The 71,765-nt window shown below is 48.5% G+C and overlaps 1 protein-coding gene across 1 annotated transcript; it reads right to left on the bottom strand.

Moving 5' to 3' along the window:
- Positions 1-22,715: 22,715 nt before the first annotated feature.
- Positions 22,716-43,393, bottom strand: PRPS2 (phosphoribosyl pyrophosphate synthetase 2). Its single transcript, XM_037512713.2, has 7 exons — positions 43,215-43,393; positions 37,119-37,302; positions 33,377-33,475; positions 32,264-32,388; positions 28,002-28,175; positions 26,915-27,074; positions 22,716-24,877 (listed from the first exon to the last, which is right to left on the bottom strand). The coding sequence occupies exons 1-7, from the start codon at positions 43,334-43,336 to the stop codon at positions 24,785-24,787; spliced, it is 957 nt and encodes a 318-aa protein (XP_037368610.1). The 5' UTR covers positions 43,337-43,393; the 3' UTR covers positions 22,716-24,784.
- Between the last annotated feature and the right edge of the window lie 28,372 nt (positions 43,394-71,765).

Genomic DNA, 71,765 nt, shown 5'->3' on the forward strand with positions numbered 1-71,765 from the left:
TGCAGGGCGGGCACCGCGCACGGCGTCTCCCCAGCGGTGCGAGGGGTACGCTGGGCCACAGCCCGGGGGCTGCTGACAGGAAGCGGGGTTCAGGGACACTGCAAACCAGCACCTCCCATGCCACGCCGGGACTCACCCCAGGAGAAAACGTGCTGGGCACGACGTGCGTGTGTCCTCTGTGCAGCACCGACGCGTGTCACGCAGGAGAAAAATGTGAGGAAACAAGGTGGGGTGCGGATCAGGACATTTTCCCCTCAGAACACGGTAGCCAAAGGACGAGGAGGTGGAGATGCGCCTCCCCGGCGGCCTAGGCGTTCAAACGGCTGAGGGCGGATGGGGGGGGGAATCCAGATGGGGCGCAGCAGACGCCTGCTGTCTGTCTGCTGCTCCCCTCAGCCTGGATTCCAGGAGATCCTCCTGTGCTGCTCCCCGCTCTGCCTCCAGGAATGCCTCCCCCCCCACACCTCTGCCTACACCCCAGCTCTTCTACACACACATTTAAAAGGCAGGTATAGGGGGGCCTCCCTGGCCGCACAAGGGTTAACACGCAACCAACCTAGGACGCCATGTGAAGCCCCTGCAGCACGAGTTCCATCCCCCCGCCAGGGAGCCACCCACATGGCGCAGCAGGCCCTCCAGACGCGCCGCTGCTCCCCTCAGTGTCGTCCAGTCAGCCTGTCCTATTGAAACACAAAAGTACATGTCCATGACCAGAAGAGACGGGGGGCTTACACCATTGTGGCTTGGATACAATCCACTCACGCGACATGGCGCTCCACTGCAGTCGTTACCGTGAGAGAAGTTTGCTTCCGACGGTGCTGAACTCCTACAAGCCCGGAGCCCCGACTGTCTGGTGACATGGGATGCGTCCACGTGCAGCTACACGGGCGCCAAGTCGCCGCTCCGCAGAGGCCGCGCTGGGGACAGGCCTGCAGGGACCTGCGCAGGCGCGTCCCTCTCAAAGAGTCACGGGCTTCGCCGCGGGCAGGGGACGGGCGGGTCGACCCAGGAAAAGGCCACGGCCCGTCGCGCCTCCCGGGACAGCGCAGCTAGGTTCCGGCCCCGGAGGGCGCGCTCACGGATGTCCTTGCGGGGTTGGGAGAAGAAGCCTCGGAGGAGCCGCGCGGGGCCTTTGCAGCAGACAGACGCCAGAACCAGGAGAGTGACCCAAATCCTTAGTTGGAAAAAACAAAAAACATTCCTCCAAAGCAGCGCGCCAATCAGTCCTTTCCAATCACTGGATCCCTGAGCTTGTGGACCCCTGCCCGGGCGGGTTTGGAAGCGCAGCTACAGCCCAGGCCCAGAGGGGGGAACGCCGAAGGAACAGGGGGACACCCCTGACGGACAGCTAGCACGGCGCACGCGCCCATGGAACGATGCTGCACTCGCGGCAGCATGGACGCCCCCACCATGCGGCCCCCAAGCAGCTCTGCCCATGTAGGGGAAGCACTCGGCGGCCTCCTCACCCTCCTGCAGCTCACGCACATGACGCACCCGGGCACCGCTGACGCACGCTCTAGAGGGATCCATGCCGCCTGGCTGGGGATGAGCATGGGCTGGGAAACATCCACCTCGTCCATGAAAACCTCAGAATACATATTCTCAGGCCGAGGGAAGGGCTCTTCGAAATGATACACTACAAAGGGATCAGTTAAAACTGAGGTATTAACATAAGCGCGGTCTTTAAAATAGGAGTTAACATCTGCCAGCTGGCAGGGGGTGCTGTCAGTGCCCAGCTTCTAGAATGGAAATGCGCCCCCCAGAGGCATGACCGTGACCCGGGGTAGACAAGTCGCTTCAGGGGGTAGATACTACTCGACAGTCAGCATCATCACCCGAGCAATGCCAGCAGGATGGACAAGCACATCCACACACGTGCAATTCGTGACCGCAGACACAAGCCCCGGCCGAGCCCACCTGGGGAAGGGACACTCCCCGTCGGGCTCCTGGGCGTGGCATGGACTCCGCCATCTTGGAGGCCAGGCAACATGGTTACCTAGACGACATCGGAAGCCGCACATTAATGGCCATGCAACGGTTTCATGTTGCATGTTCTAGTGAGAAAAGCAAGGGGCGTGTCAAGCACGCGGCAGCCGCGCGGTGAAAGGCAAGTGCTCCCCGGCGCGTGCGCGCGGAGACTGGCCAACAATCTGGCCTCCAGGCCCTGTGTCAGGGCGGCGGCTCTTCAGGAACACAGCGGCAGGAGCACACGCGGCGCGCTGACAGGCACAGCGGGGAGGCGCTGGGGCGGGGGTGGGCAAGAGGTGGTGTCTGGCGGTCCAGGCACCCTCTCACGCCTGCGAGGATCAACAGCCCAGGAGGGACCACGGACGCCGGTCTCCAGGCGGGCTGGCCTTTGCCTTTTTCTTGCACTCCGGGAAATCAGGGATCTGCGCCCTAAGGAGACTCACGGGGCGGGGACGGGGGGGGGGGGGGCCAAGGACGTGAAGCACTCCGCAAGGTCACCACACAGGAAACACCCCACCCCCCAAACCTAGAACGTGAGGAGGCAACAGAGGGAACACAACGCCTCACGAAGAACTGCAGCCACCCCCCCCCCCCCCCCAATGTCTTGCTTCCCTGGGTTTTGACCAGAGGCAAGATAAAGGTGCTTGCTTGGCAACATGGGGGGGCGGAGAAAGGATCACATTTGCATTCCAATTTTTTCTTCCCATGTTCCAAGTCTTTTTATTTGGTTACTTGTGTTTTCTTTGGACCGAGAGGCCAGTCCCATCTACCTTAGGGGCCCGGCTCCAGGCCTCTGCTCCGGCAGCCAGCTCCGAAGGGCCTCAAGTGTATTTTGCAGACGTGGGCTCCTCACCCGCAACGTCCTTCCAAGACAGCTCCCGTCCACAGCAGTACAAGTGTGCCCAGGCCCTCGCTGACCCAGCTCATCCACCCGTCCTCACCCCACCGCCCCGCACAGCCTCCTCTCCACAGGTCTCAACGAGCGCCTCACGCTCTGCACCAGCTGACAGGGTGTGCACTTCATTAGCCAACACTCAAACGTCCTCATCAAGCTGACAGGCGACAGCCCTGACACCTCCTGCCATGACGCTGCCCACTGTGCCACCAAGACATCGCTGTGGACCACGTCCTCAAACACGAGCCCCAAGCCCAGCATCCGGAAGCGGACTCGACGTCCAGCCCAGAGACCATCGCACAGACATGCGGCCAGGGCTCCGAACGCAGACCCAGGCGGAGAGCGACCCAGCTCTGCACGCAGACGTGCTAAACCTGCCTCGGCCACAAAAGGATGACTCAGGCCCTTCTGACCCCTGACAAGAGCACCCAGAGCCCTGCTCCCGGGGACCATCATCCTCTCCTTCCTCTTCCATGCGCAGGGGGCCTTGGGCACAGACATTCTGACAGCCTGAGGAAATCTGCCCCAACGCCCAGCACTGACCCCCAGCTTCCCTCCCAACTCACCTCACCTGAGCCCAGCCCAGGCTGCCCTATGTCAGCAGGCTGCCCTATGTCAGGGGTGGGCTGCCCAACCGCCCACCCCTGAGGCCTGCTCTAGGATGGCCCCTCAGAAGTGTCCTCAAGAGATGAGACTAGGGATGGGGGAGCTCCGAGCTTAGAACAGCCCCCTCAGCCCATCCACCAGACAAGCTTGACCTGGCCAGTCAGAGGCCCCGCATCTGAGAGGAATCTGAGGGAGACTGTCCCACGTTCCACTCCACAAGGACCTTGTCTCTTCCTTTGAGGAGTGTGCCCCCCATCCCCCACCCACCATGGCAGGGAAGATCCAGTCTCCAGTCTTTGTCTCTGAGGTGACTGTTGGATGGAGGAGAAAGATGAGAGCAGCTGTATGATGACTCGGTGCCTCCAGCTGTGGTGTGTGTGAACATTTCAGAACAGCCAGTAATACTGGGCATTTCACAACCTAGTTCACTTATGTAAATTTAATGTTTTTAAATGGGACTTAACAATTTATAGAAAGTATTCAGTGAATTGTTATCTGCTAAAATTTACATGTATTAACTGTTACCAAGCATCTCACAACAGCAGTCATCACATTGTACAATTTCAACTCCGACGGAGCCGTCTGCGCACTGTGCTCAGTGAAATTCAAAGGGGAGTGAGCAAGCCCTGGCAGGAGCAGGAGCCAACGCTTTGGAACAGATTAAGCTGGAATGTCAGTACAGAGCGATCACCTTAGTCTGCAGCTAGTCTGCACATAACAGGGATTTTAGCCACTCCAGTGAAGGACTCCGCTGGGGGTGTGCCAAGGATCTGATTTTTAAACTGCGCTCTTTCCCGAAGTCCGAAAGTTCCCTCTGGCGGAAAGTTCCACTGAAAGCCATCACGAGGACGAGCACTGCCGTCTCGGTCTTGTATATTCTGGATGTTAACAGTCAGTGTAACCTGTTTGGGCGGCATCCTTTGAGGCGGATGGGATTCTCCCAAGGTGATCTTTTTGACAACTATTGTCACTTCTAATCACTTCAGTTGCATTTTAAAACATTTTTACTCATCACATTTCCTTTACTCAAGGGAGGGAGGCCCCCAGCAGTCACCGAGTGGGCCGGAAACCTGCATTGCATTCAGAAGGCACCCTAGGCACAGCTCGGGCCTCCTGGATCTGCACCTGTATTTTAACGGTATTTTGAGGTGATTTCTATGCAATTTTTTAACTGATAAGCACGATTCTCAATCTGACAGCAAATCTGAATAAACTGGTGGCCTTTAACAAACACCGAGATCCAGAGATGCTAATTTACTGGATCTGATAGAAGATTCGGGCTTGGGGATTATTAAATGTTTTCCAAGTTATAATTACATGCAGGCAAGTCTGAGACCCCCTGGAGGAAAGAAGGGAACAGTCCCGGCTTGTCTCCCCCTTTCCAGCATGGGGCGAAATAGGACCTGGATCAAGAATTTCTGTAGGTAGCAGTGCTTTCGGTCAGTCCGCCTGTTCTGCTCCCCACTCTGTCTCTGGGGAGTCCTCTCACCCCCCCACACCTCTGGCCTGCACCCCGGCTCATGTATGCATAAATACATAAATGTTAAAAAACATAAGAAAACCAAGGGGTTTTCCACTGCTCTTGGCAGTGATTCTTTCGGGGGCTATGCCCAACAAAAGCACACACAGAAAGCAAAAAGCAACGACATGAAACTTTAAAGCTTTTTACAGTAAAATAGTCAACAAAATGAAATGGCAACCCACAAAGTGACGCAGGTTTTTGCAAACTACGTATTAGTTAAGGGGTTAATATTAGAAATAAATAACAAACTCCTAAGGCAACAAAAACCCAGACAATCCAAATAAGAAATGTGTAGAGGACATCATGTATTTTTTTTTTTTTTGCCAAAAGGCATCCAAAGGGCCAGGGGTTACAGAAGATGTTCCTCACTAAGCATCGGGAAAATGCAACTCAAAACCAGAGAAAGGCAGCACCTCATGCCCGTTAGAACGGTTATCATCAGGGAGACGGGAAATAACTGTAGGGGGAGATGTGGAGAGAAGGGAATCCTGTGTACGATGGAGCTGTATTATCTATAGTCACTATGGAACATAAGGAGGTGCCTCAAAAAATTAAATATAGATCAAATGAACCAGCAATTTCACTTCCTGTATTTGTCACAAGAAAACAAAAACTCTCAAAAGATCTATGCAGCCTCGCGTTCACAGTAACCAAGGTATGAACTCAACCTATGTGTCCATCGGCGGATGAATGCATAAAAATGTGAGACATGTCGATACAGGTATTGCTATATAGTAGACAAAATGTTGTAAGTTGATATAGGGAGACAGATCCACACAACGGAATATTATTAAGCCGCGAGAAAGGAAATCCTGTTGTTATGACCACATGGATGAACCCGGAGGACATTATGCAAAGTGGGACGGGTCAGACAGATCAAGACAAATACCGGTATCAATTATCGAATCTAAAAGAAGAACTTGTAGAAACAAAGAGTTGCGTTTGTCAGGGGCTGGGCGGGGGCACAGGAGAACACTGTTTGCGGGTGCAAGCTCACAACTGGAAGTAAATAAGCCCGAGAGACCAGGTGCACAGCACCCTGGGTGTTGGCAACAGTGTCGTATTCTCGTCAAGCTTGCTAAGATACCAGATTTTAATTTTTCCAACTACAAAAAAAAAAAAAGGTGACACGATACAGGTGCCAACTATTGCTACAAAGGCGATTATATTACCATACATAAGCGGATCAAAATAACTTGCTGCGACAACACATTCTACAGAGAGCATCCCTATCGGGATGAATCAAGCAGAAGACAGACTGAGTTGGGAGACAGGAACTTGGAAATATCCAGGCAGAGGAACGAAGAAATGAAAATAAAAAACTGTGCTAGAGAGAAAAGAACCATTTTTTCTTCTTTTGCTGGCATGACTGGAATTTCAGAAGCAGGAGCGCGAGGGCGGTGGGGAGCTTACTGCAAGAAATGGTGGAATCAAGAGAGAGCTGATGAAGGCGGCCAGGAGCAACTTTTCAGCAAGAGGTGCTTCCTGTGCGCCTCCCCCTTAAAAGCAAGCACATTACTAACGACAGACCATGGGGGGGGTCCTTCTGACCACAGCACTGAGCCCCCAGAGTGCCCAGGCATGGGTGTGTCTGAGGCGGGTGAAGCGGGGCTCACGGCGATGCTGGACGAGGGGTAATGGACACTGCTGGACGTCAGTCCGATTTCAGGCTCTGGCAAGGGGTGGGCAGAGACAGCCGAGAGACCCTCACCCCAAGAGAACCCCAGAGCGGAGAAGAGGAGCAATATCTGGGCCAGGAGGCCAGAGGCGGCGACACAGAAGGCAAGGAACTGCAGCGCCCTCGCCCTCCTTCCATCCTGCAGCTGCACCCCATCTCAATGGGGTCCCCAAGGACAGGAGGAAGGAGGGGTGGTGGTGCAGGTGGTAGACCTCTCGCCCGAAAACAGCAGCAATAAGGGCCCCCAAATTCCCCCTGCCCTTGCCAACGCAACAGTGGAACTCCTCAAGGTGGCTCATGCATCGCCCCCAGGTTGCAAGGGGTGAAGGGAAACAAAGTAAGGAAAGCCTGGGCAGGCACGTGGGCACCAAAAACGAAGGCCACAGCGCCACCTCCTGGGAAACCCGGGCAACCATCGCAGGGCAGCACCCGGAGGGCAGCACCAGGAGGGCGGCATTGGCAAGTCAGGCCTGGCTGTCAGCGCTCAACTGAACGATGAAACCCGAAACCCGGCGGGCAGGGGCAGACCCGGGCAGGGCCTGCAGCCTCCCTGGGCACCCTCCGTGGCCAGCGCCGGTTTCTGGAAGTAGGACGCTCTCTGCGCTCCACCAGAGGGGAACGCGAGCCCCCGCCAGCACGGCTGCCCCTCGGGGGACGGAGCTCCTGCCACAAGGCAGCCCCGGGCTGGCCTGCTTGGCCCTGGAGGCGGGAAGCGCGGGGCACCCTAGGACCCCCTCAAAGCGTGGGCCCAGTCCCAGGAACTCCTCCGCCCACCATGGCCTCTGAGGAGCCGTTTGAGGCTGAAAGTGTTGAAAAAATGAAAGGAAAAGAAAAAGGAGGGGACACAGAATTGGGTCCAGTGGAAGGCGGGGGCACCGAGGAGCCGGGGCCACACACAAGGAACGTGTTCACGATGATAAGCTGGATCAACAGGAAGGCAGGAGGTGGGGCCTCCCTGGGGGCGCAAGGGGTTAAGCACCGCACCGTGAAGCCGTCCGCAGCCTCTGCAGCACGAGTTCCAGCCCTGGCCGGCCAGGGAGCTACCCACGTGGCGCGGCAGACCTCTCCTGGCTCGCCCCTGCTCCCCTCAGCAGTGGATTTCAGTAGATCCGCCTGTTCCGCTCCCCACTCTGTCTCTGGGGAATCCTCTCACCCCCTCCCCCACCTCTGGCCTGCACCCCAGTTCTGGTAGGCATAAATACATAAATCTTTAAAAAAAAGAGAGCACGAGAGCGAGGAGAGAAGCAGAAAGTGAGAGGGACCTGCTCTGGCCCCCTCGCCCTCGCCGGGAAGCGGAGCCGCAGAGCGCACTGGCAGCTCTTTCTCTGGGTTTCTCCTCCCACTGGCCAACACGCCTGAGAAAATGATGAGCCATGTTCGGTGCCGTTGTGCTAACTCCTCTCTCCAGTGACGGGAAACTGAGGACGGTGTCTTTGCAGTGTTCTGCTTTTTCCCACGGGCAGCTCGCCAGAGGCCTCGGCGGCCCGGAGCTGCCCGCAGGACAGGTGCCGCCACACGACCCGCCGCAGGGCACCCTCGGGCCCCTTCACCCTCTCCCTGACGCCCAGTGGGAACGGGTTCTTGGGACACCGGCCCGGCCCCGGCTGCGGCTCGCCTCTGCTTTCCTCCCTGCAGCTCTTCGAGCCCGCGGTGAGGGCTGGATGCGAGCAGGTGACAAAGGCGCAGGCACCGGCACAAACAGGGTCTCCAAAGGCCGCTAGGGGAGCCCCAGCTCCACCCGGAGCCGCCCTCCCCACCCGCTCCTCAATCGCCAGTGACGGGCAAACCCGGAGGCCCAAACCCCTCAGCTGCTCGCTGCCAGCGGAAGGTCAGGACAAACAAGCCTCTCGGGGCAAGCTGGAAGGGCACAGCGCGGGCAAAATCAGCCATGAAGATCCCGTGCCCAGAGCTGCGCTGAGAGCAGGGCGGCCGCCACCGGCCTAGAACCACAGCCTGAGGAGCCGGGCCCTGAGGAGCCAGGCCCTGAGGACGAGGCGGTGCCAGCGTGGCAGCCAGAGAGCTAGTCGGGCCCAGCTGCGGAGTGAGCTGGATCAGGGAGCAGGCCCCCAATACACCCACTCGTGCCTGAGGTGTCCGGCACCACGACAGCAGCCACGGCCACTCACGGAAAGGGCACCTCTACGGGCACCTCAGAGCCGACAGCATCCCCGCCATCCGGACATTGGTGGCACCAGGACAAGGAAATTCGCGGACAGCAGGAGAGACCCGCCTCTTGGCCAGTGGTCGCATCTCAGAGGAGACAGAGTGTGCGGACTGGTACAGAGACGCTTCATCAGGAAGCAGGGGCGGCTTCCCCCACGCCCTGCTCTCTCCCAGATCATCAGAGGAGAGCTCGCTGCCTTCAGAGGTGACGGGAGTCCAGAGCACCCTGAGACACCCGCGGCCAACGGCAGCAGGGAGGGCGGCCGAGCACGGCGGGCTGTGTCCTCTGCCACGGCCCACACCGCCTCTCTTTCATCCCGCGCCTCACAGACAGCAAGAAAGGGGCAGCACTAAGTCGGCAGAAGCGACCAGAAACTTCTGAGTGCTTAAATTCAGTTTAAGAAGCCCTTGAGTGTAGCCACCAAGAGCACAGCCATTGGGCTCCCACTGGGTCAAGGGTGTAGGCCAATCAGAGGAGGTGAGTTCTGAGGCTGGCGTGAGACCCAGGGGGACTGCCTGCCCATCCAGGCCCACAGCCTGAAACACCCCACGTCACTCATGCCTGGAAGCGGGACTGGAAACATCCAAGCGACCTACTAGCCAGGAGCTTTAAAGTACTGCAACTCTAAAATAAATGCAAATCTCCTTTGCCTGCACGTCATTATTTTATACCGAATTACCCACCCAGTATAACAGTGTCACGGAGAGCTCTAGACTGCTCTGAGAAGCTAGACATTTCATCCCTGGCTTGTACTGTATTAAAAAGTGTGTCTTTCTGGGGGTGACAGAAAAAGTCCGGAATAATATTTGTTGTCCTAATTTTTTCTTTCTGGAGCACAGACTGAGGCGGGATCAGCCAGCCTCACCTCCCCTACCCAGGTGAAGATAAAGATCTGAGCTGTGCCTCCGTCTCCTAGAAGGCACCCACACCTCAGAGCTGGAAAACTCTAGATCAAAAGACTTATCTTTTAGGATAAGTATTTCTGATGAAAAATCTGCCCCCGAAATAAATGTACACTTTGGATTCATACTGAGAAATCGATTGGTTCCTGCTCCTTTTCCATTTGTCATTATGTCTAGTGCTTATCCAGTTCACGCCAACAAACCAGCGCCTCCAGGAAAAGCTTGTTTCGCTGTGTTAATAACTCACCCAAGGCTTACGGACGAATACTAAGTTACAAGTTAATCTTAGGGAGGCTTCAATAGTTTTTCTGATCCTTTTGAAAAATAACTACGTAAGTGCCTCCTTACGCTGGGTGAGAAATACTACTTTATATATAACTTGGTTTTCTATTTGCAGATATATTCAATATATAACACCAAAGTATTTTTGTTTATAAAGTGTAATTTTTAGGTTCACTTAGAATATATTTTATTTAATAAGTTAATGTTCTTTTTTAAAGATTTATTTATGCCTAAAAGAACTGGGGTACAGGCCAGAGGTGGGGGGGGCAGTGAGAGGATTCCCCAGAGACAGAGTGGGGAACAGAACAGGCAGACTGACTGAAATACACTGCTGAGGGGAGCAGCAGGCAAGACAGGAGAGGTCTGCTGCACCATGTGGGTAGCTCCCTGCCTGGGGATCACACTTATGAGGCAATGGCTGGCAACAGTTTGATAGTGCTTTAACCCCTGTGCCACCAGGGAGGCCCTAAGTTAAACTTCTTCTAGCACACTGCTATGCGCTGAAACTCCTTTAATTAAAAAAAAGAACCTTCTATCTGATGTTCAATGTCCTTGGTCTCAGCTTTCATGTCTATGGGTGTGAGGTGCCATCCAAGAGCACCCCGGTAAAGAGACTTCACGCTCCTTTCAGGAGAGGCGCCTGATCCCTGATTACAGGTGCCTATTATTAGTTAGGCTTCTGAGCTTGAAATCATACTGAATATAAGAATGAAATCAAATCACAACTTATTTTCGCTCCCCGGCATGTGGAGAGCTATAAATCTTCCTGTACCTTGGATGGACTGGCGCACTGATTTTGCACCTGTGGGATCTACTTTTTCATACAGTAGTGTGAACTATATATAAAGTGTAGAATCTGTCAAGTTTTTGTAAAATATTCAGCTGTGAAAACTGGTTAAGTGAGGGCCTCCCTGCTGGCACAAGGGGTTAAGACGCAACCTATGAAGCTATCTGCAGCCACTGCAGCACGAGTTTGATCCAGGGCCAGCCAGGGAGCTACCCACATGGCGCAGCAGACCTCTCCTGACTTGCTCGCTGCTCCCCTCAGTAGTGTATTTCAGTAGATCTGCCTGTTCTGTTCCCCACTCTGTCTCTGGTGAATCCTCTCACCTCAGACACCTCTGGCCTATATCCCAACTCTTGTATGCACAAAATAAGTAAATCTAAAAAAAAAAGAAAATTGGTTAAGTGAAACTAATATTTCTACACACACACACACACACACACACACACAATCTAACCTTACAACTAAAGGAGGTAAAGGGAAAAAATGCGAAGCCAAAAAGCAGGAAGAAGGAAATATTAAAAACTCAAGTGGAAAATTAAATGGAGAACAAAAACACAATAACAAAGAGATGGTTCTTTGAACAAGTAAACAAAATTCACAAAATTTTAAGACTCTCCAAGAAAATATATAGGAAACAACTGACTGAAGTTGAAAATAAGAGGAATTACAACAAACAATACAGAAATACAAAGGATTGTAAGAGCTCAAAGACATCAAAAAAAGGAATTTCCCTGGGGAGGCACAGTTACTGATCTGTATGAGGGGCCACCCAGGGTAAGAGAAATGTTCTATCTTGATCTGGTTGGCTGCTGTATGGATGTTGCTAAAGCATCTATATACATGTGGAAATTCACTGAACTGTACACTTAGGATTACACAGCACTTTGCTAACTGAATACATTATCTCAATAAAAAGTTGTTTTTAAAAAAGTATTATGAACACCTATACACCAACAAATTGGACAACCTAGAAGAAGTAAATTCTTAGAATCATACAACCTCCCAATACTGAACCATGATGAACCACAAAATCTGTTCAGACTGATCATCAATAAGGATATTGAAGCAGTAAACAAAAGTCCCCTAAAAAATGAAAGTGCATCAGTGGATGGCTTCACTGGCGAACTCTACAAAATTTCAAAGATCTAGTTCCGATCCTTTACAAACGTTTCCCAAAAAAATGGAAGAGGCAGGAAAGATTCTTCATTCATTCAATGAAGCCAACCATATCCCGAGTCCAAAACCAGATAAGGACATTACAATAGGGGGGAAATATAGACTATTATGATGAACATCGATGCACCCACAAAATATTAGCAAAATAAATCCAACAATACATTAAAAGGATCATATGCCATGATCAAGTGGGATTTATTCTAGCAATGTAAAGGTAAAGATTGTTCAAAATATGCAAACTGATCAATGTGATACACCCCATCAACAAAATGAATAAAAAAAAGAACAGATTAAATTCTCTAGTCAAATGTCATGGATTGGCTGGATGGATAAAAACACCAGCCCTAATTATATGCTGTCTCCAAGTACAAGACCCAATTATACGTGTCTTCAGTGATAAAGACACACACAGATTCAAAGTGAAGCTTTGAAAAAAGGTATCTCATGCAAATGGAAACCAGACAAAAGCAGGAACACCTCAATCACACAAAGTAGACTTTAAACCAAAAACTGCAACAAGTTATGTCATTATATAATGTTGGGTGTGATAAAATTGTTAATTCATCAATAAGATGTAATAATCAAATAAATACACACCCAACATTGGAGCACCTAAAGATATTGGGCAAATATCAACGTATCCGAAGGGAGAGAAACACAACACAAAAGGAACTGGGGGCTTCAAAACTCAAATTGCAATAACAAATTATCCACACAGAAAATCAGCAAGGAAATGCTGCACTTGAACTATACCAAATTGAGCAAAGTGACTTTTTAAAGTAACATTAGTATAATATTAGTAGAATACAGAGTCTTCTCAAATGCACACTGCAGATTCTCCAGGAAAGATCATACGATGTGTCACAAGTGTTAGGAAATTTGAAAAGACTGACATCATACTAGGAATTTTTTCAACCACAATGATATGAACTCAGAACTTAACAGGAGGGAAATCTGAAAATTTTACAATTTTGTGAAAATTAAACAGTACTGAATAACCAATTGGCCATGAAGAAATTAAAAATAAAACAGATACAAATGGAAATGGAAACAAACAAAAACCTATAGGATTCAGTAAAAGCAATTCTAGGGCCTCCTTGGTGGTGCAAGGGGTTGAGCACCGCAGTATGAAGCAATCCTCAGCCTCTGCAGCACGAGTTCGAGCCCTAGCTGGCTAGGGAGCTACCCACATGGCGAGGCAGACCTCTCCTGACTCACCTGCTGCTCCCCTCAGCAGTGTACTTTGGTCAATCTGCCTGTTCTGTTCCCCACTCTGTCTCTGGTGAATCCTCTCACACACACACCCACACCTCTGGCCTGTACCCCAGCTCTTGTATGCATAAATAAATCTTTTAAAAAAACAAAAACAAACAAGAAAGCAATTCTAAGAGGGTAAAGTTAATAAATGGGGCTATCTAAATTAGAAACCTGCACGATGAAAGAAGTAATCAACACTTGTTAAATGGAAGAAAATATTTGCAAAACAGATCAGAAAATGTGGTAATATCCAGAATATATAAGGAATTCATACAACTCAAACAGCATAAAACCGAACAGTTTGGTAAAAGAAAAAGGGCACAGCAACTGGACAGCCTTTTTTCCATAGAAGACATATCACTTGCCAACAGGCACAAGAAAAGCTGTTCAACATCACTTATTACCAGCAATAATCAAATCAAAACTACAATGATCTCTCACTTCGCACGCATTAGAACAGCCACCTTCAACAGACAAGTGTCGGGGAAGCCAGGGAGAGGGGACCCTTGTGCAGTGGAGGGGGGTGTAAGTGGGTACAGCCGCTATGGAGAAGGACCTGAAGGTCTAGCCAAAGCTACAAAGCCAGAAATAGCATATGATCGAGCAAGTGGGTGAGTGTATGGAGGAGGGTGCTGAGTCAGTGTGTGTGTGTGTGTGTGTGTGTGTGTGTGTGTGTGTGTGTGACCTACTGTGTGAGCGTGCATGCATGTGAGTGGGATGTCAGTAAGGATGTCCACAATTAGGACTTGAATCCCCGAATTAGAATTACAAAATAATTTAGTAGTGAGCCAAATGTATCTAAAGGTACTCTGGAATTGTTAATTGGAAAAATCAAGGATTGTTTGATGCTCCCATTTCTTCACTTATTGCAAAATTAATGAGTGTCTGTTACATAAAATTGAATAAAACCACCAAGTACAGTGATTATTCATAGCTCTTCAACTGAGTAAAGACAACTGAATTCTGATTCTTTTTTAAAGTGCAGAAACAGGGGTCTCCCTGGTGGCGCAGGGGTTAAAGTGTCAGCGCTATCAAGTTATCACCAGCCACTGCAGCACGAGTTCGATTCCCGGCCAGGGATCTGACCCACATGGCACAGCAGACCTCTCCTGTCTCACCCGCTGCTCCCCTCAGCAGTGTATTTCAGTTAGTCTGCCTGTTCTGCTCCCCACTCTGTCTCTGGTGAATCCTCTCACCTCCCACACCTCTGGCCTGTACCCCAGCTCTTGTATGCATAAATAAATAAATCTTTAAAAAAAAAAAAAAGAATCAAGAGTGAGGACTCGAGCCTGGGAGCAGCCTGCAGAGCCCTCTGGGAAAGCGTCCTGAATTCTGAGTATCCCCATGAACACTACATCTGGTGCTCGCAGGGACCACTTCCAGGGTTTCTGCCAGAGACTCAGGTAGGGGCTGGTCAGCGTGCCTGTCTGGTGCCCTCTGGGAGTGATGGAACACGAGGACTGTTCCCTCTCCATTGAGAGGGACCCAGAGTGTTGGGGTCACTTATGTCAGAGCTGATGTTTCTTGCAGTTACCACCTGTCTGGAGGCAGCAGTTTCCAAAATGCTTTTTTCACAAAGAAAATATGCAGCCTTTTCCTTTCCTGCAGTTTCTTTATAGACAGCACCAGCTACCCCCTGCCTCTTGGCTGAACCCCTGCCTTGGGACCCGGGAGAGAGGGGCCCCGTTAATTGGCAGCTTTGGTTAACACAGCTTCACACTGAGCCCACAGTCCTGACTGGGGAGGAATGTGCAGGGAGGAGGCACAGAGGCAGCTGGGGAAGTGGTCCCTCGGGAAAGTGCTCCAGTCCCACAGATACAGGTATAGAGAAGGTCCCTGTGGCCTGAGCGGAGCTAGGGGAGAGAAGCAGATAGGGGAGAGAAGCGGGGCTTCTAGATCACCTAGCCTCCCCGGTAGCACTTCACGTCACTTCCTGGAGTCCTCCTGACAGTGGCTGCTGGTGTCTAGTCCAAGTACCGTGACATCTGATACTCAAGACACTTCATCATCATAGTCCCCACGGCAGTCTCCTCTTCAGTCCGCCTTACAAGAGTCAGAAGCTAATGGCAAGGATCACTGAGGGGTGCGCTGATACTGCCATGCTTGCATAAAGGGTGGGGGTGGAACTATAGCAAAGACAGCATGACTGAGTGACAGTTTCTAGAAATGTTTTTTCTCTAACCCTGAGATACGGCAGACATGAATTCTGTCACCACTGAGAGGTTCACCGATTATGAGAGCATTTTCCCTGGAGTCAGAAAAGAGCATTTAAAGAAAAGTAACTTTGTATTTGTCTGTTTTGGGCGGAGATTGTGGGGCTCAGTGAACCTTATAATTTTCCTGGTTTACAGTGATTTTAACGGGGGCTTTGGCTGTGGGGGGGTGACATGCTTCTGAGGAGGTGTGAACGTCTCCCCCTGTCAGACAGTACTGGAAACCAATGTTACCTCAAAAAAATTATATTATCAATCCCAAGCTCAACACATATTTCTCCACACCTTCCTTCTCACCACCGACAAGAGTTCACTGTGGGTCACTTGGCCCAGGTCCTCCACCTGCCTAGTCCCATGGTGCTTTCACCGCACCCCACGTGCCTGCCGCCAGCATCACCCCACCGTTTGCTGTGTCTCCAGTGTCAGTCCCTTTCTCCTCCTGAGCCCTCACCATGTGGGCTCTGGGTTTTTTCAACAGTAAATTCTTTACACGCTTCTTCCTCAGGGTCCTACGAACTCCTAACTAGTGACAACACATAGGGGTGCCAGCAGACGAGGCCCCGACCCACCGCGCGCCTCCGGGCGGCTGCCGCCACCCGCGCCAGGAAAACCCAGCCCGCCCGTTGCTCTCCGGCCGAGAACGCCAGAGGCCCAGACCCGCGCGAACCCCGCGGCCTCGGGCCCTCTCCAGAGCCCGCGCTGGGGACGCGCAGTCACCCCCGGGAGCATCACGGAGAGCCCGCCGGGCCGTCCCGAGGCGCCTAGCACAGCACTGCCCACGCAGCTGCCCTCCCCGGCGAGCCGGCCCCCACCCCTTGAGGCCCGCCCCCTCCCCCCGCCAGCCCTCCCCGCCTTGGCCACGGGGGCGCCTGTTCCCACAGGCCGGGCTCCAAAGAACTCTGAGGACTAGAACGTGCCTCCCTTGTGCTTTGACACCCCGCGGCGCCACTTTCGCCCCCAGACCGTCCTCCTCAGGCGCCAACGCCCGCCAGCGCCCCCACGCAGCCACCGTAGCCCGGCCCCGCCCCTGGCGTCCTCGCCCCAACCGGCCCGCGCATGCGCCAGAGCACCAGCGCAGCTGCGCACATTGGACAGCCCTTCCCCAGCAACAGCGCGCCACGGCACCTGCGCACCAGCTGCCTGGGCCTGCGCATGCGCAGTGCGCGATCCCACCCAATGCTATCCCCGTGCACACTGGGCCCCTCCCAGCGCCCAACGCCGTAGGCACAGGCGCCGGGCTCCCCAGCCCGCATCGGGAACCCCCAGCCTGAAGAGCACCTGAAGAGCGCCTCACCGAAACCCACAGGACTGAGTCCAGAGCTCAGGCGAGCTGCAACCAGAAGCTGAGGACCAGACATGTCCTGCGGGAACCTGAGTGTGAGCGGAGGCTTGTTCCGGACGCCTCCCCCTTTCAGCCTCTCCTGGGCGCAGACCCTGACACGCCTGCGCACAACGGAGCCTGCGGGACCGAACCCAGCAGTCCCGACAGTGCAGGGGGCCCGAGAGCACACTGGGAACAGGACACTGACCACAGGCTCTCTGTGCCCACGAATGCTTCCCGGACAGCAGTGCTGCCTCCAGAAGGCCCTTTGAGGCCCCAGGTCGTTCCACACTTGAGGCGAAGCACGCGGGCACAGAGCGCCTCTGTCCCGGCACTGGCATCCAGAAGCGCGCCCCTGCCTAAACGGGGCTTGCAGGGCCCAACAGTCTTCAACTCACTTTCTGGCTGAACGACTGCTCACGCCAGGACATTTCCCTGGCTCAGCTGCAGCCCCCACCCCACTCCCCCTCCCCCCAAAACCCAGCAGCTCAGCCCCTGTTGTCCAAGCTGGTGCTCACATTCCCTCATGAGCAGACTCACATAAAGGAGAGCAACGCACTTAAAGTTTGGGGAGTGCATTTCTGTCTTTCTGGGGTGGGGGGGGGAGAGTATTTCCAAAGGGATATGGACCACTACGTCTTCAATCTCCAGGGCCCACTGAGAGTCCATAGGTCAAAAATGAACAAAATGCATGAATATAAACGAACAACCCATCAAAATTCCCTCATAACCACTAATGCACCCTTCCTTTCCGGCGCCCACATGTCCACCTTTTTTTAATTTTTTTGAACCATCACACCCACATTATCTTGTGACCAGTGATAAAGAGTCAGAGTATTCTCTCACAAAGGCAAGGCCGGCATTTAAATCCCACCAGCAAAGATAACCCTAAACGTGCCCGTTCTGGGGGACCACAAGGATTAACTCACAAAATGTGAGATTCCCCAGCGGTGTCCGGGACACAGCACGTCCGCACGTGCCCGTGAGCATAGTAGGTGCTCAGGAAACGCGGCTTTTGGGAATGAAGCCATGTGGTTTCCCCAAAGCAGCCAGGCTCAGACCACAGTCTTCTGTGCACCCCCCTCCCAAGTCCGTGCTGAGGACCGAGTGCAGGTGCAGGCCGAGTGCCGCGATGGGAAAGAGTCAGTGTTTCTGCCGCTGCCAATGTTGTAGCAGAACCGGCAGGTGTCTCTGGGGGGCAGGGGTACCCAAAGATAGAGGGAAACTCACACGTTGGCCTTCATGTAGCAACCCCGAATGGGCACACTTTCCCCAGCCCCATCCAGGCAGAGGAAGCGCGGTGCGGTCATCCAGACCCTCCCCAGAGCAGGAGGCCTTTGGTCTCGCTGTGACGCCAGGGAAGACCCTGGAGCAAGAGGACGGTCCTTAGAGGACACAGGAGCTCCAGCGAGCGGGAAGAATGTCCGACTCATCACGGAGTGAGCAAGACAAGTAACCGATTCCCCCCCCAGTCACTTCCCTTCAAGCAGTTCCCCACGCCACATGCTCAGGCCTGGCTTCCGCCACCACCCTGGACCTCTGCCGTGTCACTCATGCCCCCCTACCTGGGTGGACGCGTCTCCTCCCCCGCACATCCAGGGCTCTGTCCGCTGCTCCGGGAAGGTGATCAGGGTCGGTTAGGAACAGCGAGACCTGTTTAGGATGGAGAAAGGAACGTGAGTCTTGCGGGGGCGTCTACCCCATCCAGGCCAGTACTGTGTCCACTGGAGAGCATTAGAGGAGGCCCCAGGAAATCGCTTCTCCGAACACTGTTTTCTGACAACTCCTTTAGAATCCGTAGGAAGGATTTTCCACTTGCTGATCCTTCAGTGACGTCCAGGTACTCCTGACGCGTGGGTAAGGGAAGGCTGTGTGGTTAAGAGCGGGCACCTCTAGGGGATGCCACGGGGCTCTAGAATTTCCACTGCTCTGCAGTCACGGAGCAGGTGGCCTCAAGAAACCGGGAGGGGAAGACGGCACATCAGGAAGATTTTCTCTGCACAAGCACCACCGTCTTTCCTTAAGTAATTTCTCTGGTGGTGCTGAGTTGGACGGTTTAGTCCTGAGTATCTATTAAGTCTGCATTCTCCCCATTCCTGAAAACACTAGAGCAACGAAGAGGAGACATCTGTGCTGCGGCTGCAACAAGAGGGAGCGGAGAGGACCGAGGGCCGCCAGGGTGGAGCGTTCCCCGCAAGGGCTGACATCCGCCCTGGACAGAGGCGCCAGCCCCCGTTTTCCGCAGAAACCAGCAGCGGGTTCCCAGAGTCAGCGAGGCTAACAGGGGTGGGGGAAACCGGCCCAGCTGCCCGCTGCTGGCGGCCCTCGCCATCTTGGCGGCGATGCTGCTCGGGGCAAGCACGGGCGACCACCTCGTCGGGAGCGGGCGCCGCTCTGGGCGCATCTCTATGGCAGCGCCCGGGTTCGCAGCCCAGCGTCGCTCGGCCAGGGCCTCGGCGCGCGGCCGCCGCGAGGCCTTCCGGGGGCCTGAGCTGTCCCGGGCCCGCCCGCCGGCTCCTCCGCGCGGCGCTGCACGGGTCCCCTCGGCGCGGCCCCCGCGGCGCCCGGAATCTCAGGGGTCCCTGCTGCCCGCCTTCCCGCCCCCGCCGCCCGCGCCCAGCGCACTCGGGCCGCAGCCCGCTCCGTGTCACCCGGCCCGAGCCGCGTCTTCGGCCGCTGCAGGCGGGCCCCTCGCCGCGCGCGTTTCCCCGCCAGACCCGGCCCGAGGCCAGGCGGGAACAGGGGACGCTCCGCGCCCCACGGGAAGGCGCGAGGAGCTCGCCTGGCGCCCGACGGCGGGCCGGGGGCAGCTGGACGCACATTGTTCGCAGCAGCCGCGCGGGAGAAGCCCTGCCTGCCAGCGCGGAACCGCGGCCTCGGGAAGAGGCCGGAGCCCAGGGCCCGGGGCGGACACTCACCTGAGGCTGCACGTCTCCCTCCTCGTCCTTCTCTGGCGCGCCTGAGCAGGGCCTCTAGCTCCACGGGCCGCACCTGCGCCTCCTCGGGGCCTGGGCGCCGCCCCTCCACCTGCTGCCCGCGTGAGCCCAGCGGCGAAGCACCTGGAGATGCGGCGGTGGAAAGGGCGGCCTGCTCTGACCTTCCTCTCAGGAGGCTCCCAGGGCCCCCTCGCTGGACACAAGCCAAACCGTGTTTTCGCTCTGGCCGACGTCAGGGCCCTCTCCCCCAGAGGCCACGGGTCCTGCTCCGGATGGGGAGGAGGCGGCCTGCCCGGGCCCCCAGCTGGCAGCTCGGGAGCAGCCCCTGTTCCCTGGCCTTGTCCGAAGGCCTTGCGGCCTCTCTCCTGACCTGCCCGCAGGCCTGGGGCTCCTCCCTGGCCTCACTGTGGAGTCCCTGGGGCGCTGATGACCACGTTTTGTGCCCCCACCCACAGCGGTCGAGGCCTCTGGAGGGCGGCCCAGGTGCGGCAAATTCTCGGGTCTGGGCCTGGCCACGGGAGCCTGCGGCTGCCTCCTCGGGTCTCAGCGCGCCCACCCCCTTTCGGGAGTGACGGCACAGAAGAGGCTGTGATTCTGTCCACTGGGGGGGGCCCCAGCAGGGGCACCTGGAACACGTCCCTGCGGTGCCCACGTTGCCCCGCCAGCCTCGTGTTCAGTGGCTCCCGCAGAGGAGAGGGCGCCGCACAGCCGGGGCCTACACCCTCCACCTCCTCGCGGCACGAACTTTTTTTTGGGCAGTTTTGTCAAGTTGTATGGTGTGCCCGTCATTCACATGCTACAGAGATAACTTTTGGAGGACAACTTCACCGCTCTATTTGTGCACAGGCTTCAGTCTCCACCGAAGGTGGAGGCCCATTCCCTCTCACCTCCCCTCCCGCCTCCACCCCTCCTCTCGTTACTCTGGCGACACTGTATTTTCTCAGCATCTAAGAATTATTGTGGGGCTTTTTTTTTGTCAGTTTGTTTTCTTTGGTTGTTTTATTCCACAGTTGATTGAAACCATTTGGTAAATATGCTGCATTTTCTGTCTTATTTCACTTGGCACAATCACCTCCAGTCCATGCACTTTCTCCCAACTAGCACTCTCTTACCCTTTTTAATAACTGAGTAGTATTCCACTGGGTATACACAACACAATTTCTGTATCCAGTCACCTGTCAGCAGGCATGTAAGTGGACCCATGACTTGGCTCTTGTCAGGAATCTTTTTGGGTTAGTCAAGGTAACTACTGGTATCTCCCCGGCAAGGTCAGCCCCTCTGTCCTGCAAAAAACAGAAAAAAAAAAAAAAAAGCGTTTTTGAACACCCTGTTGCCTGGCATTGTTCTGGACACCAAGGACACAGAAGATTAAGCCAGAGTCCTGACTCGGGCTGCTTGCCACCTGCTGCAGACTGTGCTGGACACAAGTGTGTTACCAGGATGGAAAACACCCACTTCTCCCTCGAGAGGCTGAGAATAGCAGTCATGAATAAAATGGCATGAAGTGACAAGCATAGCAATGTGCATCGCAACAGTTTACAACCTCAAAGGATAATTGAAAAAAAGTCCACATGTCCATCAACAGATGAAAGTGATAAAATTAGACAACAACAAATCACACAGCAGTAAACACAAAGGAGCCGCAGCTAAGTGTGCCAACACTGATAAACACAATGAGGCGGGGAACAGGTTCGAGAAGGATGTGTAGACGAGCGCCATGCACGTAGACAGAGTTAAGGCATGAAAACTAATTCATTTATAGTATTAAAACATGCATGGAATCGACATGGAAATCTAAATCCAGGCTATCGGTGACCTCTGAGCAGGGAGAGGGGAAACGGACAAGGTTGGCTATGTGAGGGACTTCAATTTCCTCAGTTTAATTTTTTTAAGGTGGTGACATAAATAGAGGTGCAATCTCCATTTTTTAAATAAATGAACTTATTTTTTTAAAAAGTTTATTTCATGCTTTGCTTTTCTTTCCTCTGTCTTCACGAAGGAAGTTGATCCTAGAGATTTCAGCCCATGCATTAAACAGGAAACAGCAGTAAATGTGCATGCCTTAGTTTTCTAAAGGGAACTTGACAACTGCCGCTGCACCTTCCGCACAACACTGGCTTACGCTACATGCACAAGAATCACACGTTCGCCTTGGTCTCTTTGGGCCCCATCCTCAGTTGTCTAGTGCTTCCAAATTTAAAACGAGAAGTTGTTCTCTATTAAATCATCTAAGCAGTCCACATTGTATTTTACAAGCAGCCAAACAAGAAATGAGTGTTCTTTAGATTGCTGGAAACTACTTGTGTTTTCTTGCAGCTACTCAACCTGGTCCACCAACCACAGTTCAGAGAACTTTCGCTGCAGGTCTGTAAAATATCAAGCTGAGAGTAAATATTTGGAAACCTTTAATCACCTGAATTGACAACACCCAGGCAGGGAGCAGTGGACGTGACCGATGACCTGCTAGATGAGACACTTCTGCAGAGGGCGACAGACTGTTTGGGTGGGTTGTGAAGCCAATGTGCCTCCCGTCCCCACCGCCTTCATTCTCTTCCTCCCAGCGAAGACACTCTACCGTGCTCTTAGGCTCGGACTCCTCAGATGGACCTGGTTTTAGTTCTTTGTGGTTCACTGGGTGTTTACCGGCTCAATGGAAGAGGACACTTCTTGACACTTCTAGAACCAAAGCCCATTGAAAACTTCTGTGCAGCCTGCAGTTGAGTGTGCTCCAACCTCTAGCTAGTTAATGAATTCCTATTCTGATGTGCAAACACACTGCGTTTAATTTGAGGGGAAACAGCTAGTTACCAACTTGGATGCTTCGTGGGGCATAGCTGTTCTGCTTTGGGACAATGAGATGTGGCTAATAAGTCTTTCAGAAAGAAAACACCTTGAAAATGAAGAAGATTTGACTTCTTTTAACTTCTGCCTTTTTGGTAATTTTATATGCCTGGCTATAATCATGAAGTAGGAAACATTTTCAGGTACCCCATGTAAACACATCACCCCATCAAAACATTACTCCACAGTGATGATACAAACCACGAGAAAAGAGATTTTTATTGAAATGTTTCAGTACAGCATTGGAGGATCTTAAAATTTTATCTTCTAAACCCACAAGCACTGCAAATGATTTGCTCCTGCATCTAGTTGACAGAGTTGTAGAAGTTGACTAACAACATTTAAGTTGGAAGTTTAACTTTGGTATGTTCATATCTTTATCTTTTATCTCCAAGATGATTATTTCAATACTAACTCTATACATCCCTAGACTTTCCATCTCTTGGATGAAATGATTACCTTTAAATCAACAGGTTTTAGTTATGTTAACTCATATGCCAGGCTGTCTACATATGCATGCTCCTAACTACATTTGCATTTCCCTAAGCATCAAAATTCCAAGAAATACAGATACCATATTTATCAAAAATAAGTCACAGAGCATCTAAATAGGCTCTTTATACATCTCAAGTCAACTCTTTCTAGATAGTCAGTTTGTGACTTTACCAAGTTACAGTAGGCATTTTTCTCAAGAGCCATTTAAAGGTACAGCAAAATGGTAGTTTCTGCAGCAACTAAAAATACTTTTTAACTTTAATTCAACCTCTGTTGCAGTGAACATGAAAGATTGCTATTCAAGTTTCTTGGTGACATAAATACATTTGTTTTTCACCTGTAAAAGAATTTAAGACTAAATTTAAAACTTAAGATTTAAGTTTTAAGATTCAGCAGAAGGGAGCGACTATTGTTTCTTATTCCCAGGCTTTATCTGTGTAGCCAAATTCTCACCTTTTGGGGCTGAAGAATTCTGTTGGTTATCGACCCACGTGCATAACATAAAATTCACAGAATCAGTGTGCCCTGTGCCAGAGGTGGGGACATCTCGCTTAGGAGGGTGCCGGAAAGGCTGTCTAGTATACACTGGGGAGACTATGTGAACATTAGTACGTGCAGCCGCTGACGTACTTCTTGCACACAGCTTTCATGTAACAGTTTTAGTTAAATTCATCAGTTGCTTAGATGACTTACTACTTCGGATCACAAAAGGCAAAAAAAAAAAGTGAAACCAAACAATGAAGCAATGTTTAAATACGCATTTGGTGGCACTCACAAAAATTCATCTTTTTACTTACGTTGAAAGCAAAATAACGATCAGACTACTAAATTTGAGAGGACTCAGGGGAGTCTTTATTTTGGTGGAAAGCCAAACATGAATTATTGGAAAAATGCAAAAAATGAGTGCTAAAAATACGTAAAAGAGGAAGGAGATAGGACATGAGATGGGGCTCAAAGAATTGTGCTCCTTAATTTCTTGAGACCACTTGTGTGACTGAGCTCAAAGACGCCATCTCAAAATGGTCGCTAAATCAGACCTATCGCTGAACATAATTTTGGAATCTGAAACCATGGCCTTTCAGGTTAAGTGATAGTTCTACCAGTGGAATTAAAAAATACTGAATCGTATTGCCCCCCCCCATCTGTCTAATGTTTACCAAAAAAATTAATGTGTCAGCGTCCATCTTAGGCTACATAAAATTTGGTCCAGATTAAGCATAATAACCAAAATGATTTACTTACAAAAATTCAGAATCTATGGTATTATAAATTTCCTAAGGTTCACTGAGAATTAAAGGGCTACTTTTCTATAGGGTTTTACCCAAATGTCCATAGGCATTATCATTACATATTTACACAGAAGGATTTCATCTGAAGTCACCTTTGGCAACCCCGCAATATATAAACTACAAACTTCCACACTGGAATTCCATACCCGAAAGCTGTGGCCTCAAAGTAGTGACGGAACAGAGGAAAAGGTGACCTATCAATGTAAGTCAAGGCGACGAAAACATTTCTCACTGAAGACAGTTCACTGACAGATTAAATAACCACCGCCCTTCCCTGCAAACTGGAACTAAATGGTCTTGCGCTTCAGAAAGGGGGGATGGATCCCCGAGTATACAAAGATCTGATACTTTTGCGTTATCTCCTAATTGCTGAGTCCTAAAGCTAAAAAAAATCAGACAAGCACATGTGTCAGAAGCCAGGGCAGGCTCACTCCATGTTGCACGTCCTGGACTTAGAGGGGGACGTGGCTGAACAGGTAGGACACCGATTCTCCGTTGTGAGTCCTGCGGATAGCCTCAGCCAAGATCATGGAAATGTCGATCACCTAAACACAAGGAGAAAACAAGAGGTAAGGAGAGGAACGTGGAAAATCTTGGTCATGTCTTTAATTAAAAACTTAAGTCACAGAGCTTAGAAACGATTTCTCCAGCACACAAGTCGAGCTCCTCCTCCCTCCTCACCCACCCACCATTTTGGAGGAGGCAGACAGCGGGGGTCCATCTTCAGATCACAATCTGGGGGCCCCAACCCGTGTGGAATCTTTGGATGCCAGATTTCAGTGCAAACTCAAAGACTCTTCAGAGCCACTTAACCAAAGGAGACATCCTTTCCTTGAGGCATTGTTTGTAACCAATTTCAACCATGATATGGAAAGATTTCCTCTCTCTTGGTTTCTGAAACCAGTGACTGCATTGTTTAAGAGCACAGCTGTGTAGGGGCCTCCCTGGTGGCGCAGGCGGTTGAGCGCAGCGCTGTGAAGCTGTCCGCAGCCTCTGCAGTGTGGGTTCGATCCTGGCTGGCTGGCGAGATTCCCACATGGTGCGGCAGACCTCTCCTGTCTCGCCTGCTGCTCCCCTCAGCAGTGTATTTCGTCAGTCTGCCTGTTCTGTTCCCCTCTCTGGTGAATCCTCTTACCCTCCTGCACATCTGGCCTGTACCCCAGTTCTTGTATAAATAAATAAATCTTTTAAAAAAAAAGCACAGCTGTGATTATTCTAACTCAGGAGTCAGCAAAATACTTTTTCCGTGAAGGGACTCAATATTTTCGGCTTCACAGACAAGACTCAATCCAGTCTTCACAGTGGTGAGACAACAGTCAATACATAAACGAATGGGCAAGGCTGTGTGCCACTAAAACTTTATTTACAAAACCAGATGGTGGGCTGGGCTTGACTGGTGGGGTATAGGTAGCTGACTCTTGACTACTGCTCATCAGACAGGAAAATATAAGGCACCACCATTTTCACCATTTTCAAATTTATCTCCTTGTGCCAAATGAATTTCTTTGCTCTCCGACAGATTGGAAATCACAAAGCAGACTGCTTTGCCTTACACCTTCATGCTCTAAGTAAGCATAGACACAAAGGCTTCTAGCAGGAAATGACTTGCTAAAGTTCACCAGGACATAGAGGCAAAATGGGGACTCAAATATTTTCAATTTATGTCAGGCCAGCTACTGTCAGTGGTTATCACCAATTCTGCCAAGCCAGGAGGAACAAAGCTCTGAAGACGCTTAGCGTAGCCTACTGCTGATGCACACTGATTTGTACCCCCTTGTTTTTGTTACGGTAAGAAAAAAAAAAAAAGCAGGTGTATGTACACATGGGAACATAAAATTGATCACTTATTTTAAAGCAGATAATTCAGCAGTATACATTCCCAACATTGTATATGCACCGCCAGTATCTATTTCCAAAGCCTCTTCATCATCCTGAGCACAAACTGTGTCCCCATTAAACACAAACTCCCCCTAAACCTCCCCCAGCCGCTGGCCCCCACCATTCTACCTTCTGTCTCTGGGAGTCTGACTATTCGGAGTCCCTCATGTAGTATTTGTCCTTCTGTGTCTGGCTTCTCTCACTTAGCTCACTCTTTCCAAGGCTCATCCCTGCTGCAGCCTACATGAGAACTGCCTTTCCCGTAAAGGCTGCATCATCCCATCGTATGATTAGACCACACTTTGCTCGACCATTCCTCTGCCAATGGACATTGGGCTGTTTCCATCTTCTGGCTACTGTGAGTAGGTGTGCTAGGAACATTCCTGTACAAGTTTTTGTTTGAACACCATTTTCAAATTTGGGGAGTATGTATCTAGAGGCGGACTTGACCACACACAAACAGCCTGTTTTGTACTGTTTTTTTCTATTGCGCTCTGATTCACCTACTATTTTTACCTTTGACCTCTGCTGGTCCAGGCCTTTCTCTGAGATCTAAAGTGAATTATACCCTCATGTTAGGAGAAGCTGCAGCCTCTGCTGGTATCTGCCTTAGCCAGCAGTCACACACAGAAGGCTCGATGCTGGCTTTTGGGACCAGAGGCCGGTGTCTCATGGTTTGGTTCTGCCTGCTGTGTGGCTAGTACCTGAATCTTGGAGCAGTGTCTCATTTTGTCCTCTTGTGGAATCGTGTTTGTGACAACCACAGCCTCAAAGGCCGCATTGTTTATTCTGGAAATAGCTGGCCCAGAGAAGATCCCATGGGTAAGGATGGCGTAAACTTTGGTGGCCCCAGCCGAGAGCAGCCTGTAAAATAGAAGATTTGAAAAATGAAGTGTACATGCATATTCCTGAAACATTCTTCCCCAGTGTGAATTTAAAGGCAAAAAGTGTGTTCCATAAAGGAAAACACGAAACCAATTTCACTTACATATACTGGCCTCACACAGGTCTTTCAAGGTATGTGCTGGCAAAATCCTTTGTATCCCATTAAGTCAGGACCATTGATTGGTGCCTGGGCCCGGATAATCCTTTGTTTGCAGCCTTCCTGGCCCTGACCCGCTAACAAAGCCCCCCCTCCTCTCAGCTGTGACAAGCAACAATCTCTTCAGACACTGTCCGATGTCCCCCTGGGAGAAAAACGGTCCCTGCAGTTTTGCCGAGAACCACTGGTGTAAAACCAACATAGCCAGAATATCACCATTTTGAGGTATAATCAATATCAAAATAGTAACGAGGTCTTTAATGTTCCTTGTTTCGCACTCAGTCTCTGAAACCTGGTGTGTTTTACACTCTCAGGGAATCTCGGGCCAGGCTGGCAACATCTCCAGCACCCACCGCCACACAGGCGGGGTCGTGGCTCCCACCCCAGACAGCCCAGCTCTAAAGGATCCAGAAGCTGCTGGCCGAGGAAGGCACAAATGAAGCTGAACAGAAGTAAGCAAGGGCCCCCTAGACCCCCAAGACTGATTCTTTCCTTCAGTTTCAGGAGAAGCACCTTATGATGCTTTAAAAAATGCACTGAAGCCAATCTTGGAATTAAAACCAGGCCACAAAGGACTGAGGTTTTCATGCCCAGGAGAAAAAAATACACAGGCCTAGAATCTTCTTTGGTCTGAAAGGCCACTACTAGTGCATCAGCAATCATTTGGAAAAACAGGTGCAATTTCTAAAAGCTAATGCCTTTCCCTTTCTGAGTCCTCCAGTGTCCGAAATGGCCCCCCATCTGTGTACTTGTCTGCAGCGTGGCAGATGGTGCCACAAGTGTCTGCCATGTCGTCCACGAGGATGGCTACACGGTCCTTCACGTCGCCAACCAGAACCATCCGGTCCACTTCGTTCGCCTTCTTCCTCTCCTTGTGAATCAGGGCGAATTCCACATTTAGCCTGTCGGCGATGGACGTGACCCTGAGCAAGGACATAGACGTGAACACGGTTAAGAGAAAAAACCTTGTCGAGTTGTATTTTAGGAATGGATCAACCAGCCACCCTGAAGATGACAAAAGCTGCAGGTCTCACCTGTCAAGCTATCCGTGGGCTGAAACATGGCCGAAGAACTAAGGTACTGACATTACTCTTCCCGCCTCCCAGACTCTGCACAAAAAGCAGCTGGGGCCCCAGGGCCTGTGGGGGAAACAGCTGAGCTCTGGGGCTGGGGGGCAGACAGGAGTGGGCCCGGGACAAGAGTGGGGAGATCTAGCCATTTCAAGTACTCAATGGCAATATCACAAACAAGCAGGAAATAAAGGAAAATATCCCTGCAAGCAGCCTTCTGGATTGCCAGAACATTCCTATGCCCTGAAAGTAACTTCTTTTCCACATATATAACTGAGACTTAATATACATTCCTAACAAATGATGCTGAGAAATTACTGGCAGAAAAAGGTGGAATAAAACACAGAGCTTGGTTTCCATCTTTCTGGAGACATGTTTGCCAGCGTGCATGCGTGTATACATGCGTGTGTTGTGTGTGTAGCCAGCCCTAGGAAAGGCAGATACATACCACCCTAAATTGTTCATAATGGTATCACTGATTATAGATACTTTAGAAAGTAGTTACTATTTTCTCCTTTATAACTTTCCAGATTTTCTATAGGGCATATCGTATGATTATATAATCAGGGGAAAAGAGAAAAACTGCAAATGCAATCTCAATGATTTCCTTCCACCACCTTCCACACCAGTTTTACGCTAACAGCGACTACCTCTACAGCGGCGGTGTGACTCCTAAGCTTCGTTTTGGTCTTAACTGTCCCGTCAAGTTTCAAAGTCTCCGAGAGAGACCTCTTGTGGAGACAGTGCTTTACCAGGACTGAATCAAGGTTCAGAAGCTTTTTCGAAGGCAACAAGCTCCAATTCGTCAGATATTTTCTTTGGTAAAATGGTACTTTTATTATCAAACCACAGATACTATCAATGCCATGAATCCCGTGTCACCTGCGAGGCTAGTCCGCCAGCGGAGAACAGCTTCCTCCAGAACATGAGGACAGTGACGACCTGTAGCAGACACTTTGGGGAAGGGAGAGGAGGTGGCCAAGAAATCCAAAAGGTGTGCCCCCAAATATCTTAACTTTCCTGGCGGAGGGGACAGGGAGGTTGAATGACCGCCCCAAAGGGGGTCTGAACAAGACGGTGTCTCAACGCGTGTATCTGGGCAGCAGCTTGGCATTTTTCTAAAGGAGGGTCAGCAACCTGATAGGGGACCTTAGTATATAATAAAAGATGGTGTCTCCAACCAGTAGGGGAAAGATGGATTGTTCCATAAATAGTTTTAGACCAATTACGCAGCGGGGGAGGCGGGGAGTTAGTTTCTTACTTCATGTTCCAAAGCAGTTTTCAGACAGGACAAAAGTGGAACGTGACAAATGAAAACTGCAGCCCTTAAAACACATGAACTCTCGAGGAGAGATTTTATGAGAACTGCGAACCCGCCCTAAGCCCGGAAACCGTCAGATGAAGAGAGAAACACGACTACCAAGTCCAGCAGAAAACAAACATACACAAAGGGACACAATGAAAAACCTGGGGAAATATTTGCAGAACACACACATAGGCACGCACACATACACGCAAAACCAAGGTGTGGCCTCTCGCCTGTGCAAGAGGAAGAGAGCTCCGGCAACGGGTCAATAGGCAAAAGGGAAGAACAGACAGACCCCCACAAAGACACACTGACCTTATCCACAGCAACGGGCGTGGACAGGAAGAGCCACCATCTATCACTCATCCGATTTGTCAAATAACTAAGTCTGCTGATGACCTGTGCCGGGGGCCTGTGCAGAAAGTCACCAGCAGCCACACTGCGGGAATGCCAACAGGCCTGTCCTCTTTGAAAGAGCAAACTTTGGCACTGCACATCAAAACCAAAATGGTTTGTGCCCTTACACTCAGCTCAAATTGGACTTCTAGAACATCTCTGCCTTGTACAACGACACCCACAATGACAGCAAGTGTAGTGCTGCAGGGCTGGGTAAGACAACAAGCAACAGTACCGGCGCGTGAGGACGGAGAGACCAGGTAAAGGAGGTCGTGAGGGAAGCGCACGGTGAGTGTGGCCCAGCCGCACGGTGTGAGGTGGACCTGCCTCCCGCTGTGCGATCAGGGCGAAGGTGGAGCAAGTTTCCTTTAAGGAGCACAATGAAGTGTGCACAGCATTGTCCTATCATTGTGTGAAATAAAAAGTCCTATGTTTGAAGAACATACATCTGACACTGGACATAACAGAGGACTCAAAAGAAGAAAATAGGGGACATGACCCTCTGGCACCGTTTGACCTTTTGCTCAGAGCATGTATAGTTTTAGACTATGCATAAAAATACAGTTGGGATTGGAAAAGAGGCCGCACGAGCTGGTGCAATCTATTCTTCTTTGGGCTTATTAGCTCCAGTCATCTTTTCTGGTTAAAACAGGAAATACACCAGATGCAGAGACCATGAAATGTAAGACTCTCCTGTCACAATGTCCACAGAGGCAACTCCACAGGGACAAAGTAGATTAGTGGTTGCCAGGGCCTGGGTGGGGGGGGGGGCGGCTGAATGGGGAGTGACTACCAGTGGGTACAGGTTTGCACTGGGGCGAATATACGAAATCGATCATTGAACTGGACACTTAAAATGGTGCATTGTAGCCATCTTATTAAACAACAAGCTGGACTTGACGCGCGTGTACCCCCAGCCTACCAGCTCACCTCTAACCTTCTATCAGGCCAGCGGGTTCACCATATTTGAAGGTAGTTTCCACTGCTAGACTTAAGTTTCCAAGTGCATTTCCTGCATGTTACCTGCTCACATAGCCCTAGTCTTCTGAAGTGCAGAACCCCACTGCGCTGCAGCCTGACAAACCTGGCAAATCTGCCTTTGTGGGGCATGGGGCTGCTTTATGCCGGGGGCTACCCTCCATCCTGTTGTGGCCTGGCTAGGGTCTCTGCAACTTAACCTTCCACCTTCTTTTACAGATTTTTTGTCTCCTTCCTGCCAACGGCCACTTCCTTCCGCATTCAGAGGCCTGGCTCCAGCTGTCCCCGGTTCTTCCTTCTCTTCTGTGCTGGGAACCTAAGCAGTCAGGGACAGCAGCTTAACCACAAGGAGATGGTCCAGGGATCGGGGCCTCTGCTCTCTGAGCTGCTGCTAAGTGTCTAAGTTTGAACTGAGGCCCTTAATTGGCCATGGGTGGGGAGCAAGCCGAACAGGGGCCGGCACTTGCATTTAAAGATGTCCTGAAGTCTGAGGGTTACTGGTCACCCCCACTGCACATCTGTGAGCAGCTTGAGTCACGTCCTCGCTGTTTCCCATAAACCCAGCTGCTCAGTAAGCACCCCACCTGTGGAATTCTCCCTCTTCTGTGACTTGGCAGCCTGGGACCAATGTGGAGCTGAATTTTCTCAGCACAGGGACCCCCACACTGCTCAAGAGCAGCGGTCATACATCAATGCACCCGGCACAGGCTCTCTGAGGTTGCACAGTGACTATTTTCTCCCCCATTCAAAAGGCCCTTCTTTCTGGAGGCCCCTGCATTGGCATGAACTGCCCCGAGCCACCAGTCTCTTCTGGCATCAGAGAGCAATCCCCCAGGCCTCCCGCGCCTGGCTCTGGCTGTTAGCTCCTTCTGGATGTCCCGGCGCCACAGATCCCTCCCTCTCCTGGTGTTCACACACAGATTCACTTTTTAAAGTTCTGCTCTGTTCCAGTTATTCCCAGGTGTTTGCAGTGGGAAGGACTTGGTCAAGTGCGTTACTAACAAGCTTTCCTTTCCAATCAGGCTCATTACTTTTTAAAATCAGAATTTAAAAAACTAAAATACACTCAAAGGAAAGATGCTCTCTGCTGAAACGTGTGTTTCTTTCATGAGTGGTGAGATGGTAACAAAGACCTGCAGGCTTCCTACCTGGCTCGTTGGTAAAATGAACTAAGGAACTGAAAACACGCCTCCTCCTCTAGCCCCTGAGGAGAGGAAAGGCCACCCAGAAACACAGTGTCCCGCTGCAGGCCCAGCCGTACCTTTTGGCGCCGCCGGCGTCGGGGGACACGATGATGCAGTTCCTCCACTCGCTGATGTTCTCCCGGATCCACTGCAGCACTGCAGGCTCCGCGTACAGGTTGTCCACAGGGATGTCAAAGAAGCCCTGTGGGGAGAGGGCCACGCTGCGGGCTTGGCTTCTTTTTAAAAATAAGCTTTCATTTAATAAATTTGGACTTTTTCATTCAAAAGAAGCCTTTTTTTTTTTTTTAAGAGAAGGGGTACAGGCCAGAGGTGTGGGAGGGTGAGAGGATTCACCAGAGACAGAGCGGGGAACAGAACAGGCAGACTGACAAAATATACTGCTGAGGGGAGCAGCGGGTGTGACAGACGAGGTCTGCCGCACCATGTGGCTTGCTCCGAGGCCGGCGGGGATCAAACTGGCACTGCAGAGGCTGCGGACAGCTTCCAGCACTGCGCTCAACCACCTGCGCCACCAGGGAGGCCCTCAAAAGAAGCCTTTCTAACAGATTTTCTCCATTGTAACAGAATTGAATCAAAATTAATTCCAGGAGCATAATTTAGCCTAATCATTTATCTTCGAGGGCACATTCTGTTATTTTTATGGTCGCTTGTATTCTAAGAAATAGGAGAATGGCTTTGCAGGGCAGTGGGGGAGCAAAGTCTGCTGTTTCTTAAGCACCTTATTGTAAGCCACATGCTTCACATTCATTACATAGCGCCATGCGGCCCCAGAGCAGTCTGGCTGACTCTACAGATGAAGGAACTTGAGTTACAAAGTTAAAAAATAAAAAATACATATACAACTCTGCCATTCTAATTATTTTCCAGACATTGAGATGGAATTATGTAGTTCACTGCCAAGAAGCCATTCCTTGTGCCCCCAAAATGGACGAGGGCGGGCTGGGGGTGGGCAATGCAACACAGAATTTCACTTTTAGTTTCAGCGATGATGAAAATCCAAGAGAAGTCACATACACCACAAACATGAGTAACGTTACTGCCTTTGAAAAGTATTTAACCTAATAAAATCATAATACCTCCTTCAAAAATGATTCAACAGGGAGCTAGGGCTTAGCCGCTCCCTCTAAGCCGCTGGGCACAAGCCAGGGCAAGAAAGCAAAGGCCGGCACCTGGATCTGGGAGGCGTGCAGGTCCATGGTGATGATGTGGTCCGCCCCGGCCACAGAGAGCATGTTGGCCACGAGTTTCGCAGAAATCGGAGCACGACTCTAAAACACAGACAGGGATTTTATTTCAGGCAGAGAAAAGACAGACATTTCGGTTCCTCTCACTAAGGCCTGAGAAAACTCAATGGCAGAGGACTGACTACATGTTAGCAAGGAAAACTGTCAATAATTGAAAATGCTTGAATTATTAATATTAGTGAAAAGGACAGACTGTCACAAAAAGATGTATTCATTCCATTGTATTCACCAAACATTTACTACGTGCAGGTACATCACGCATACCAGCGTGAACCAGCGGGCCTGGCTCTGTATAGCATCAAAGCCAAGAGTCAAACACGTATACATGCCCTAGCACAAGCTTTGCTCCCACATCTCCCTACACCGTCCTCCCTGCGGTCTGCACCAGGTCCGCTCCTCCCTCTTCTAGAGAGCCCTGTGGGCCTTGCCCTGCACCCCCGCGGCCGCGCCTCACTCCCCACACTTCCCCCTCTCTGCTGAGCCAAGGCAGTTAACCCCCAGGTTGGCCTCCAGTCGCCCAACTTTAAGGCACTCTGAAATCCTGAGAGAACTCATCTGTCCCTTCTAAGACACCACATCGGCTAAGCATTTGCTTGCCTTCGTACCAAGTGCTGAAAGACAGACCTCAGAAGCACTGGGAGGTTTGATGTCAAAGTCAACGGCAGACTACATGTCCCTCAAGGACACAGAATTGGTTTTGGAGAGTTTCACCTCGCCCCCAGCACACAGCTCCAGCCTATGCACATGCTAGTTCTTCCATAAATATTTAATAATAGAATCTTTGTAACTCCAAGTTTCCAAGGCTTAGTTATTAGCCTCACTAATTGTGAGAATTATTTAGTCTAACACAATTCAGGATAATTAAAAGAACAAATTGGTGCTCGACTTCTTTGTAACAGAATCTGACTTGCAATAGTATCCAATTTTAGGGTCTTCCTATAGTTTTATAACCGGCAAAAAGATTGCTATGTTCTCACTCTCAGAGGCATCAAGTAATTCTTCCTTCTGGGATCCAAACCACAGAGGTAATTTCCAAATTCATACTTTCTGATTCCTTCTACAGGCCTTGCTTACTAATTCGGTTTCTGTACTGTGTTTCATAATTTGGCTGATTATACCCATAATACCCAACTGAATGTTACAGGAAGAATGATTTACAAATTAACTACTTCATAGCTTAGAAGGAGAAAAGTTATTCTTGCCTTTCAACACTACAGTTAAGGTACAGTAGACAAAAAGGAAAATTCTGACACCCCTAGTGAAAAGTGGAGAGAGAGCAAGAGTTTACCCATCAGGACAAAGATTCCAGATCTTACGGAATGCATCGGCTGCTGTCCTGCTAGAAGTACAGATCTGACTTAAATATTTACAAAATGGTAGAAGTTTATATGATATCAACTGTCCTCAACTCTTCTAGTTAAATAAAGAGTCAATTTTATTGCTGAAAAGAGAACATAACTTTGGAAATGATTTTGAAGAAAGTTACGAGTCTCCCCGCCACCTGAGACGCAATTCTTTCCAGCTTCCCCACACCAGGCTCTTTTTGCCAGCAAAGCAAATTAGCAGACTTTGCGTGTCCAGCAGCCCAGCAGGGGACAGCCAACTGCGGCCCATAGGCCAAACCCAGCTCACCACCTGAGCTCCGACATGCTTAAGTCCCTTGTCTCCCTCACTTCGACAGCTTCCAGACACAAAGCCAACCCCACTTGATCTAAGGAAAGCAATGAGCAGTTAGACACAGCAGCAGCAGCAATAGGAATTAGACAAAGGCCACCTTCAAATGACGGTGCAGCCCCCTTTTCTACCTGTTCGGTGAAGGAATGAAACTGTTCCTCTCCAGACCTGAGTGACACCAACATGTGTCAGAAATGATAGTGCCAGAGCAAACCATGTGCCCTGGCCACCTCCAAGGTCAGTGCCAAGACTACAAACCTATAGAAAGTTGCCCAGGACAGTCATGGTGGACACTTGTTTCCTGGCACAATTATCCCGAGAGCCCCTTTTAAGCCTTCAAGTGTCCTGGCTTAGAAGATGCATGGCAGAACACCACCATCCTGAAGCTGAACGAACTGTTTCTGCAACGTTCATTTATTAATATCAGTCCTGCTAGGTGCACTGGAGTGGGCTAGAGGGTGGCCCCCAGATATCAGCTCCTAATCCCCGAACCCTTTAAACGTTACCTGACTTGGAAAGGGAGCCTTTGCCGATGTAATTTCATTGAGAGCTCTGGGCTGGGGGGACTATCCTGGAGGGCTTCAATGCTATACATTTGCCCTTACAGAGAGGATTGTGGAGACAAAAGGGAAGGCCATGGGGAAAGGCAGGAGGATGGGTGAGGCCTCAAGCCAAGGACCCGAGGGACCCTCCCCTGGAGCCTCTGGAGGGACCACAGCTCTGCACCTTGACTTTCCCCTCTGGCCTCCAGAGGTGAGCAATGTTACTGCTGTTGCAAGCCACCCAGTTTGTCATCATTTATTACAGGAGCAAGGGCGAAGTGAACCAGCCCCCCATGAGCCCTTCCTTTCGCCCTCTTGTCTCTAACCATAAGCCAGCTTCCAAACTCAGGACTCCCCCCGCTGCTCTCTGTGCAGTCTCTCAGTGGATGCAGAGCCTTGCCACAGTGGTGTTGGCAGTGAAGGTCTTAGCTTTGCCCTGAGCTCAAGTCACTTCAAAAAGTCGTGGGATGGTCTGATCTGGTTAAAAACTCTAAGTGGCTCTGATGTTTCCAAGAAACACACAGCCAAGTGATTACGAGAAAGTAAAAGGAACAAAAGAAATAGATGGCCCCGCAGAGAAAGCCCAGCTAATGGCGGACGGCGGGGAAAGGGAGAAATGGCTGGTGGACGACACGGCTCCGCAAACAGGGACGCCCCCTGGGGTTTGGACTCCTCAGGATTGGCACAGGGCAGGTGGCACTGCAGGAGGTAGGAGTGGGGGGGGGGCAGCCCATCTCCTGCAAGGCCAGAGGCTGGCCCAAGCAAAGGGAAGGTGCCAGCCAGTGCCAGTTTCTCTACGCAACAGACCTCATTAAGAATCAAAATCAGACAAAGCCTGAAGATACAATCTTCTGAACAGAGGTAACTGCAAACAGGATACTCGGAACAAAAGGTGAACGTGTCTCAACATTTGCATCAGAGGAAGCGAGAGGGCAACTCACTTCACAGTGGGAAAAGGGAAAGAGGACTGTGTCAAGGTAAGAGGAGTAATTGACTCAAGAAGATGCAAAGTGCCAAAGGGAAAATCTACGAGAAGCAAAAGGAGGCCCTAATCACAAATCACAGAATCCGCAGCATGGAGTTCTGGAGATGGCAATTTTGGCGAGGAATTAACTGAGTAAGCCATGTTCAGCACAGGGCCTGCAGCCATACCGAAAGGGTTGCGTGTGGGTGTATCTTGTTCTATCCCCCACCACAAAGACACACAACAATTTCATCATAAGGAATGCCATAGTGTTTTAATACCTGCAAAACCCAGCTTTATCTGTACCATAGCGATAAACACTAACATGAGGACTGGTTCAAAGACAAGCCTTCGAAACAGCCAAGGCGAGAGCGTATTCACTTGGTCATCACACAGCAAACATGTTTAGACATTCTGAGGCGGCATGTGATGGGAACCAATGTAGCTGTTATCGCAGAGCAAATTTCCCCAACAGGACACACCTTACCTTGTCCTTTTTATCTTGTCGGGCGTATGGAAAACACGGGATCACTGCGGTCACCCTGGAGGATGAAGCAATCTTGCAGGCGTTGATCATGATAAGGAGCTCCATCAGGTTGTCGTTGATTTCTCCACAGCCGCTCTGGATGATGTAGACATCCTCGCCCCGCACACTCTCACCGATCTCCACGCTAGAAGAGGGAAATGCCTGCCGTTAACATTAAAATATATTTGTGTCGTGGGGGCACCAAGCCCACCTCCTGATCATTCGCCAAGACTCAGCATACAGCTGGACTCACAGTCATGATTTATTACAGTAAAAGGATGCACAGCAAAGGCAAGAGGCACACGGGCAAAGTCCAGGGGAAACCAGGTACAGCCTTCCAAGAGCACCCCCCCCGACCCAGTGGAGTCACACAGGACGAGCTTCATTTCCCCCAGCAATGAGCTGTGTGACAAGACACGTGAAATGCTGCCCAAGGAAGTTCACTAGCGACTCAGTGCCCGGGGCTTTCCTGGGGGTCAGTTCACACAGGCACCCTCTGCCTGGCACATACCAAGTTTCAGATTCCCAGGGCTTCAGTTTTAACCACATTCTTTATACAGTTTAGCACAGTGAGCCAATCCTATCGGGGTGGGGGAAACTCTTGCAAAAGCTCAATTCCCAGAGCCAGCTGGGGCCAACCTTGCAGACAGGACTAATTCATATACAAAGAGTTCTCAAATGCTCTTTAGAAATTTGTCTTGGGCCTGTTATGTTAGCTCTTTTCCGCAAAATATTTTATTTTATATTATCTATTAAAAGTTATATATACACATTGTATAAGAAATTAAGATTATTCTATAGGCTCATTATAACAAAGCGCTCAAAGGCAACTAATTTCACCTCCTGATATGGTTTGGAGATATTTAACTTCCAGTGTCTAGCTAATGTGTGTATTGCTTCATCTTGATTTTTAATTTCAGCACTGTATGCTGACGTCTCACTGTAACAGATGAGGAGCTAAGTCTACTTCCTCCCCACCCTGGAGCCTGCACTCTTGCCTTCTCATTTCCCCAGCACCCCAGCAGGTCAGTATTCTCACCAAACCTGAGGGTTGCATTTTAAATGTAGATGATGGTCGGAGTCGAGTCATAAATTTAAATCAAAGTTTAGTATTTCCCTTTTATCCACAATTTTTTTTTGGGGGGGCTTATTTTCCCTGGGGGACATTATCTTGCCTTTCCTAAGTATTAAATACAGATCTAAATCCTACAATGTCAGAAGCCTGTGCACAGCTGCTCCCATGGGGATTCCCTTCACCCCTCTCCTGTACTCAATTTCCTACTTTCTGTACCCCCTTTCTTGTTGCGTTTCTTTGTTGTGCTGATGGGTGTCCTTCAGTAGCTTCTTGAGAACAGTAAATAGGAGCTAAAATCTTTGAAAAGTGCATGTTGAAAAAATCTGTGTTTTTGAGTATAAAGTTCTGGGAGCGAGGCAGCCCATCGCTGTACGTGCCATCCATGGGGGGGGGGGGGGGGAGGGAAGCAAAACAGTGCCTTATGCCCAGTGCCCAGGCAGCTCCTTTGCAGGACACTGCTCAGCACCGAAGATCCGGCCTACCAGCTCTGCTCCACCTGTTTTGCAAAGGTGATGAATCTGTTGCAGCTACTGATATTAGGAATGATCTGAGCATAACACGAATTCTGCATTGGCTTACACACAACCTCTCATCCTGGGGTGCCCACACTGAAGTCAGCTGAGCGGAGTCACTTAGAAACACTCACTCCACACACACACAACGCACCCCACAACACACCTCAAAAGGATAGTCATAGCCATTCACATCTGGGGCCACAATTTGCTGCACAATTTCACATCATCCTAAGAACTCAAACACTGCAATCCTTCCAAGATCTACTTTAACAAGCAAGCTGCAGGCCTTTTTTGATGGAAAGTGTCATATTTATTGTAGCATCTGTATCTCTTTTAAACATGTGATATGTGTAGAGGTGTTTTACCATCTGGATTATATTCCTTTCTTCTTTTAATATGTCCCTGAGGAAATTCTGAGTGTTGTGCCCCTAACCCCATTTTACCATAAGCTCTGTGCTGACTTTGCATGGTGCGGTGATTTCTAGGAACACATTATGTCACACTGTAGTAGAACTGACTGTAAATGAAAGGCTCACCCAAAAAAGAAGTACACTGAATCTTATTTTAAAATTACAAGCACATAAATAATTAACCTAATCTCATCTCCCACTCTCGGAAGCCAATTATACCCAATAATACTGCTTCATTAAGAGGTAATTTTTTCTAAAGAAAATTTAAAAACAAGACTACACTTGGGACACTATATATATAGTAGTCTATCTGAATCAACAGAAGCTTCAAGTGGAATAATTAGAAGACAAAAAATGAAGTTTTTCAAATAGATATGACTGGAAAATGAGTTTTGGTAACAGCGCGTCTTATTCTTGCTACAACCGGAAACTAAGTCAGCCTCAGGTAGAAAGGCACAGACAGAATGCTACATACTCCCTCCCATCCAAGTTCTCTGGAGCTAAATGTAATCCCAAGGTGAACATTACAACTGAGGCGTGAAGTCAATTTGAATATCACAGTTTTAAAGAGGAGTCAACAATCTACAGCCACCAAGGGGAGAATGGTGTAGCAGGCACAGCAGCGGCCTCCGAAGATGTCTGTGTTCTAATCCCAAGAATCTTCGACTACATTAGTTTACACAGCAATGGGGAAGAAGCTGGCAGATAGAATTAAGGTTACTGTCAGGTGATCTCAAAATAAGAATTATTTCAGTGGCAAATGTAATTGCAAGGGCCCTTAAAAACGGAAGAGACAAAAGAGGTCAGAGAAAGAAATGTGAGGTCCGGAAGCAGGATCAGAGAGCTACTACGTTGCTAACTTTGATGATGGAAGAAGGGGCCAATAGACAAAGAATGTGTGCAGCCTCTAAAAGCTGGGTGAGCCATGGAGTGACTTCTCCTCTAGAGAATCCAGAAAGGAACCAGGGAGCCATGATGGACTTCTAACCTACAAACTGCTAAGATGCAGCAGCAAGAGATTACATGACCTACAAAACCTAAAATGTTTACACCTGGGCCCTTCACAGAAAAAGTCTGCCAACTCCTGGTGTGATGACTCTATCCTAGAAGATCAGCCTCTGGCCTATTTTTTCTCAGGAACTTCAACCCCATAGGACCAGCAGTCCAGGGGAGGACTGAAAATGCCCTCCCTGGGGAGACTGTCTTCCAAAGCTATGCCCACTACTCCAAGTAAAGATGATCACAGCTGACCTTTGTTCTGCACCTCTTGAAAACTGTGGCTAGAAGACAGCACCCAGTTGCTGTTCAGAAAGAGCATCTTTACTGTTCTCCAAATAAGAGGACTGATGAGTTTTTCTGACTCAATGAATGGGTGCAGTAATTAAGATGGCCACCGACTCTTAATTTTCTCCACCAAGATGCAGGGTCTACATTCCCTCCCCTTGGATCTCTTTACCAACAGGTGATAGAAGCAACGGCGTGCCAACTTCCAGGCCCAGGTCTTTAAACTGCAGCAGTTTCTACATCTCGTCTTTTGGAAACTTGCCCTAGGAACCCAGCATCCCGTGCTATCAGGCAGCACAACAGCCCCTGGCAACGCACTGAGGTGCCTAGTCATAGAGCTCTCAGGTAAAAGCTAGTCTGACTTCCAGCCATGTGTGTGCCAAGTTGGAAGTGGAGCTTCCAGTCCCTTCCAGATGCCAGCACATGGGGCAAAACCAAGCCTGCCTTGCTGAGCCCTGCACAAATGTCCAGGTGCGAGAATCAAACAGACATGGAGCTAAGTTCTTCAGTTCTGGGGTGATTTGTTACCCAACAACAGACAACCAGAACTTTGGGTCTCACAATATAGTCAATGACTTGGTGGGGATGAACTGACAGGGAGAAAGTCTTACAAGACTTTAAACACCATCATCAGTGCTGTGCTAAGATGTCATGGTAGAAATCCAGTGGTCTCTAGTGAAGCGGGACAGACATCTCCCTGCATATCTGAAATGATTTAGAGACGAGAAGGTAAAATCAGGAAGCCGTGTCCCATTAAGTAGCATTTTCATGAATGGGGAGGGGATGGGCGATGCCCTGGGACAGGGAACCAGACTTCTGACCTTGGCTCAGCAGAAGTCAGGAAGGACCTTTCATGAACTGAATCATTTTGTCTTCTTTGTGCCCGTGTTTCTCATGTCTAGGACCCACTGTAAAAGCAGCTCACTAGCACAGCACCTGGGTCCAGAGAGGACTGTTGGTAAAAATCAACCTGTGGACCTAGACAGCTCATGGGAAAGAGACAAGTGGGAAAGTTAACTTTTGATAGTCTAGGTATGAAAAATGTAAAATGTAACCATCTAAGCAATTCACAGACTTCATGTTGAGTGATTTTTGAGAATTCATGATTTCTAATTACCAAGTGGTGGTTATAAAAGACTCAAACCCCAAGTAAGAGGGAGACTTCTTTACATATAAACAATCCTCCATCAGAGTCTTCTGAGTTTCCCCCAGTAGCACATACAGTTTGGAGCAGAAATCCAATACTGGCTTCTCAATGGACTTCCAATCTAATTACTATGCTCTTAGCAGCACAGGAGCCTGCTGCTCTGAGCTAACATGGAAGGGCAACATTTATTTTCAAAATCCATCCCCTCCAGAAATTTCTCCTTCACCTATGACACCTCCTCCTGAACAGAAAAGTATTATTTCATTCTCCTGGTCTTCTTAAAGCTACTGAAACGTGAAGAGGACTAGCAAAAATACGGCAACAATGAAACCTAGCTACTTTATTGTTCTCCAGTCCTTGACAATCGTCCAGGACTTTGTATTAACTACTGCAAAGAGGAATTGTCTGGGTGAAAACACTGGGATTTACTGTAGCACCTGCTTGATGTGAACGGCCATCTCCCACCTGGATGAAGGGTTCATATATCCTAAAAAGCTGATCCGACAAGAAACACCATCTTCCCTGTGCATCTAACTCCCGGGTATCTAAGAAAGTTTTGCCTAAGCCAAGGTCATCCAAATCTCCCAGGTTTTCCTCTGGAAGTTCTCAGCTGGGTTTCACATTTATGTCTACGACCCACTTCCAGGTAATTTTTTCAGATGAGGGGGAATATGTAGGGAGGTTCATGTTTTTGTAGCTTGCACCAGTTGTTCCAGCAGCACTAGTTGAAAACGGTGGAACGGGATCTTTGCCAAAGGTTTAAAAATGATTAGTAACTGCGCACAGGGCGCTCAACATTTAAAGGGGGGGGGTGAGGGAATGAAACCAACTTGAAATTAGCCAAAAAGCTTTGTGGTCTGAGACAAGTGGAAAAGGAGCCTGTGCCGAGCTTCTGAGGGCCCCCGGCTGAGCTCCCTGAGCTGAGGGGACAGCTTCTCGCGGGCTGGAGACAGGGTCGCAGTGACACTCGAGCCATCGCTTTGCCGCTGGACACGGCGCAGCCCCAGAACCTCGAAGTTGAAAGTCCCTCGTCTCTGCGGCAGAACAATTAGAGGAAGCACAGGAGAAGCCAGCACGTGCGCCCCGACTTCTCATGCTCTTTAAACAGCATCTGGCGAGCGCGGAGGTCTGCGCCCCGGCCGGTCAGCAGGCACCCGGGAGCTTTGAGAACGCGGGCCGCGGCCTCGGAGCTGAGCCCCAAGGAGGGCACGCGGCGCTGGAAACGGTCCCAGGTAGATGCAGGGCGCAGCCGGGATGGGGACGTGGGCGGAACCTTCCCCAACACGCTCGAGGACGGGGTTCTGGCCGGCGGGGACGCGGGAGGCCGGGCGAGCCCACCCCGGGGCGTCCCTCCCGGGGCCCGGCACCGGCGCATGCCGCCCGCGGCGCCCACCTCGCCCCGCCGCCGCCGCAGCCGCCCCGCGCTCGCCCTTCCGGCTGGGGCCGCCCTCCTGGCTGCTCCCCCGCGCAGCGGCGGTGGCGCGGAGGCCGCGGCGTGCCCGTCCCGCCCCGGAAGGGGGAGCGGGCGGCCGCGGAGGGGGTCCGGGCAGGCCGGGTCCCGGCGCGGCCCCGCGGCCGCGCGCCCCGAGCGCCGGGCAGCGCGGCCCGACCCGACCCGGCCCGCACCTGGTCTCCTGGTTGCTGAACTTCTTGGTGACCACCTTGCCCAGCTCCAGGCCCAGCCGGTCGGCCACGCGCTGGGACAGGTCCTGGTGCGAGCTGCCGCTGAAGAGCACGATGTTGGGCATGGTGGGCGCGGGGCTCCGAGGGGCGCGCGGCGGGCACGGCAGGCGGCGGCGGCGGCGCGAGCGGGAAAGCGCGGCTGCTGGGCAGGGGGAGGAGCGCAGCCCTGAAGAGCACCCGGAGGGGCGGGGCCGGGGCGGGGCGGCCGGGGGCGGGGCGGCCGGGGGCGGGGCCGGGGCGGAGATGGGGGGGGGTCGGGGCTGGGGGTGGGGCGACAGCGCCGCGCGGGCGGAGCCGACGGTGAGAACGCGCCGCCGAAGGCGCGGGAGCCGGCAGGTCCCGCCGCCCAGCGGAGGAGGAGCTGGGGCCTGGGGGCAGGGGGCTGGGAGGTGCAGCGGGAGGCGGAGGCGGGCGCTGCTGCAGAGGACGGCGCGGGGGCCGCTCGGAGCAGCAGGAAGAGAGTCGGAGGCGGAACGGAGGGAGAGCTGCAGGGATGCTAGGAGGGCGGCCGACGCGGGCGCCGCTGGCGGCGAGACCCTGGGTGGTCCTGAAGCGTGGCTGTGCCCTTGCTTCCCCGGACAAGGCCAAGGCCCCAATCTTGACCTTCCTGTACTGCCTCCCTGGGGTGGGCCAATGAGCCATATTAACTGGGCACGGAGGGAGAGTGTGGGAAGTGGCGCTGCAGGGACCTGGCAGCCAGGAGCGACCCCCCCCCTAAGCCGGAACACGCCAAATCCAGTGCGGACGACTGAGGTTCGGCTACAGCAACGGTCTGCAGACCGGCCCGCAGGCCAGTTTCAGCGCCGCCAGTGTCTGCACCAGAGACCTCAGCATGGTTTTCACACAGCATTTCCGATCCGACAGCTACACTACCTTTGAACCCCAATTAAGGGAAATATTACCCCCCTTAAAGAATTCCTTTCTCCTTATTAAATAGGTATGTACTCCAAACAGTTGTGCTCAATCATCACGCTGTTTGGGGTTTTATTAACAAATCATCACTATTTGTTTTCTCTCCTGTTATACAACTAGCTACATCATGTCCTCCCCTTGTTGCCTCTTCCCTCACAAAGCCTGAATTACTGTTCTGTCTCCGGTATCTCCCCGATACCCCAGTTCTTGTATGCATAAATAAGTCTTTAAAAAAAAAAGTTGTTGATCCTTGGACTACAAAATTGCCCTGAGTCCTTGAAAAAGCCCCAGTGCCAGCCCTGAGCCCTGACCACGAAATGAAGGTGCAGGTTCTCGCCATGCTCAGCTGAATCAAACTAAGGTCCTCGGAGTCCTCATGTTTAGATCGATGTGGTGGTCCTCAGGCTGGCATTACAATCTCCTTCCCGTTGCTTTCTCAGAGGCCAGACCCAGGAAACACAAACCGTCCTGGACAGAACCCCAGGAGCTGCCCTCCACATCCTGAAGTCAGCTGCCTTCCCCTGCTCTGCAGTCCAGGGCAAAAAGTTTTCTCTGGAAGCAAATGCAGTCCCAGAGTCCCTTGGCACCAACCAGATGTAAGGTGGGGATGGAGACCCTGTAGGCTGGCGATGCTCAGCATAATTTTAAGGCTCCTCAATGAAAACAGATTAAACAGGTTTGATAAATGGCTGGGGTTTCACCTAACATTGCCAAGATCGGCTCTCCTTCGACAGAGAAGGTCACTTGCAGGTGAGCTGTAGTCTGCTCGTGCCTGGCTTCATATTATGGGGGCTTGGGCAATTATGGGAATCATGCCTATCCCTGGGATTTTTCACCTGGGTCTTTGTACTTTGCAAATTAAACTACCTAGCACATCAAGTGTTTCTTTGAAATTCCTGCCTTCCTGCTTACCAAAAAGTTGTCCAAGACACCAATTCTGGCAGCATTGCTGCCCCCTTTTCATTCCACCCAGATACGGGCATGTGCACTGTTATTTTTTAAAAACTACTTGCAATGACTTATTGTCTATGTATTTTATAGTTAATTAATGTGGCAATGAGATTTATACTCATACTCAACCATATGTCTAAAATTTTAATTGAATGAGTCTGCTAAAGTAATTATTTTAAATTCTCCTAATAAAATTTACTACCAACAATATTGCCATAATTTTTATGTCCTTAAAACTTCTCTCCTAGACAAAATATATACATATTCCTCTCGGAGGGAACGTGGCTTCATGTCAGCATTGTGGGGCCTGGTTCCTTCTTAACAGAGCTGGTGGGCGCTATCAGTGTCAGTGAAAGCCCCTGGACTCTGAGCTGGCTGACCATCAAGGATTTGCAAGCTACAATAGAATTGTGAGAGCCCAGGACTTTGGTAGTACCAGGGAGAAGCAGTGTCTGGGTTGCGGTAGCCAACAAAATGGTTGCTGAGACTGCGGGTAGAGGGGAGAATGTACCACTGAAACTGATGGGGATCACTGAAAATCATCACAAGTTGCAGACTGCCCAGAAAGCAGTCACTGCTGAATGTCCAGGCTTATACGAGCAGCTAGAAATGATTTGATTTCAGTTCAAACACTTTGTCTCCCAAGACCCTTTATCCTGGGTCTATAGGATTCCAGTTGTAGCAAAACCTTAGATGTTTACAGCAGCTTTATTCATAATTGCCCAAACTTTGAAGCAACTGAAATGTTTTTTTGTGAGTGGAGAAATAAACGGTGTTACCTCCAGCGTACGGAATATATTATCCACCTCTAAAAAGAAATGAGTTAGCAAGCTGTGAAAAGACCCACAGGAACCTCCAATGCATATATGAAGTATGAGAAGGCAACCTGCAAAGGCTACATAATGTATAGCTCCAACCATATGATGTTCTGGAAAAGGCAAAACTCTGGAGACAGCAAAGAGATCAGTGGTTTGTGGGGGCTGGGGAGAGGTGAGGGATGAGAAGACAGAGCATCTTTAGTGCAGTGAAACTTCTGTGTCTGATGCTGTAATAAGACACATGCCATTATACCTTTCTTTTAACCATTAAGATATATACCACCAAGAGCGATCCCTGATGTAAACTACGGACTTTGGATGATAGTGATGTCTCAATGGAGGCCTGTCAATTGCAGCCGATGTGTGGGGCTCTGTACAGGGTGTTGACGGGGGAGTCTGTATGTGAGTGGAGGCAGGGGCTACACAGGAACTCTCTGTACTTTCCACTTGATTTTTTGTGAGCCTAAAGCTGCCCTTAAAAAAATAAAAATCTGTGGGAAAAAAATAGACCAAAGAGCTGAAGAACCCTGCAAAGTAGACAGACAGCGAATAAACAGATGAAAAAGATGTTCAGCAAATGTACATCAAAACCCACTGAGATAGCACTTTGTGCCCACTAGGACGGCTTTAATCAAAAGGCAGATAACAACAAATGTTCACGAGAATGTGGAGAAACTGGAACCCTCAGACATTGTTGGTGGAAATGTAAATGGTGCAGTTACCTTGGAACATAGTCTGGCAGTTTCTCAAATAGTTAAACATAGTTACCGTATGACCCAACAATTCTATTCCTCGGTAGAGAGTCAAAAGAATTGAAAACAGGTACTCGATGAGTTTACAGAAACAGTCATACCAACACTATTCATGGTAGCCAAAAAATAAAACCGCCCAGATGCCCATCCGCTGATGAGTGGAGAAAAACCATTGCCTCTAATCCTACAATGGAATATTATTCAGTCATATAAAAGAATGAAGTTATGACATGAATGAAACTTGAAAACAGTGTGCTAAGGGAAAGAGTCAGACACAAAGGAGCACATATTCAGGATTCCATGTTTAGAACAGGCACGTCTCTTAGGGGTTGCCTACGGGTGACAGCTAAAGGGAATGGGGTTTCTTTTGGGGGGTAATGAAAGTGCTCTAAAACTAAAGGTGGAGATGGATGCACAGCTCAGTGAAGACACTAAAAGCCACTGAATTTTATACTTTATTTTATTTTTATTTTTATTTATTTTTTTTTGTGGGACCCTCGCCGGCGGCCGGGGAACGAACCGGCGCTGCAGAGGCTGCGGGCAGCCTCACAGCCCAGCGCTCAACCGCTGCGCCACCAGGGGAGGCCCTGAATTTTATACTTTAAATAGGTGAATGGAATGGTATGTGAATTATGTCTGAACAAGAACTGTTTAAAAAAAGAGATAAGGGCATTTTTCTACATGGCTTTAATACCATGATCATATCTAATATATTAACATGGTGGGCTGTCATGTGATGGTATTGAGATGGAGCTCTGGTTTAAGGTAGTAATTTCTCCTTTATGATACTTTCTGCTTTTTGCAAAAATGTTAATTTTCTAGTTCTAACACCCTATCTGGCTACAAATATTACCTGGAATTCTTTGGTAAGGAGCAGCTTCTCTTTATCTTCTGGGACTACTTGGTTGCCCTAAAATACAATTTGTACCGGAAAAGATGAACAAAAGTAACATTTTGTTCCCTTTACTTACCAATTTTCAGAGTAAGGAATTTAGTGTCTTAATATTATCTCCCACTAAGAGAACCAGGGGTGCCTGGAGACTTGGCAGAGGAGAGTTCAGAGGCAGGGAATTGACAGTGAGAGCCAGAACATCTTGCATCAGCTTTGTCCAAGACAAGGATGAAGAGCACTATGAAGAATAAAGGAGTCAGCTCAAAGTAGTTGCCATTGATTAAAAGTAGGACAATGTGAACATCAAAAATTCATGGAATGAGGGGCCTCCCTGGTGGCCCAGGTGGTTGAGCACAGCACTTTGAAGCTGTCCGCAGCCTCTGTAGTGCCAGTTCGATCCCCACCAGCCATGGAGCAACCCACATGGTGCGGCAGACCTCTCCTGTCTTGCCCGCTGCTCCCCTCAGTAGTGTGTTTCAGACACTCTGCCTGTTCTATTCCCTGCTCTGGCTCTGGAGGCCTCTCACCCTCCCGCACATCTCACCCTCCCGCACATCTGGCCTATACCCCGGTTCTTGTATAAATAAATCTTTTAAAAAAAAATTCATGGAATGATAACTGCCGGAAATGTAGCAAATACATAAAAGTCAGTAAGCTCACAGCGATACTCAAAATGAAACCAGAACAAAATAGGAACAAAAGCAAACCTCACTTGAATCCAGTGTAGATGAATCATAAACTAACTCCTTTCTATGGAAACTGGTCATTGAAGAGGAAGTGATCTTGAGAGGCAAGGAAGGTGGAATTAGGTGATTTCTTGGGCAATTATGTATAATCTGATGCTGCCCAGAGGCATGTCCTTTGCATGTGGGTCATATCAGTCACTCCTGGAAATAAGATCAAAGATAAAGACTCTGCTGCTGTAAGCGAGCCTCAGTGAGCTGGGTGTGCACACGTAATGCCCAGAAGTGGCAAGGCAAGGTAAGTGTGGCACAGAAATTCATCAGGGTACAGACGGGAGTGTGAAGACACGTAGAAACGGTGGAGCTAGTGCAGCTAGCTATAACTCTTTAACAGAGGACTTGCATTGTTGAGGAGGAGGTGGCGTAACGTTCTAAAGAGAATAACACAAAGTCACTTAAATTGAACTGAGCTTTGCTAGAGGGTCTAAATTAAGGGCCAATATGCAATATAGTATTATTAACTATAATCACCATGCTGGACAGTAGATTCCCAGCATTTAATTTTCTAAGTTTGTACTCTCTGACCAACATCTCCCTGTCCCCCCCCCCACCTCTCTACTCTGTTCCTGGGTTTGGCTTTTTAGACACTCTCTCTCTCTCTCTCTCTCTCTCTCTCTATATATATATATATATATATATGTATGTATGTATATATATATGTAAAATCATACAGTATTTGTCTTTCTCAATCTGACATTTCACTTAGCATAATGCCCTCAAGGTCCATCCAAGTCCTGGCAAACAGCAGGATTTCCTTCCTTCTCATGGCTGCACAATATTCTGTTATATGTGCATATGTACACCTTCTTCCATTCACCCACTGACAGACATCTCGATGCTTTCCTTCTCAAAATCCAATTCAAAAATCAGTTCACGGAACCACTAAAGATCCAGTTGCTTGCGTCAAAAATATGTGTCATCGACCTCCCTATTGTTCTTCAAGCAGAGGTTGTTGCTTGTTTGCAAAGTCTTGATCTCAAGTCTGTTCACTCCTTTCCATCTCCATGACCACCGGGCAGTGCCATCATCGGCCTCCTCCACAGAATTCTTCCCAAGATCTATGCCTCCTCTCCTCCCTTTCACACAACAATCACAATGATTTTTTTCTTAATCAAAGCTGATTACCCGGGCCTCCCCTGGTGGCGTAGGCGGTTGAGCGCAGCTCTGTGAAGCTGCTGGCAGCCTCTGCAGCGCGGGTTCCCTGCCGGCCGCGGAGCTACCCATATGGCGCAGCAGACCTCTCCTGCCTCGCCCGCTGCTCCCCTCAGCAGCATATTTCAGTCAGTCTGCCTGTTCTGTTCCCCGCTCTGTCTCTGGCGAATCCCCTCACCCTCCTGCACATCTGGTCTGTACCCCAGTTCTTGTATGCATGAATAAATCTTAGGAAAAAAAAGGTGATTATCCTCTGTCACTCTCCTGCTTAAAAGCTGCCAATGGCTTCCCCTTATACTTGGTTGGAATTTAGCCCTGCTTAACTTAACCTCCAACTCCATCGGCCTTTCCTTCACTGACCTTCAGCGCCTCTGGTCTCCTCTCTCTCAAACATATAAAATCCATTGGGCCCCAGGGCCTTTGCCTCTATGCCTCCTCCCTCAAGAAGCTCTTAGAAAGAGCTTAGAAAGCAACTCCATCACAGGCGTGGCTCCTTTGGTCTTTCAGTGTCAGTTTATGAATGTCACTTCAACACCCCACAAACCACAATTCTCTTTCCCCAACCCTGGACACCAGCTTCTTTATCTTATTGGCCTCATGGCTGTCTTCATAGCATTTATCTTAATCTGTAATTATCACCTTGTTTTTATTTGCATAATGCCTCTTTCCCATTAGTGACTAGAATTTAAGGAACACAAGATCAAGGACTAGGTCAGTTTTGACCCCTTGCTAAACTCTTGAGTTTAGCCTCAGAGTCTAGCATTGGTATTGGCCAGATAGCAAATCTTCTCAGGTTTGGGTCTCTGTTACAACTGCTCAAAACTGCAGGTGGAGCATAAAGGGCAGTCATACATGTCAATGAGAGGGCGTGGTTGTGTGCCAATAAAACTTTATGCACATTGCCATTTAATCCTTCACATTACGTTAACTTATTGTGTTAAATCAAATTAATTTGCATTTAATTTTCATGTAATATTATTCTTTCAAATCTCCCCTCCCAACCATTTAAAGATGCAAAAACCATTATTAGCTCAAAAGCTGTACAGAAACAGGGGGCGGGGTGAGATTTGGCCTACAGACCAAAAGTAGTCTGCCAAACCCTCATCTAACACATTGCTTGGCAGATTCTCACAACTTTCTATTTTTTCTTCTTCTCCATCTTATATATTTTTTTTTAACAAAGAAGACACACAGTGAAGAACTTAAAAATAAGCAACGTTCAACAAATATTCCTGAAATTCGCATTCAGAGAGGGCACAACACATGGTTAAATGAAAATGAGATCATTTTGTAATTGACATGATCAATGCGGGCAGCGACCCAAAGTCCCTTCAGCATTGGGCATCTTCCTAAAGTCACTTCTTTTTACGCCAGGCTGACACAGACGCTGCCACAAATACCCCAGCAATAAAATAGGATTTAGTATCAAGCAGCCCCTAGGAACTTCTTTGGGTGATGAGGAAAAATGCCAACAAAATATGTCTTTCTGATCATTGCATAAGGAACACACATGTGAATACGTGCACATGTGTGGACACACAGCCCTAATCTTTGGAACTACCACTGGCTTTTGTTCCTCTGGATTCTGCATTTCTCCTTCTCTTGTCCCACAGAATACGCTGTCACTTCTTGGAGGAACTGGCAGAGAACTGGAGCTAGCACCCAGTTTAGTTTAACAGTGTATATGCTCTTTGTTGTGATCACTTTATTCCTGACTTATTCCTTACATGACCATCTGTTTTTTTCCACCATCATTTAAGTCATTAGGGCCATGATGGGAACATGATTTCTCTTTATTCCCCCCCACCCCAAGTTCAAGATCTTCCATTCCTTGGGTTCAGGGGTGTCAAAAAGATGCAATTTATCCTACCTAGTCAACTTAGAAAAGAGTGGGAAAATGTTGAAATCAACATTTCTTAGTGATGATTAAAAAACACTAAGTTTTTATTTTTTAAAAAGACAAAATGAGTAAGTTTCTAAAACTTTTTTCTCCAAAGCAGAACTCTAAAAGGAGATAAAAAGTGTTCGGCATGTACTTTCTGAAGGTTTCTCATACATAAAAATCTGATTTAACAAAAAAAAGCTTTTTAAAAGCTTTTTAACAAAAAAAAAGTTCATTTCCCTGAATACCAACTTTTGATAACAACTATCAACATAACAGTTGTCAAAAGCACAATGTGATTTTCTTCATCTTTTAAAAGAAGAAAAATGTGACCTTATTTAGACTTGGGAAAGTCTTGGCTCAAGTGTCTTTGGGGAAAAGCCATGCTTAGTAAATTATTAACTTCACTGGCACTCCTTCAAGGTTACAGCATTATAGGCAAGGGAAGGACTGGAGAAAGTCATGACCAGGAATTTCAGATCAAACACACACCTCTGGACTATTTAGACTCTTAAATTCCAGGTGTTTCTAAATTAAGTCAATAAAATACATTTACTAGACACCCATCTTGTGTGAAATGCAAAGCATGGAGAATATTAGTTTAATATAGAAAGAGGTTGCTCATTAGGTCATTTATTAATGGAACCCCGACCACAGGCCTCCATTCCCCCCATTTACTTGTCGCAGCAAAGCACCTGCTGACGCTCCACCAGCACAGATAAGCAAATTGAGGCTGAGAGAGCGTGAGGCAGCCAAGGTTACCTCTCAAGGAAGTGACAGGCAAGGATTCCCTCTCTTCTCTGTTTTCTGTTTATATATTTCATTTGTTTTTATGTTGAAACACAAGACAGTTGCTTACGTGTCCATATTGGGTCGGGTGAGCTTTCCTTAGGGAACCAGGGAGATTCTAAACATCTGATCGTCTAGATATTGACCACCATTGAAAGAAATTTATTTCACAATAGCAGTGGGCATGACATAAAAATCCACACATACGTGAAATTATAAATGTGCTCCCTTTTATTCTGTACCTAAACTAAGCTAGATCAGTCCCTAGCTAGTTGCCAGGCAATCTAAGTTGTAGCAGATCGTCTATTGAACATTAGAATCATTTTGAAATCATCTCTGCGATGTTGTCTGACGGCGGGTCTTTTGTTTGAGGCAACCAGAAGCAGAGAAAGGACACCCCTCTCTGGGCCATGATCCGGCTCTAGGAGCCACGTCCAGCTCCTCCAGAGATGTCTGCCACCCATGGGTGTCATCAGGGGCCCAACGGCAGCCCTTGGATTTTTTGCTGCCCACGGGCCCCCAGGCTGGGGGCTCCGCTGGCTGAGCTTTTGGATACTACTGCTTTGCACATGGCCCGGATCATGAGCACTGTTTCCTACAGCCATCAGCCGCCTCATGCCCCTTGCCCTGGCTGGGTACACCCCTCTCCAGTGCCTTCCTTGGGCACCCTACGCTGGCACTGGCCCCACCTCCTGTCGCCTGCCTTTGAAGGTGCCAGAGTGCCACACTGTCTGGTGGCGTCTTATCTAATCAGCAGAGAATACATGTTAATAGCAACGGTATTATTCTTGGCGCGAAATTCACTTTCAGCTTCTGATGAACCAACAGCAAATTTATAAAAACACTTTCCGGCCCCTATTTCTAGCTGGGATGTTCATATATTTAATATCTCCATAATGTGCTGAGTCACACAGCCACCACGATTGGTTATCAGGACATTCAGCGACTTGCTAATGACATTGTTCCTGCAATTTTATATTACAATTCAAGTTATTCATTATTTTTACCACTCATCACAGCTGTTGTTCTGCTATTTACCAATAGTATAGAAGTATATCAATTTTGGGTTCAGGTGCACAAAATGGCTGTTCTTCAACCATTTTTGACCTACAAGAACAGCAGCTGGGTATGCTCTGACAGTTCTACACTTGATCTTAGCCAAAAGGCCGAGAAGCGATGCTCTGACAGTTCTGACTTGAAAGGCAGTGCCGGGTGTAAGGGCTGAATATACCCCCGGATTTAGATAAATCCACGTTTCTCTTGACCAGGGGTTCTCAGCCAGGGCCAGTGTTGCCTTGCTCCTGTCCTCCCCAGGGGGACGGAGGGTATCTGGAAACGTTTCTGTTTGTCACAGCTTGGGGACTGTTCCCGGCCTCTACTTACGGAGCCGCCAGCGGCGACGCTGGACGAATAGGTGTGTGCGATCTCGCGCCTCAGCCTATCTCGGTCATTTTCTCCCGGCCCTTTGTGTTTAACCTTTTCTTGTAAACACCTTGTATCTCATTAGCTTGGTGAAGAAAAGAACATGAGAAAACCAGAAGGTAGGCAACTGGCGGGCGTCAAGCCGAGGGAAGTGGCCTCCTGGTGACTGGAAAACAATGCTAGGTCAAGAAGAGCCAAGGAGCAAGGTGCTTGCCCAGGTCCCACCCATGCGCTCTCCCTTCCTCTCAGGACCGACCACAGCCCCTGACCCACGCACACGGCTCTACTCAGTTGTCTTAAGGTCGCGTGTGTGTTTTCTGGGGTTTTTCTGCCCCCCCCCCACTCCACTCCTGACCCCAGTCCAGAGGGTGTTACTAACTCACCCCTCTTGCTCCGGCCGGTTCCTGGCCAACTTGCTGAGCCCACATGCTTTGTATGATTTAACTGATGACACAGATTTCACACATGTTCCTTTCTGTAGCTTATTTTCAAACTGTCTATTTGAGATCACTTTGGATCTGCAGAGAACGGCAGAGCCAGCGCAGAGCGCCCGCGCCCCCTTCGTGCGCGCTGTCCTCATGCTCCCAGCTTCCCCGCCACCTCTGTCACAACCAAGAAATGAGCGCTCTTGGAAGCGCTTAGAAATCAGTGTTATTCACTGAACTCCAGGTGGTTGATGTCACTGCTTTACCATTATGGGGTTTGTTTTATTTTACACTCCAGCAGTCGATCTGGGGCGCCACGTTAAGTATATAGGGGCTTTTCTCTTCAATATTTCTTTCAGAGAAGAATTTTGGAAAAAACGATATTTGTCTTAATTTCTATTTCAAGGAGAAATGCCACCCCGAGCTCCTAAATTGTAAAGTACAGATTTCTTCTGAAAGCCAGGTCTTTGACTTCTCTTGAAAAATGGGGAGCTGGGGCAGCACTGGCCGCGCTGTGGCCATCAGCCACGTTTGCCTGCCCCCTGCCCACCCCCTACCCTGGAGTCTGTTCCCTTTTGGGGGGAGCACTCTCCCATCTGTGCCAGCAGTCTCTCTCTCTCTTATCCCCATGGAGGCCAAATGTCAGCTGTAATTTTTCATCTCAATTGTGCTTCTGTTTGCCCTGCGCCAGGCCCTGGGCGCACATTTCTCTCACTGTCTGGGCTCTTGCAGCGTGTGTACCTTTAAGCCTTCGGCCCATTCAAATTAGAGGGCAAATAGCTGCCTGGCTCCAATTATCCTGGGCCTGCAGCCCAGGATGTGCATCTGGAAAAATTTAATTATGCTCCTAGAGAGGGAGTGTGCTTCTCCTGTTGAAGAGAAAACAACAAAGAGCATATTGAATAGCCTGTACAAATGTTTCCTTAATATGGAGGCTATTTGTAAGCAGGTGACTCGGAGCTAGCTCAGCAGGCTTGCCATGGGGGGGCCAGGGGGAAGGGAGGTGGGGACCCCACTGTCAAAAGATCTGTCCCCGGCCCAGCACTTTTAGAGAATGAAATCAAATCCCATTTTAAAACGGAATAACACCCCCTAAGAAAACAGGTAACCGTGGAATTGTTTGCATTTTGATTTTCGCTTCAGACGCAGTTGGTTAGCAATTTTCTTTCCCATTTGAATTGCATATATATGTCGCTTGAGATTTACAGGTTTAACTTAACTCTCCAAATGGTGCTTACTTCAAAAATATGTTTATATTTTAATTTCCTTCCAGAGAAAGGTTTTTATTGTATCATCATTGTTTTGATAATACTTTAGATTTTTTATGGTAGAAAACTTAAAATATGGGAAGTATATAGGGTTTCATGGAGAAACATTTAGAAGGGAAGGAACTAGAAGTTTGTATTTTAGCTTTATGAAACTGAGCAACTCCCAGCAAACGTGTTTTTTTTTTTAAGTGAAGGAAATTTAAGAATCTATTACCTCTTGGTTATTTTACTGATATGTGTGCTGAGACCATGTACTGTTAATTTTTTAATCTGGGACAGAAACACTCCTGGGGAACAGCATTTTGTCATGATGAATTAAAGTTTACTGTAGCAAATCAAACCTTTAACTGTCTTAATAAGCTATTGTTTGAGAACAGTTACATTACAGAGATATAAAAATGAACAAAAAAAGACCTTGCAAACTTCAGCAGAGAAAAATAAGATCTTTCTTAGAAACATCTCTGTCTGTAGCTCCCATACCTTTTTATTAAGGCAGACAACTTACTGTGGTGCTATTTACAATGATGAATAATAAAATAGCCCTCCACCTATTGTGATTCAGCTTTCTTCTGGAAAAAAATTATCACATAAAGTCCAGCACTGTGCTAAGTGTATTCACTATTTCGGTGACTCCTCACAAAGCTAAGAGATCTGAATAGTCACCCCATTTCACAGATAAATAAACCGAGGGGCAGAGAGAACAAATAACTTGATGGACAGCTGACAAGTGGCAGAGCCGGGATTTGAACTCAGGCGTGTCTGATCTCCGGAGCCTGTCAGCTGATTTCTAGCAAGTGCTGTTCCTGCTCACTTCTCTGGCTGTCACGACTCCCATGATTCCCATCTGTTCAGAAAAAGGAAAGCAAAAGCATCTTTCTGTCCCCAGCCACCCCTGCCCTTTGCATGAGCAGAAAATAGGGTTCAGGGGTCTCCTGGCCTGGTTTCCTTGGTGCTTGCCTCCTGTCCGAGACCTCAGACGCTGCGTCTGAGTGGGAAAGGCGCATTTCCATTCCATGTTTTGTTTATTCCGTCCCCTTTCCTAAAGGGATTTGATGCAGCTTGAGAAAAAGCCCAGAAATAATCAATCCAAATATACTGACACAAAAATACAAGACCGCGTAGATTTGGAAGAATAGCATTAGAAAGCCAGGGTGAAAAAGAACATCTGAAAAACACAACGCTGTGCTTCCGGGCAGCCTAGGCAGGCGAGCAAGGCAATGAGGGGTCTGTGAGTGCTGGGGGGCACAATGGAGGGGTGGGAGTGAGCCCCAGCTCAGGATTTTGAAAGACAGCATTTGCTATTTACTGAAGATCTGACTGCAGGGAGAAATGAAAGGCCAGGAGCTGGAGGCGCTCAGCTCCTCGGTTCTAACACCTCCATTTTATGAGTTCCCTGTGACAAAGGTGGGTGAGCCAGCCAGGCATGTTCTTCACCCCTGTCCCCCCCAGGAACAGCTTGGTGAGTTCCAGTTGATGGAGGCTTTTGGGTAAACACACTTCAAAGGCCATTTGAAACACAAAACTGATCATACATTTGAGAAAAGGTCAAACTTCTATGTGAATACGAGGGGGATCAGTAGTACCCAGAAGAATCAAGGCAGGGAGGATGCTGAAGGTGGACCTGGGGTCAGAGTGCATGTTTGGGGGAAGTGAACCTTGACATCTTTCTATGCCATGCTTCGGTTTACAGTTCAAGGCATGAAGTTTTCTTGAATATGGATGAAATGGAACAAACCCAAAGAGCATAATAATCCAGAGCATTCTTACCAGAGACAAAAGCATCCTCAGTGAGGATGGGCAGGCTTAGCTGGCAGTTTAAGGGAAGTGACGTTGATCTTTGCTGCCTGTAGAGTTCCCTTTCCCCCAGCTCCTTGGGCTCTGCTCCTGACCCCACCTTGGTGTCTCCCTGTTTCGCTCCTTCAGCTGGGGGCACCATCTCTCCTGGGCATCAGGGCGGGCTGGTAGAGCAAAGTATTAATAAATGCAGAGCACATGGATTAGCCAATCCCAGGCTGATTCGTGGAAGACTAGGGACAGTGAGTTTTGACCTGTTCCCAGACCATTGTTTCTTCCGCACAATGGAGATACGTTGTGTGACTGCAGGATTCAGGCCCAATCCGTGGAGGAAGCCACAGGCCTGGGGGACCCTGGTCAATCTGGTGGGCACCCGGCTCTAGCTGGGGTTGGAGTGTCTGCAGGTTTCAACTGCAACAAATACGGAAGCGAAAGGAATCCAATCCACCCTAAATTATTATACCAGTGCTTGTAAGTAACATGGCTCTTCTGCCTTGTATTTTTTAATCCTCAGGTCAGGTAGGCAACCTCCTGAGCCTGAGTCGTAGGCGGGGGGTGGGGGGGAGGATATGCGCTTCATATGCCCCAACTAAAATCCCTACCCCCTAATTTTCAGCCCATGAAATTATAGCTTGAAGCTGCTATTTGATAGCAATGACTCAAAGTGGGTTTGATACACAGGGTGGGACAGCAGGCCCCCACAGAACACCTCTGATTCATTCCCACTTTGCAGTGGAAAAAAGCTGTGGCAACAAGGGACTGTTGCTTTATAGGCATTTTTGGCTATAAATCTCACTTTCAGCAACAGGAGTGGTGAAAACCACCAAATCCACCTATTCCTCCCAGAGCCCAAGGCCACAGCACGTGCAAAGGCATCTGGAGCTGGTGAAGACGTTGAGCAGGGCATTTCACCACAGATACCCAATATTGTTTTAAAATAGGTTCATCGTATGCTTCCTGATTTTTCAGATACCTGTAAATTTCCCAGCTGCCTTTGCAGCTGGGAACGTGGCCGAGTCCAGCAAGTGGGACTTGAGCACAAGGGCCACTGCTCTCCTCCACGGCCTTCCCAGCTTTCTGCGGGCTGAGGCTGACAGCAGAGTGTGCCCGGAAGCCCGTGCTGAGGATGGCGGCGATGCCATCAGCCTGGGTCCCTGAATGTGCAGAGCAGGGCCCCTCTTCCTTCTCCCCAGCCAGTTTGCACACGGCACCCTCTCCCCACCCACCCGCCCCCACCAGCAACCTTCTCTTCAATGCTGTAGGTGAAGCAGAAACTTCTTTTGCGTGTGACCCATTCCATTTCTGCATCTATTTGTTACAGTTCAGCTTACAGCGAAGCAGGTAGCGTATCCTCAGTCTTAGGCACCTTCCACCTTGCTCTGGGAAAATAACAGGTCCCCAACTGACAATTACCTACTTGGGTGGGTAAGTGACAAGCAGCTACAGGAATACTTTCCAACGGGAAGTGACTGGAAATCAAGGCAACATGTGAGCATGCACTCAAAGCAACGTTCCTGAAAAGTTTAGGCATTTCAGTTCCGTGTGTTTCATGGCTCACAGCTTTCACTGCAGAACGCTGAGTTAGAACGCCCCGTGAATCCTAGTCACATGCTCATTTTAACTCACCAATACATTAGTAACTTTTTACGACTCCCTTGGAGGGGAAGCCGCCTCAGTGCAGCGAGACAGGAGAGGGGTTGGGCAGCCCGGAGGCAGGCGGGGAGCTGACAGGGGCATCAGCGCCCCGGAGGACACGGCGGGAAACCCCACTGACCTGGACCTGGGCTCAGCTCTTCTACCTCCAAACCTAAGTCTTCTCACTTGTAAAACAAAGTCTGTGTATTGAGAGATCACCTTGGCTTCCATGAAACATCCTATGATCCTCTAGTCATTCATTTTTGGTTTTGCTTTTTTTCGATTTGGTCTTTATTTGTATCCATTTAGCACAGGGTTTAAAACAGGGCTTGTGAGCCTTTTCTGTAGAGGGCCAAATAGTAAATAGTTTGGGTTTTGCAGGCCACAGGGACTCAATCTCAACAACTCAACTCTGCCCAGCTGTGGGAAGGACCAGAGACACAGGTGGGCAAGGGGCGTGGCCGTGTGCCAACAAATATTGACAAGAAGAGACAGCGGGCCCACAGGTCACAATTGCTGACTCCATGGTTTGGAGGGGCAGTATGTTTCTGCCAGGGCCTGTAATGGTTGTTCTCAACAGTTGCCTGCCCTGCACACATCTCTCCCCAAGTCCCCACCTTCTGCAGCTTCAGTTTTTCTTCCCTGAATACAACCACTTTCAATTCTTCCATCTAATTAACACATCTCTCGCAATAACACACTTAACAGAATAATCTCTGCCCAGGAAGCTTGTGCTGGGTTCAACCAACACTCTAGGCGTGAGACCTTGCTCTAGAGGATTTTCTGTTATGTCCTTTTAAATATATGGAAATATTGCTTAAAAATATAATCATGTTTCTTTTAAGCTCCATCCTTCCGTTACCAGCCTCACTTTTATCACCAGCTCCAGAATTTTTCTAGAACCCTATCTTTTTCTTTCTGACTCACTCACTCATTGGGGGGAAGCTGGACAGTAGTTTCCTGAGAAATGGAGCCTAGGAAATACACGTTTACAGTTCTGCAATGTTCCTAGCAGCCTTTCATGCTGAACTTCAAATTTGACTGGCTGCAGAATTCTTAATGGGAAATTGTTTTCTCTCAACATTTTAAAGGCTTTGTTCTACAGACTTCTAGCTTCCAGCATTTCTATTGAGAATTTCAAGGCATTTCAATTCCATCTCTTTTACATGAGGTTTTTTCCTTCCCTGCTTTCCCTCTCTGGAAGCTTCTATGAACTTCTCTCTGACCCTAGCATGGGTCTTAGTGTGGTTCTCCCACCATCCAATCGGTTCCTCAGTGGGTCCTTTCTTTGTTTCCCGATTCTTGTCGTTTCCTGGATTACTGCCATGATGATTTCCTTCCCTCCATTTTTTCCTGCTCTCTTCTGGAACTGTGCTCACTCACTTGGTGGGTATCCTAAAGAGAGAAATTTTGTACCTTTTCTATTTTCCATGTATCTTTTTACTCTGAAAGCTTTTGTTCCTGAACAGCTTCTTCCATTGGTTTTCATTTTGTAACAAGGTAATCTGCAGGGAAGGGGGAGGTTTCAAGTCCTCCCCCTAAGGAAGGGTGGAGCTGGACAGGAGAAGGAGAGAAGGAAAGAGATCAAGGAGACCTGGAGGAAGCAGGTGGAGCAGAGAGACAAGGGAAGAAGCTGTGCTTGCTTCCTGACCTTGAGCTGGTACCAGGAGCTTGGTACCATTTAGAACCCATTTAGTGTGTGCAGGTTTGGGGGTGCTGGGGTGCCCCTCACTCTGCCCTGTAACAATTTCTGTGTTCATATTCCGTTGAAACATGATATAACTAATATTGGTGGCTTTCAATCTTAAAAAAAGGCACTTTCATATGCTGCAGGCTGGTATTTTTAATTTCCAAAACCACGCTCTTGTTTTCTGATTACTGGCTGTCATTTTGATAGGGTGCAGTTCTCCGTTCATGGGTGCAATACCTTCTCTCGTCTCTGAGGATATATTAATGGTAGACTTTGGATGTGTTTTCATCTGCCTGTGGAGTCTTTCCCAGTTGTTTTCGTCTGCCTAATAGTTTTGTTCTCTCATTTTCACATGAGCAGATTTTCTTACATGATAATGTCAGATCACAAAAGCAAGAATTTTTACAGCACTTAGTGTCTGGCAGAAATTCTTTCAAGAGCTTCACATGTTTCAACCCATTTCTTGACAACAATCCTAAGCAGTAGGGGCTGCTAGCAGTGAGGAAACTCAGGCTCAGGCACTTTAGCTGCCTGCTGATATTTAAGACATGGCACCAAAGTGAGAAACAGAAGCTCCAAGTCAGTGAGTGAGGCAGCACCCACAGGTTTCATTGTGAGTGATGGGGCTGAATGTAGTTGGCAGGATAATGGCCCCCGAAAGTATCACCAGGTCCTAAACTCTGCACTCTGAGGCTATGTTACCTTGCACAGCAAAGGGGGCTTTGCATGTGTGAGGAAGTTAAGGGCTCTGACAGAGAGAGACAGATGGTCCTGAGGTATCTGGGTGGTCGCAAAGTATTCACAAGGGCCCTCAGAGGTGAAAGAGGAAGGCAGGAGAATGAGAATCCCAGAGGTGACGCGGGTCCATGAGCCAAGAACGCAGACAAGACTTGAGAAGCCAGAAAAGGCAAGAGGACAGCGTCTTCCCTAGAGCCTCCATGAGGAATGCAGCCGGGCTGACCCTTGGTTTTAGCCCACGGAACTCCATTTGGAACTTTCTGACGTCCAAAATGGTAAGACAAGAAATCTGTGCAGTTTTAAATCACGAAGTTGGTGGCCATTTATTACCACGGCAATAAGAAGCAAATCTAGTAGTCCCCATTGAAATGTCAGCTCCCGCGGGCTGGTGGGTGTGTGTGCCTGGACATGCGGGTGTCACTTGATTCCCCTGTGGTCATCTTGGTACTCTGGCCTTCGCCACGACTGGCCTCCCCTCCGGTCAGGACCCTTCTTTTATCTTTTCAAGCGGACAGACTTGGTTCTCCTCCCAGGTGGGGGGAGGGCGTCTGAAGGTCAACAGCTTCAACCAACTGTATTTTCAGTTCACCTCGTGTTCTTTGCTAGGGCTGCTAGGGCACCATGGCCTGGATGGCTTACCCAGCAGAAATTTGTTGCCTCACAGTTCTGGAGGCCAGGAGTCTGAGGTAGGGGGTTGGTTCTTTCTGAGGCCTGTGTGGGAAGGAGCTGTTCCAGGCCTTTCTTCTTGGCCCACAGATGGCCATCTTCTCCAAGTCGTCCTATCGTCTCCTGTCCACGCCTGTGTTCAAATTTCTTCTTCTTATAAGGATGCCAGTAACATTGGATTAGGGCCCACCCTCACAAGCTCATTTTTAACTTAATTACCTCTTCAAAGACTATCTTCAACTATGGTCTAAAGCACACTCCAAAGTATTTCAACATATGAATGGGGGGGGTCGCAATTAAGTCCACCACACACTTTTATCACCACTTCCAGAGGTATCTGGTGCTACCTACTCTAGAGCTTTCTGGAGAACCTGCAGGAAATTCCTGTTGTTTTTGGTTTCTGCCTCTACAGGGTTAGGAATCGGCTGTCTCCACTTTTCCTGCTTCCTCATTTCCAAAACTATTGTTACAGTCTCTTCTTCCATTTCCTTTGTGGATGATTTATGCCTTTGAAATAGGTCCCCCCTCCAGTTACAAGATAAGCAAGTCCAGTGCATGAAAGGTGATGACAGTTAATGCTGGATCATATACCTGAAAGTTACTAGGAGAGCAAATCTTAGGTTTTTTTTTTGTGATGAGAACTTTCTCATCACACACACACACACACACACACACACATAAAATGTGCAATTATGTGATGTGGTGGATGGTGGCTGAGCTTATTTTGCAATCATTTACACATGATGTTGCACATCATGATCATAAACAAATATAATGCTATATGCCAATTATATCTCAATAAAAGGTGCTGAAAATCCTTATTCTTTGCTTGAGGGGGCTTTGGCTGGAGAAGGGATGTGTTTTTTTCTTTCACTTTCATTTGCATTTATTTTATGCTGAGCTCCTCCCGGCCCTAAGTTTTTGTTTCTTTGGTCTCTTCTGGGATGGCATTTTCTTCTGTGCCACCTCCTCTTCTGATTTAGGGGCAACCTGCTCTTTCTCTGTTGGGCCCATCTCCCCACTGCAGGGAAGGCATCACCTCACCGGGGTCCTGTGGATTCTGGGCTGCAGCTCCGGCCTCTGTTCACCTGGGTGAGCTCCTGACCAGGGAAGCACCATCTAGACCCAGGAGTTGGCATCACGCTGGGCATGTTCAAGCACGTGCAGTGAAAGTCTGCACTTAATTCACTCACATGTCCATCAAGATGGTGTTTTCACAAAGCTAGAATTTTCTTAGAGACAACACACGACTCCTGTGTGAACTACGTTATGAGATGTAAACAGGTGTTCAACTGACGTTGAGCCCTAATATTCTCTTCCATGCTGTTTGGCAGTAACATTAGGGCCTCATGCATTTTTCAAAAAGATCCCAAGTTCTTGGCTGAGAAAAATGACTGCTCCTCCTATAATAGGCCCCATTATTTCTCGCACTTTTCAGGAAGTGAATTGATAGTTCATGTAGCTAGAAATAAAGCCTGACTCTTCGTCTTTCCCAGATGCACATAAATTACTTCTCTTTCAAATCTCACATCCCAAACTTCCAACAAACTTCAAACCATGTTTGAGAACACCTACCTTTCCAGGTGTCTCTTAGGAGTCGTGGTTTTCCAAGAGGGGGCCCAGGACCAGCAGCATCAGTATCACCTGGGATCAGGTTAGAAAAGCATATTCTCAGCCCCCCTCAGGAGTGTTTAACTTGAATGGGCCAGCTTTCACTGGAATCCTGGTCTGGGGATGGATGCAGAGTTTCAACAAGCTCCCCAGTGGGTTACACGGCACACTCAAGGTTGAGAAGAAATGTCTCAGAGAACTCCAGGATACATGGGGCACCATCTTAGCGCCCTGGACAGTGGCTGACAAACTGAGGATGTGCAATGCATTTTTTTCACAGAAGGAATCTAAGAAAGACTTAAGACACGTAATATCAGGTGAGACGGCCTAACGGGTATTGTAGGTCTTCTTGAAACATGCATGTTATGCCTGAAGGTTGGCAAGAAGTCTGCATGCTAAGGATAGAAGAGTCACAGGTAGAAAACCCTTTGGTTCTTGATGGCAACATCACGCCCCACCCCTAACTCTCCCAACTTCCTTCTGTGTTTTTTATCATGGGAGAAAAATAAACAACATACAGACAGCTTGGTGTTCTGCCCAAATTTCCTTGGATACACTTCCCTGGTTCTAACTGTTCACACCCATGACCTTTTTTGAGATCTGCCGATAGACCACTAAAGCCATGCAGCTGGACAGGGGACAGCAGACACATGTCCACCTTGGGCAGGGGCAGCTGATGACCAAAGGGGGCAGGAGTTAGTGCCCAGCTCCTTTCTCTCAAAGTGGAACAAACTCCAAGGTGAAATTTATATCCACAGGACTCCCCCAACTAGTTACTGAGCAACTAGAATGAAAATTCAATCCCAGGCCCTCTGTCTCCCAAGTCAGATCGCTCTTCCATTCCTTGATTACAGACCATGTATTGAAATAACAGAATCCAAGAATAAAGCAACCTGCAGAATGTCAAGATCAAATCCATGTTTTCATATGTCTTATCACCTTCTGGTTCTCATCTAGATGTACATTCCACTTGTATGCATTTCCAATAAAATATCTGACAGCATTCTGTGTTTGATATGTGCTGTGTCCTTATACCAGGCATTTTCTTCCAGCTGCTTTCTGTCCCCAAACCCCCACTCTGGAAACCTTCCTTCTCCTGCCCTTTCTTTACCTCTCATAAAGGCAATTGATTCTAGGAATGGTAGAGTGGTGTAAGCACATGAACACCAGAACGTGAATTTTGGCTCTCAAGCAACTTCATTCCTCTAGACTTTGGTTCTCATCCGTAATATTGGGATCTAACAAAAGTACTTACCTCACAGGATTGCTGTGAGGCTGACACGAGTATTATTTGTACTGCTGAGAGTACCTAGGATGCAGAAGAGCTGGGTGCACACGTTATTTCTATTGCTATGCACAATTCACTCTGACTGGTCAATGTCCTCTTGACTAACGGTTGTCGGGCTCTTCAGCTGCAGTTCCTTTCTCTTAGTGGCTCATGGACACTAGTTCACTTCCTTCTAACTTGGAGTGTTGTTCAGGAGAAATCAGATGCTTATTCACTTCTTCTGCCCTTGTCAGGAATGGAATATTTCCGTTTGAACAATGCTTACAAGAGTCTCTCTATACCTCTGGACCTCATGAGTATTGTCAAGATGCTGTTAGGCAAGACTTTGATTTTCATTCATCTTGGGCCTTGGTGGGCTCTTTCAATCTGCAGCTTGTCTTTCGTCAGACCAGGACACCATCCTTCTATTATCTCTTCAATATTCATCCCTTTGGACCTTCTCAAAAATCCTATAATTTATATAGTTAGGTTTCTCTAATCTCTTGTTACTCACAAATTCATAAATTTGGCATCTTTGCTTCATACCTTTTTCACCTTCTCATTAAACAGTCCCCCCTACCACCAGCCATATTCTACTTTCTGTCTCTACGGATCTGACTGCTCTTCCTACCTCACACGAAGTGGATTCATACCGTATTTGTCCTTTTTGCCGGGCTTATTTCATGTAACATAATGCCCTCAAGGTTCATTCAGGCTATAGTATGTGTCTTATTTCCTTCCTTTTTAAGGCTGAATAATATTCCACTGTACGGATAGACCACATGTGGGTCTTCCATTCGTCTGCAATGCCGTTTGGTTGTTTTCACCTGCAGAGGATAGTGAACAATGCCGCTATGAACACGAGTATGCATTTATCTGTGCAAGTCCCTGCCTTCCTTCATTTTGGTGATACACCCCGAAACAAAATTGTCAGATCAAATGGTAATTCTGCATCTATTTTTTTGAGGAAAGTCTATACTGTTTCCACTGTGGTTGCATTTTGCAGTCCCACCAGCAAGGCAGAAAGATTCTAATTTCTCCAGGTCTTCACCAACACTTACTATTTTCTGGTTTCTTTTGTCTTCTAGTATTAGCCATTTTTCTCATGGGCATAAAGAGGCATCTCATTGTGATTTTCATTTTCATGTCCTAAATTGTTCTGGCATCTTTAGTCCACTTTGGGGGTCACTGATTCTGTTCTCATTACCTTCTATCTATCTCATTCTCATTATCTTCTATTTAATCCATCGAGTTTTATTCATTGATTCACTGCCTACTTTTTGTGTTAAGTAAACGGATTCATTGCTTATTTGTGTGATGGACAGGAGCAGAGAACACTGAACAAAACCCATTCATTCTCTTATAAAAATCTGGAAGTCATTTTTATTATTTGGTTTTATTTCATGAAAGTCTTTTGCTGCTGCTGAAATGAAACTTCCTTTAGTCTTCGCTTCATTTCCTTTCTCAGAGGTGATAGGTTCCCTCCATCTTTTATGGCTCACTGGCAGCTCCCTGTTCTAGGACTTCCGGTGGGTCTCCCATCCCTGGTCCTGCAGCGTTTGCTTGGAAATCACTCTCTGCCATCAGGCAAAGCTATCATGTCCCCCCAGGGGCAGCTGAACTCAGTCTGCACTCCTGCGGGAAAGGCAAGGCGGCTTTCCTACTTTCACAGTCAAATCTACCAAGGCCTTTTGCCCATAGCTTTTGTTTTCCTCACCTCAGGGAGAGGAGGAGCTCTGCCCCCCTGTGCAGCTAGCCTTGGCCATTCTTTGAGAGAAGAGCCGGCTGGACCTCCTAGGTTGATACCCACTGAAGGGGGATTTGTGCATCAGCCACTTTAGAAGATGCCCTTTGTTTCATTACTCCATGATTGCACAGAACACACTGTGTGCATTCTGTCCTTGATAAGGAAAATTTGTGCCAAATGTTTGCAATGCTTGCTCTAAAGTAAACCAAAATCTTCTGGTGATTTGAAAATTTCACTCATCGCTTAAGATAAGTTCGCTGTAACGTCACTTTTCAGTGAGAGAGGTTACACCTTGAACTGTGGCCCCTTGCGTGGGGGAAAGCAGGCTGGGGGCGACCGCTCTGGAAGGGCGCGTACATACTTCCAGCATCCTGTGATGGTTAGCTGAATGGGCCGTGGCTGCCCAGACATTCGGTCAAACATTTGTTCTGGGTGTTTCTTGAGAATGCTCTGGATGGGACAAACATGGAAATGGGGAGACTGAGAAAGCAAACTGTCCTCCCTAATACGGACGAGCTTCAGCTAACCTGCGTCGAACAAAAGGCTGACGCTGCCGATGGAGGCAGAATTCTCTCTGGGTGACCTTCCAGCTAGAACTTGGGCTTTTCCTGCCTGCTGACTTTCAAACTGGGACGTCAACTTCCTGGTGGATAGTAGCCTGCTGCCTTCGGACTTGAGTTGAGACATTACTTCTGCAGATTTGGGACTTGCCAGCCTCCATAATCACATGAGCCAATTCCTTATATTAATCTCGTTCTCTCTCTCTATGCATCCTATTGGTTGTTTTTCTGGAGAACCCGAACAGCCTCCCTTTCCAGGGATACCTGGAGTTCTGTCTTTGGCCAGGCAGCTCCATCTTTTGCGTCTTGGTTCCCTGGAGAGCAAAGCCTGTGCCCACTATTTTCTTAGGATAGTAGATGCTGCCTTCCTTAGTAAAAATAGTTTGAGCATCATTGTAATAAATCATTAATGGACACCTGAAACTTCTATAACCTAATGTTACTTCAATAAAAAATGCATTTACTTATAAATTATATACATGTATCTTTTCATTAATAACTCCAATACATTACACACATTTACTTAAAAATTAAATAAATGAACCACTTCATTAGTTGAGCAAATGTGTTAACATGTTATAAAATGATGACTAAATACAACTATAGTCTCCCTCTTCCAGCCAGTGAATTCTCTAGCACACCTCCTGGGGTATCTGCGCCCTGCTCTGCAGGCCACTAGCTGAGAGGTCCCAGCCCGTCTGAGTCTTTGTGTGCCCCAGGCTGTCAGCCTACCTGCCGGCTGCACAGCGAAATTCAGAGAGAGCTGGGAGAGGAAGGAACTCAGCGTGTCCTGTTGACTGAGAAATGCGGGCAGGTGTGTTTCTTTGTTGCTGTTGGGTTTTTTTCCCTATAATTTTTCAGGCAAGGATGATTTTTACCCACTTTGGAAAACTGCTGAACTGGACGAGGCTGCTTTCTGCTGTCTTTTGTGAATGGTCCGAGTTGAAAGGGAATGAAAACTAAAATGCATTTTTTCAGGAAGGTTAAAAATAAGCCCAGGAACAAATGCTGGTCTGTGCCCCCTCTCCTCCCAAAAGGACAAAGAAGGGATTATTTTGTGACAGCTACATGGCAGATTTTTTTTTTTTAAATTTGAGTTTGCCTTTTCTTTTTTTCTGGGTGTAGTACTACAAATCTCATATTTTATTGAGATTATAATATTTTCCCAGCTGCTCAGGGAAGAGTTGAACATGAATGAAATTTAATTTCACTTTCATGCTTGAGCATGGCCACGTGTGCACATGCACACACGTGTGCTTTTTTTTTTTTAAGATTTATTTATTTATTTATACAAGCACTGGGTACAGTCAGAAGTGCGGAACAGTGAGAGAATTCACCAGCGTCAGAGTGGAGAGCAGAACAGGCAGACTGACAAAGTACACTGCTGAGGGGAGCAGTGGGCGGCAGGAGAGAGGTCTGCGCGCCATGTGGGACCCTCACCCGGCGGCCAGGGATCGAGCCAGCGCAGCAGAGGCTGCGGGCAGCTTTGCAATCCAGCGCTCAAGCGCTGCGCCACCGGAGAGGCCCACACATATGTGTGCATTCTAACTCTGACTACCCAGGCATTTGTAGGCCATATTTCTATGATTCACAAGGTAGATATAATTTGTATATTTATTAGGATAATTTCCCAGCAGAAAATAATACATTTTCTTGGCCTAAAAAAAATTCAGTATTTATCAGCGACTTTCCAACACAGGAAGCCTCTCCAGGTGGGGGTAACTTTTTCTAATTTGCACAAGATGTCTGGGCTAATGGCGGCCCTTTTAGTGACAGGGTTAATTAAATGATTGTGCTCTAGCTACTTCTGCTATCAACTTCCCAGCTCTTGCTTCTGGAACATCCTCCAAATACAGTATTCTCTCTAAGGAGTGTAGAGTGGAGTGACAAGTACTTTCATTTACGTGACAGCCCTTTATTGAGGCTCTCCCCTGGGGCAGCCGTACTGCTCTACCTGGCTGGATGTGCAGTGATCTGGAGGCAGGGCCACACCTCCCCCTACCTGGCTCTATCACAGCCAATGGACACCATGGAGGCCTTCTCTTCTTTCTTTGCAGTCAATTGACTTGAAGGAAATAAAACCCCAAGGCCCAACAACAGTGGCCCCAGGCTTGATGTAGGACTCTTCTGTATGAGTCCTTCATTTTGTCATCATAACCACCCAGTTCCATAGTCATTATCTCCATTTAAAACCAAAGGAGGTCTGAGTGGTTAAGTGGCTTCTTGAAAATGACCTCAGTGGGATTTGAACCCAGGCCTCTCTGGCTGCTGCTATCACAGTTCCAAAGTTTATGGACGCCTGGCCCAAACTTTCCATGTCAACTGAGGTTCTCACAACTGACTAAGCAGCAGAACTGGTTGGTTTATCCTGAACCACAGCCTGTGAAAGCATTTGAGAACGGAGGGGAAATTGAAAACTATAACTGCCAAGTCAAAATTAATGAGGTTTCTATTCAATGGCTAAGGAGATTTAATATGCCCACTTTATGCACTGGTAAATTTGGTAAACATAAACTTGGTGCCAAAATTAATATATTTTATAGAAATTTCTGTATATTTGAAACCAATTTATAAATCAGATTTTATGGTTCATACAATCCCTGAGTGTTCATGAGACGAGTCAAGAAATGATAGCTAAAGTCTAATGAAATGATTATTCAGAAGGGAATAATTTCAGAAGCAAATTACAAGTCATTTCATTTTTAATATAAATATATGCTTAGTGTAATATAGAGGTGATTTTTAAAAATGTTATTTTGCCACCTTTTACTGGGAAGATTTTCAAATGCAGGAAAGTTGTAAAAATACAATGATCATCATGGTTCCATCACGCAGATTCAAGTTTGATAACATTCTATCATATTTGCTTTATTTATCAAGCTACCTGCTATATTTTTTGCTGAATCTCTTGAAAATCACACGTTGCATATATACATATATATTACTCCCATATCCCCTAAAACAAGGACATATCTTTCTTGAATCAAAGTACTGTTGGGGGGAAAGGATGTTCTGAGCAAACTCCAGACAGGCTTTGTGGACTCCACCCCCACGACACTGGGAACTACAAATCCCATGATCCCCAAAGGGAAGGTGACGAAGACCTGAGGGTGGAATTAAGCAACTAGGCTCTCGGTTTGAGTATTTAACTGGCCATGTGGCTACGCGGCATGCTAGGTTTTTCACCAGCTCGGCGGGTCATTGGGATTCCAGGTCAGCGGAACGAGTAGGACGCATTTACGAACGTATCTCCTTTTTTTTCTCCCTGAGTTATTCATTTCCCCATTCCCCCTTCCCTTGGAAATAAGGCTTTTATCAATCTTTTGTGTATGTCTGCAGTTTAGCATTCATAAGTCCCCTTCAAGCATGCAGGTGAGGACCCACAGTCAGGAACCCGCTTTATGTCGGGGTTTGCCCTGTAACAGTACCATCGCACTTAGGAACATTACTGACATCTGCTATCATATAATATCTAATCAGTGTTCGAATTACGACACTATATGTTCCCTGTATCCGTTATCGAGTCCCATGTAACAAACATCTAAAAGTTTAGTGCCTAAAGGGAAACAAAGGCAAACACAAAAACACAAATAGCTGGGATGACATCGACTTAGAAAGCCTCTGTACAGCCAAAGAAATAATTCATTACAACAAAAAAAGTCCTACCAGATGGGAGAAAATATTTGCACCTCATATATCCGGCTAGGGGTTAATATTCAAAATCTACAAAGAACCCACACATTTCACCAACAAGAAGACAATCCAAGCACAAAATGGGCAGAAGGGCTAAATAGACACTCCATGGCCAACAGGGACATGAAAAAAATGCTCCTCATCGCTTATCATCAGGGGAGGCCAATCAAAACCATAATGCGATACACCTCACACCTGTGAGACCCACATCAGAAAAAGCAGAAACAAGTGTTGGCAAGTGTGTGGAGAAAAGGGAGCCTCCTACACCGTGGGTGGGAATGTAGGGTCTGGCCTACTAGGGAAAACAGGGAGGTTTCTCAAAAGATTAAAAACAGATCTAACATATGATCTAGCAAGTCCTGTCCCAAGTATTTACGTGAAGAACGCAAAACAGCACTTTGAAGGGGTATGTGCACGCCTGTGTTCACTGCAGCACTAGTTACAGCAGCCAAGTTATGGAACAAGCTGGTGTGGAGGACAGGAATAGAGAAGTTGTGTTACAGATGCACAGTGGAATATGACTCAGCAAAGAAAAGGATGAAAATTTGCCACTTGTGACATGGGAGGGGATGGAGCTAGGTCAGAAGGAGAAAGGCGAACTGGAATGATTTCACTCATGTGGACTATAAGCAAAACAAGGGAAGAGACAAGAGTAAACAGAAACAAATTCTTGAAATCTGCCTGCAGAACTGAGGCTCCCAGAGGGCATGAGGGAGGGTGAGGGAGTAAAGGCGGGAGGGGGGCTAATGGATTACGGTGGAGAGTTATTGGGGTTCTGTTTGGTGGACAAGTTGTGACAAACAATTGAAGAGGTGTGAACCTATCTCTAAAACATATAGAGTGTTGTAAACCAACGTGACCCCAATAAACATGTAATTAAAAAGAAAAACGTAATGCTTGATATAACATGTACTTAGCTTGCAATTCTCGAGCTTGGCCCCGTAGGCGGGACTGGAAGCATCTGGCTTCAGTTGGGTTCTCTCGCACAGCTCTGGTCAGCTGCCCCTCAGCTGGGCCTGGGGGTTGTCCCTGGTTATCAGCAAGCGTGTGGGCCCTGCTTACCTGCAAGGGTATCACGGGCCACCAG

The sequence above is a fragment of the Talpa occidentalis genome, unplaced genomic scaffold, assembly GCF_014898055.3.
Source record: "Talpa occidentalis isolate TD23 unplaced genomic scaffold, MPIMG_talOcc4v2.1 talOcc4.15, whole genome shotgun sequence".
Lineage (NCBI taxonomy): Eukaryota > Metazoa > Chordata > Mammalia > Eulipotyphla > Talpidae > Talpa > Talpa occidentalis.

Bases quoted from the DNA above. Each gene is read 5' to 3' on its own strand.
- PRPS2 (XM_037512713.2), bottom strand. From the start codon at position 43,336: ATGCCCAACATCGTGCTCTTCAGCGGCAGCTCGCACCAGGACCTGTCC. The intron at 33,476-37,118 runs GTAAGGTGTGTC...TCTGTGTTTTAG, and splicing joins GACAAGATAAAAAGGACAAG to AGTCGTGCTCCGATTTCTGC. The intron at 28,176-32,263 runs GTACGGCTGGGC...GTCCTTGCTCAG, and splicing joins GACGCCGGCGGCGCCAAAAG to GGTCACGTCCATCGCCGACA.